We start from the raw sequence: 60948 nt of genomic DNA on the forward strand, positions 1-60948 counted from the left end.
TTTGTCTTTAGGGAGGTTACGTTCTTGGAACGTGACAATTGGATCTTTATCCTTAATTATTTTTCGTTGCAACAGTATTTCATAGCATAACTTCTTAAGCTGGAGCTAGGGGCGTGATTGGGTGCTGCAAATGTCTTAACCTTTCATCAACATACGCATTTAAATCGAGTATCCTTACTTGGTTGCGTCCTATGCTTCAAAAGGATCTTATGGATTTAATTAACATTTTTACTGTCATGTGGCCATCATATAACCATTCAATGTTGCTTTATGCCAAATTCTTTTCAGTTTTGGCTAAGAGGCATAATGGGATATTGCTCATGCATGAACTCTCTCATTAACAGACTCAGTCAAGCCTCCTTTTATTTTACTTTGTTGCATGCTATGCTTCCAAAGGTTCTTCTTGTGAAAAGAGACTAGCAGCTCCAGACTTTAGAACCTCTTACACACGTAGCAGTTACCACAGGAACAAATATGCTCATGTAAACAGCACCAAGAGAAACAGCATTAAGGGCACAACAAAGCAGGACAGTAGACAATCATCAAATCAGTCTGCCCCTTTGATGGAGGGGTGATTTAAGAGCTAATTGAATCCACAACCTCTCATCAGTTTTTGAGAATTAGTTCCTTTTTCAGTAAACATGGCAATTTCGTTTTTTGCACAAAATAGGAATTTACGTTTTCCATACGGCATTGCTGATATAAAGTGATATTTTAAAACAACTTGCTCAATTAACCTTAGGGTAAGAAATTGAAGCAAAGAAAATGAATGCTTTTGTTTCATGGTTCTATTATCGTATATAAATCATAGATTTTTAACTTCATGCACGTCATAGATTTAAATCTTCTAAAAGTGGGATTTTTGTCATTTTCAAAAGATGTTTTTATTTTTTAATTTAATGTTTTGTAACATGTTTCCTTTAAAAACAAAATTATTAATAATACTCTAGTGCACAGTGCAGGTGCAGATAGTAGTTTAAACTTCACGGATTCAAGCGAAAATAGCAACAGAATACGCGTCAAATAAAACACATTTAGAGGGATAATAAAAGGTCCAAGCCTAGTAAGCTGTCTGTCATTTCAAATGATATTGCTAAAAGTAGGTTATTTATCTTTCTATGGTTCAGAGCTTTGCGTTAAACGATAAAGAGGAACAGTACTAAACAGGATATTATTTATCATAGGGAGCATCAGTTAATTAAAACTAACAATTCGGATACTGGTGCTTCATTTTTAGATTTACATCTGTCTATTTATGACAATATTATACATACCAAAATTTATGACAAGAGGGATGATTTTAATTTTAGTATTGTAAATTTCCCCCATTTGGATGGGGATGTACCTCGGGCTACATCTTATGGGGTATATATTTCTCAATTAATTCGGTTTGCCAGAGCGTGTAGTCATGTCAAGGATTTCAATTGACGTAATCAATATATTACAAGTAAACTTCTTCAGCAAGGCTACCGTTATTACAAATTGCGTAAATATTTTGCTAAATTTTACTATCGTAATTCTGATTTGGTTTTAAAATTCAATAGTAATTTAAAGACACTTCTGCCAGCAGGTATTTCAAATCCCGTTTTTTATGGGGATGTGGTTTACAAACTTCGTAAGATCTTGGGTCATGGTAATTTTCTAACTGTATATGGTAAAATTATAAAACGTTTTATTAAAAGAGGTTACGACCCAACTGTTTTGAGACATACCGCATGTTTAGTGTTCAACCCGTTTACAGTTGGACACTACGCTTCCCTCTTTGACTGTGTCTGACGGAAGAGGGGGAGGACTCTATGATAAGCAGTTTTTAAATCCCACCAGGACTGAACTGTTTTGATATCTATCTTCTGGCCTGTTTTGTCGGGCCCTAAAGGGTGTTTCTCTCGATGCTCTTCTTCTGCAAAGGCATTGAGTACATACGTTTTTGATTCTTAAGATTTGCTTTTTATATAATTATACAGGAGCATTTTTGTGCTTTACATGCCAAGCCTTTATGTTTCCATTACGTGTGTTGGGGATTCACCTGGCGGGGATTACTTTTATTTACACTGTCCCGTGTCTTTGGAACATGGTGGGGGTAAGAGTGAGGTTGGGTGCGCACCATAAACCGGTTTAAGCTCCCCAGTGGTGGTTTTGCCACTGACCGTTCCAATGCGGTGCCCCACTGTGTTCCTTTGTTTGTTCGTTTTGTCCTAGTGTTTGTGCTGTTGGTGGTTTTGCTTTGTGTGCGTGCGTGCGTGTGTGTGTGTGTGCGTGTGTGTTTGTCGTGTGCGCGTCCGCGTGATGGATTAACGTTTGGGGAGGCTGCGTTTTTGGAACGTGGCATTCCGTGTTTGATATTTATCCTAGTTTTTTAACAACATTTGCATACCTAAACCCGGAATACAAACTGCTTGAATTCATGTTTAGACGAAAATTATATAGCCAGTTCAGATCCAGCTGCCGTTACAATTGTGAAAAAGATTCAGGGTCTATTTTCGAGTATGCAAGTGTCACGGTATAGAACTTGAATATTAAAACGGGGAGAAAGTGTATAGGCGGCCGGGTAGCTCAGTCGGTAGAGCATCGGAACGGTATTTCGAGGCCCCGGGTTCGAGTCCCGGTCTGGCTACACATTTTCCTCACCCTGTGACAATTGGTGCCCAAAGTGGGACCGTGATGGCATGAGTCTGGCTAGTCTCCGACGCCTGTAATTGCTTATATATAAAGTACCCGCTAAAATTCGAGGACGAATTTCAAAATGGTGGGGGAATATGTCACGGTATAGAATTTGAATATTAAAACGGGGAGAAAGTGTGTAGGCGGCTGGGTAGCTCAGTCGGTAGAGCATCGAGAACCGGTCTGGCTGCACATTTTTCCCACCCTGTGACACAAGTATATGTAACTGTGACTGTGACTGATATACTGGTCGGTGCAAGTCTTGCAGTGCATGATTTGCTGTGAATCCTTTTGAAATTAGCGTCCTGCCAATTACCTTAGAAGAACTAAATACTGCAAAAAAAGAAATATGAACGTAAATTGTCCTTAAGAATAATTCCAACAGTGTGACATTCCGTAGTGGTGTATCTGGCCAATGTCAAAATGGTTTTGCGTTTAATGATCGGGAAAAAGTTGTATTGAAAGATGTATCAAATGTCATCCACAGACAGGTCAGTGTTGAAACTAGCGTACCAGAAAAGTGTGTCAGTACAGATGCAATAATGAAATTGTTAAGGCTGCAATAAAACTACATGAGAATTAGGATCTTGCCTTTTTCTGAAGATATTCTCGCCTTCCATACAATAATTCCATGACTTTTGAACAAGTTAAGTTGCATGATTTCACCATGGGGATCTTGCAGATTCAATTGCAACAGAACAGCTGGCAATTGCAATTAATACAAATCATGTTCTCATACAATTTACAATATTTCGACTTTTACCTACAATGCCAAATAGGATACTTGGGGAAGACATGTTGTTGTTATATTTTCTGGTCCTTTTGAATCATGGAGTCCATTAAATACGTGTGTAATAGAGTTCCCTTTAAGAAGAGCAGTGGTAGGGGGCGTGATGGGTGTTGCACTTTCCATTACCTCTCATGAACGGACTTAATCAAACCGAGTCTCCTATTATTATGCTTGATTGCATTCTATGCTTCCAAAAGATCTTCTTACAGATTTTATGGAAAAACAGCTGCGTCAGGTTTGCAAAATAGAGAAGGCATACTTACTGCTGTGTGAGGCTAGACATTTAGGCCTTCTTTTAAGAAGAAATGTATCGGTTAGCTGCAACGTATCTAATAGGAATTTCGAGAGCAATGTTCGATTATCAACTTACTGTGGTCACAACTTTTACATACCAGCTTAAAACATACTGTACATTACTTGTTTGTATTGCTCCATTATATTTTTTTTTGTTGGGTTTAATGTCGCGCCGACACAATCATAGGTCATATGGCGACTTTCCAGCTTTGATGGTGGAGGAAGACCCCAGGTGCCCCTCCGTACATTATTTCATCACGATCGGGCACCTGGGTAGAACCACCGACCTTCCGTAAGCCAGCTGGATGGCTTCCTCACATGATGAATTCAACGCCCCGAGTGAGGCTCGACCCCACATTGATGAGGCGCAAGTGATTTGAAGTCAGCTCCTGAACCACTCGGCCGCGGAGGCCCCCTGCTCCATTATAAGTACAGTAGATGAATATTGCATTTACTCATTTATAGATAAAATTCAAACCCGCCTGCATTGTTCAATAGAGAAAGAGCGCAGATCTATGGATCATGGGGTTGTGAGTTCGATCCCCGGGCGAGGTGTATGTTCTCCTTTGGGATTTGATAGAATACATTTTGTCTGAAATCATTTGTCCTCCACCTCTGATTCATGTGAAGAAATTGACATCACAAACTCATTTGTGGATATCCTTAATCCGTTTATTTATATCTTCTATTCTTTTTGTGATATCATTTATTCATTTTTTTATATCATTAATTCATTTATGGATATCATTAATTCATTTATGGATATCATTAATCCTTCTTTGATTTCACTTATAAATATCACAAAATGATTTATCGTTATCTATAATTCAATTATTCGACATCTTAAAATCAATTTTGTTTCATGATATCATTATTTCAATATAATGATATCTTAAATTCTATTTTATGATATTCATAATAAATATTTTTTGATATCACAAAACGAACTTAATTAAGATAACATTGAATAGAATTAAGGATATCATAAAATAAATGAATTTTGTGATATCACTAAATACTGTGAAATTAATTATGGATATCTTAGCCTCAATTTTAAGGAAATATTATTTAAAAGAATTATAGATATCCATAAATAAAGACTATTTTTTGATATCTTAAAACTGATTTTATTGTATCATTAAAAAAGTTAAAACGGTACAATAATACTATTGTGTATGTATTATTGATATCGATCGATTGAAGATATAATTAAATAAAAAATATTTTTAAATGAATTTAGAATATCATTAAATCGAAATAGGGGTATGAAAAAAGTATTATTATTTAGAGTTATAAAATATTATATTTTGTGATATCCTTAAATCAACTTTTATGATATCTTAAAATCATTTTAGGATATCACAAAATACATTTAATGATATCATTAAATGTAATTAGTTATATCATTGAATACACTATATTTTAAGATATTACAAAATACCTTTAATGATATCTTAAAATGTGGTTAGGATATCACAAAAAGAATTTAGAATATCTCGAAATAGTAAATCAATAGTAAAACGGTACCACATACGTTTGTAATTTTCTAATGTAATATTTTACAGATGTATTTTTGAAACATGGAAGTTATGCACCTGTAGATTCTCATTGCATTTCTGCTCGAGTTTCAATCACAGGTCTTTTACACGTGTAATTTTAAAACAGCATGTCTTTTACAGACGTTTAAGTCTTTTTCTCGTTCAAGAAAGTTATATCATTACGCACATATTTTCATAGAGATAAAAATTCAAAAAGTCATGTTACAAAAATGCGATATAGTATTATGGTATTTATCAAAATATTCAATTACTTTCAAAGTTACAGTCTCGTTCAGCAGAAATTTATGCAAACCTGCACACAGAGTAGATTCCTCGCACAGTTTGTAATTTCATCAAAGAGTGATTATCAAGTTTGATCTGTTAGTGTTTTAGGTAAGACGATGATGATGATGATAACTGAAACTAACCGCTCGCCATATCGGTAAAAGCAGAGGCTATTTAGTGGATATCATTCAAATATTTACATGACCTTTTCTATTGATAGTAAATAAAGTTTGTTCGAAGCTACAGATCAAATCACATTAACTGAGCACGAAATAAAGTACTTTTAATTCATTCAGTTTTGATTTGTATTCTATTACACATTGTTTTTGGGTCGATTTCGCGTCAATTTATAAGCAAAAAATGTTTTTATGGACCAGGAAGTTTCGTTGAATAGATGCAACATTTTGTTACAATTTGCATTGATCAGTTTTGAAATAGTTTATTTTACTGAAAGCCTTAACATTTTTAAGACACTTAACATGGACACACTTTGGATTGCATATTTTGTTTCTGTTTTGAGTTGTTTTCCTGGTAAGTATCTTTCTTGAATATTTGCATTTTTAAAGCTCATATTTTCTCTTTTTTGGACGTTCTGTACGTGATTTAAAGATATTTTTCTGTAAAAAAATCGTTTAAGTCTGACTGTTGTTTACACCAGGTATGTCTCTTTGCCAGACGTGTGAAGGAGGCTTTTGGGGAGAAAACTGTACACAACCATGTGGTCATAACTGCTACGCTCCTTTTGGCTGTGATAAGGAAACGGGTATTTGTAGACGTTGTACAAATTCCTATCGCTGGGGATTGTACTGTAACAATATATGTCCAGAAAACTGTTCTGATGGCCAATGTTATAAAGCAAACGGACAATGTTTCACGTGTATTTATGGTTGGTATGGAGATAAATGTAATGCGACATGCCCAAAAACGTGTTTTACATGTAGTAAGTCTGGCAGATCATGTCACACGTGCAAGAATGGATACTGGGGAGAGCTTTTGTGTAAAAGGAATTGTACTGCTAACTGTCGTGTATGTGATAAGCAAACAGGACAATGCATTGTGTGTTTACCTAAACGTTGGGGTACAAACTGCACTAGTGTATGCCCAGATGAAAACTGTCATAGATGTGATGCTAAGACTGGCGCATGTCTGCAGTGTGAAATCGGAAGATGGGGGTGATACTTGTGAAAGCGTTTGTGGAAAATGTTTGTCGGGTTCTTGTGAGAAAGATGATGGCAGTTGCAAAGGATGCATTCCTGGATTTTTTGGCGAAAAGTGCACTTTTCAATGCAACACAACAAACTGCCTTGTGCCTAGCTGTAATTCCAAAACACAAACATGCGACCGTTGTCGCGATGGTTACTGGAACACAGCTTGTGATACACATTGTGCATCAACATGTCCTAGTACGTGTAGCAAAGACAGTGGCGAATGTACGAGTTGTTATTACAGGACATTTGGACAATTCTGTGAACGAAATTGCAGTCAATCATGTCCAGGAAACTGTGACAGACGCTCTGGGGAATGTAACAATTGTTTATCTGGTTCCTGGGGTCGGTTCTGTGAACACGAATGCAGTCGCGCGTGTCTAGGACATTGTAACAGACAATCAGGAACGTGTGCCGATTGTAAAATTGGATTTTGGGGTCCATTATGCTCGGAAGTATGTAGAGAAACATGTTTGTTAAAGACATGTGACAAAAATAATGGGAGATGCGGGAGTTGTGCAACTGGTAAATGGGGAGAAATGTGTGATATGACTTGTAGTCTTCAATGCTATGGTAACTGTGACAGAGATACCGGTGTGTGTCCAGCATGCTATCCAGGTTACTGGGGAAAGTTTTGTCAAAACCAGTGTACATCCAGTTGCCATGACAAGTGTGAAAAAGAGTCTGGACACTGTAACTCCTGTAACTCAAGTAAATGGGGAGAGTTCTGTGAAAATGTATGTAACTGTGACTGTGACAGGTATACAGGTCAATGCAGGTCTTGCGATGCTGGGTTTGGGGGAGAATCCTGTTTAAACAAATGCCCTACCAACTGCCAGTCGGGATGTTATCAAACTTTGGGAGAATGTAAATACTGTAAATCTGGAACATGGGGTGTAAATTGTAGCAATATGTGTCCTGCACACTGTTTCCAATCATGTAATAGTCGTAGTGGTGTCTGTGACCAATGTATAAACAATTTCTGGGGTGATAAATGTGACAAGAAGTGTGTTGAAAACTGTGACATATGCCATCAACAGACAAGTAAATGTGAAAGCTGCGTACCCTCGAAATGGGGAGATTCATGCAAGAATGAGTGTCCACATAACTGTAACAAAGAATGCAATATTACGAATGGAAAATGTAAATATTGCCTACCTGGTTTCTGGGGAGCGAAGTGTCAGTATACGTGCGAACAAGGAAATTGTCAAAGCTGCAAGGCAAATACTGGAGAATGTGAACTTTGCAAATTGGGGAAATGGGGAGACAATTGTACATCTATTTGTCCAAAGAACTGTGAAAACGGTTGTGTACAAACTAACGGGAGATGTCTTACCTGCAAACCAAACTTTTGGGGACGTTTTTGCGAGCAAGTCTGTAAATCAGATAATTGTCTGACCTGTTATAAATCCTCGGGATACTGTGAAACTTGCAACATTTCGTCATGGGGACAAAGCTGTAATTATTCTTGCAGTAAAAATTGCATAATCGATTGTAATATAACCACCGGTAACTGCAATGGGTGTAAATCAGGCTTTTGGGGAAAACAATGTGAACACGTCTGTACATACACTAATTGTGAAATGTGTTCACAATATTCCGACCACTGCTTAAAATGCAAACCCGGCTATTGGGGAAAGAAATGCGAAAACAGCTGCGACATTAGTCGATGTCAGGACTGTGAAATAGAAAAGGGATACTGCATATTGTGTAGGGCTGGAAATTGGGGGCTTTCTTGTGAGAAGAGCTGTATCGGCGGGTGCCAGTGTTGTAACGTACACAATGGGAAATGCGAACAATGTCCGACAATCTATACAGGTAAGAATAGTTTAAGTAAACCTACCAGTAGAACTGAAACCAGACTTATTTGTTAACCTAATGAATGTATACATTCATTTAACTTCCGTTTTTACACTCGCATCAGTTTAATCTTTGTTCACGATACATCACATCTGAAGAGTAAACATCTTTCTACAAAGGCTTCCCGAAATATAGATAAAATCTTAGTACATTCATCTCTCAAAAGCGATATATCTCTATAACAAACAGATTTTAGTTTGCTCTAAAGAAGTTGAATGTTATGATATTTTAAGTTCGTAGATTTATATTAGCTTTTACCTTGTAGAAAATGTTTTTAAAAAAGCAAATGCTAATTCAATACTATGCCATGTTACAACCCGTTTTGTAATAAAGTTGCAAATTGTAATAATTATAACAAAACGGGTTGGAGTGCTTATTACAATTTGAAATGGGCATCACAACCCGTTTTGTAATAAAGTTGCAAAATGTAATAAATTTCTCAGAGTGTGTGTAAATGTATTTCAATCATAGTTCTAGGGTTCACTATGTGAATAAAATTGAATGAGGTGAGGATGTCAGGTGACGTACTTTTAACCTGTAATTTTACTCATTAATTGTAACTAAGAAGGTTGGTGAGCATAACATCAAGGAAGTTTCAACAAAATGGTAAAGAGTACTTATTACAAAGTGAAAATGAACAAAGCATCCCGTTTTGTAATAAAGTTGCAAAATGTAATAAATTTCTGAGTTAGTTGAAAAGCATTTGTGTCATAGTTCTAAAGTTCACTATGTGAATAAAAGTGAAGGGGGTGAAGATGTAATGTGTCATACTTATGACAATTTGGCATTAACTATTTCCATAAAGTTAAAAAAACAACAAGTACTTACAAATCAAAGCGGATACTCAAATTGTCATAATTATTACAAAACGGGTTAGAAAGTTTATTACAATGTGAAATGGACATCGCAACCCGTTTTGTAATAAAGTAGCAAAATGTATTAAATTTTTGAGTTAGCTGAAACGCATTATGTCATTGTTCTGAGGTTCACTATGTGAGTAAAAGTGAAGTATGTGAAGATGTAATGTGTTATACTTACGACAATTTGTCATTAACTATATACATAAAAGTAAAGAAGAAAGACAAGTACTTAGAAAATCAATGAGGATACTCAATTTGTAATAATTATTACAAAACGGGTTAGAAAGCTTATTACAATGTAAAATGGACATTCCAACCCGTTTTGTAATAAAGTTGCAAAATGTAATAAATTTCTGAGTTAGTTGAAACGCATTTTTATTATAGTTCTAAGGTTCACTATGTGAATAAAAGTGATGGATGTGAAGATGTAATATGTTATACTTATGACAATTTGGTATTACCTTTTTACATAAAAGAAAAAAAAGAACAAGTACTTACAAAATCAATGAGGATACTCAAATTGTAATAATTATTACAAAACGAGTTAGAAAGCTTATTACAATGTGAAATAGACATCGCAACCCGTTCTGAAATTAAGTTGCAAAATGTAATAAATTTCTTAGTAGGAACGCATTTGTGTCATAGTTCAAAGGTTCACTACGTAAAAAAAGTGCAGGATGAAAAGATGTAATGTGTCATATTTACGACAATTTGGCATTACCTACTTACTTAAAAGTAGAAAAAAAGTACTTACAACATTAATGTGGATACATAAGTTGTATTAATTATTACAAAACGGGTTAGAAAGCTTATTACAATGTGAAATTGACATCGTAACCCGTTTTGTAATAAAGTTGCAAAATGTACTAAATTTCTGAAATAGTTGTAACGCATTTATGTCATAGTTCTAAGGTTCACTATGTGAATATAACTGAAGGATGTGAAGATGTAATGTGTCATACTTACGACAATTTGACATTTACTACTTACATAAAAGTAAAAAAGTCAAGTACTTACAATATTAATGCGGATACTCAAATTGTAATAATTATTACAAAACGGGTTAGAAAGCTTATTACAATGTGAAATGGACATCGCAACGTGAAGATGTAATGTGTTATATTGATGACAATTTGGCATTAACTTTTTACATAAAAGTAAACAAAATACAAGTACTTACATTATCAATGTGGATTCTCAAATTGTAATAATTATTACAAAACGTGTTAGAAAGCTTATTACAATATGAAATGGACATCGCAACCCGTTTTGTAATAAAGTTGCAAAATGTAATAAATTTCTGAGTTAGTTGAAACGCGTTGGTTTCATAGTTTATGTGAATAAAAGTGCAGGATGTGAAGATGTAATTATTATTTTTAATTTAAATGCCAAATTGTCAAAAGTATGACACATTACTTATTCACCTCCTTCAAATTTATTCATATAGTGAACCTCAGAACTATGACAAAAATGCGTTTAAACTAACTCGAAAATTTAGCACATCTTGCATCTTTATTACGAAACGGGTTGTGATGTGCATTTCACAATGAAATAAACTTTCTAACCCGTTTTGTAATAATGATTTCAATTTCACTCATTTTATGAATATCCAATTTTATTTTCTAACTGCTTGCCTTCTTTTCTTATGTATGATAGGTAAAAGCCATATTGTAACAAGATCTTCATCTCTTTCACTTTACTCATATAATGAGCCTTAGAAATATGACACAAATGCGTTTCAACTACCTCAGAAATTTATTACATTTTGCAACTTTATTACAAAACGGGTTGCGATATCCATTTCACATTGTAATAAGCTTTCTAACCCGTTTTGTAAAAATTATTAAGTGTGTAAGCATTTATTATTTTCTACTTTTATAAAAATAGTTAATGCCAAATTGTCATAAGTATGACGTATTACATCTTCACTTAATTCACTTTTAATCACACGGTGAAACTTAGAACTGTGACACAAATGCCTTTCAACTAACTCAGAAATTCATTACATTTTGCAACTTTATTACAAAACGGGTTGCGATGTCCATTTCACATTGTAATAAGCTTTCTAACCCGTTTTGTAATAATTATTACAATTTGAGAATCCACATTGATATTGTAAGTACTTGTTTTTTTTATGTAAAAAGTTAATGTCAAATTGTCATAAGTATAACACATTACATCTTCACATCCTTCACTTTTATTCACATACTGAACCTTAAAACTATTATACAAATGCGTTTCAACTAACTCAGAAATTTATTACATTTAAACTTTATTACAAAACGGGTTGAGATGTCCATTTCACATTGTAATAAGCTTTCTAACCCGTTTTGTAATAATTATTACAATTTGAGTATCCTCATTGATTTTGTAAGTATTTGTCTTGTTTTTTTACTTTTATGTAAATAGTAAGTGCCAAATTGTCGTAAGTGTGACACGTCACATCTTCAAATCCTTCACTTATATTCACATAGTGAACCTTAGAACTATGACATAAATGCGTTACAACTATTTCAGAAATTTAGTACATTTTGCAACTTTATTACAAAACGGGTTGCTATGTCAATTTCACATTGTAATAAGCTTTCTAACCTGTTTTGTAATAATTATTACAATTTATGTATCCACATTAATGTTGTAAGTACTTGTTTTTTTTCCTACTTTTATGTAAGTTGGTAATGCCAAATTGTCATAAGAATGACATCTTCACATCTTTCACTTTTATTTACGTAGTGAACCATAGAACTATGACACAAATGCGTTTCTACTAAGAAATTTATTTCACACTGTTATAAGCACTGTAACACGTTTTGTAATAATTATTACAATTTGAGTATCCTCATTGATTTTGTATTTGTTTTTTTTTTACTTTTATGTAAATAGTTAATGTCAAATTGTTATATTTCAAATTGTAATAAGCACTCCAACCCGTTTTGTTATAATTATTACAATTTGCAACTTTATTACAAAACGGGTTGTAACAATGCCATCCAATCACATACTGCTTCTCAATATAGCTTACCTGTTGTTAGTTTAAAGCTACTCGCCCACAGTTTGGGTTAAACTTTTCAACATGTTTATTTCCACCTAGTTTATGACACTGAAAAATGACTGAGTGGGCGAAAATAAAAGTTACATATTGGGTTAAATGCAAAAACAATGTAAATTTTCTGTATTCTGTCAGAAGTGTGCAACGGTTTTCTAAGTTTTGCACAATATTTTTGGTTCTTTTTCAGAATATCTTGCAAAAATCTTATGTCAGTAGGTTTGTACCACTAGTCACTTTCAGACTACTCACTTTTTTGGACTTTTGAGAGAATTTTCGCCTAAAATGTGTGAGTCAGTCCCTTTAAAGACACATCTGACAGTTTTCTATATGTATGTAGGCAAAAATTTTCCTACAAACAGGATTTCTTTAAACTTTGAGTACTGACTGAGAATCAAGTTAAAACGGAAATATGTATTAAAAATCATAGGTACCGGTGCTTGCTGTTGAATTATCTGCCCTTGAAAATCAGAAAATACTAAAAATCCAATTTTCAAGGGCAGATAATTCAAGATTAAGGCAATGGAAATGTGCATTTTAATTTATATTTCTGTTTAGTCATCATTTGCATTCAGTATACAAAGTTTAAAGAAATTCGGTCCATGGGAAAGATCAGGACTTTGAGGTATAATTTTATCATGTTTATAGTCAAGGACATTTGCCACAGTGTCTATATTGACATGGGGCAAAATTTTCTTACGGACAGAATTTCTTCTTTCAACTGTGTTTACTGACAGAGAACCAAATAAAAAAAACGGAAATATAAATAAAGCAAATCATAGGTACCCAGCCTTGGTCATGAATTGTCTGTCCGTGAAAGTCGGAAAATACTGAAAAAATCTATTTTCAAGAGCAGATAATGCAAGAACAAGCACCGGTACCTATGATTTTTAATACATATTTCCGTTTTAAACTTGATTCTCAGTCAGTACACAAAATTAAAAGAAATTCTGTCTGTAGGAAAATGTTTGCCTATATACATACAGAAAACTGTCAGATGTGTCTTTAAATGCTCAAAAATCTTTAAACTTTTTACTTAAAGAAATAAAAACAGCATCAGATTCTATTATAAATTCAATAATAAAACCATCTTGCATCCATTTATCAAGTATTATCTATTTGTAATTCTTTGACGCGAGGTATAATTTCTATGATTTACATTCATAATGGTGCGATAATTAGGACGGTTATTCAAATGGTGATGCAAGCGCAAACCCTTAAAGAAATTTTAAACAGACTATGATCACATCAAAAATGAAAAGGAACTTAAAATAGATCACCTCATTCAAGATTGCCGCCATTTTGAAAATGGCTGCCTGATTTTATACAACACTGTATTTTCTAATGATCGAGTTAACCAAATTCACTTTTTACACTTAAAATCATCCGATATTTATTTAAGTAACTGAAACTATCAACAGAATAAAGATTCTCTGTTTATGCAGGTCATTATTATTATGTTACCTAAATTGCCGATTGAAATGAGACCACAAAATATACATATGGATTAGATATGGTTGTCAAAGTATCCGTTGCTGGGTTTAAAATTACCCGACACTGGTTTGAATTTATTAGTAGGAAGTAACCGGATTTTGATTAAAATAAGTTTTATTGAAAAAAATATAAACTTGTTGAAAAATATCAATCTATCAAGATAGACTACTGACCTAAATCAACGTTTGAATAATAAAGTTATACAACATTCTTGAATCCTGGACAGACTATATGTGTAGATGTGACACAACACCTGTTCGTCACGACAAGGCATTTAATTACAACGGTCATAGCTGTATAAAGCATTTTTATTCTTTTTTCCTAGTAGCAGGACTTTCTGAAGAGATGTGGTTTATCAGAACAACAGATATTGTTGACGAGGTATAGTTTCAGGCAAGCTGAAATATGTCTTAAAGCCTCAAGTGTCACAAGATAAGTGCAAGTACATTAGATAGTATGGAGCAATGATGTTGTGACTTTTCTCTATGAACATTATGGGTGCATATATTAAACACATTTCTGAGCATTTCAGTCTTCCATGCATGAGACAAATGTAAAATTACATACGACATACAGCGCTGTTAAAGGAGCATATCTATCTTGTTACTTTCTTCAACTATGCAGGCTTTTTATATTTCATTTATATTCCGTATTTTTACTTAATATTCAAACCAAAATTAATCAGCAGAGGAACATTTTCTAAAAATCTTGAATTCGTTTGTGTGTACACCTGTGTATTTGTTTTTCAAATGTCAGCTTTTAATTGTTTTGCCAAGTTGTTCTTTCTGCCGACTGTGTTAAGACCGCCATTGTCAAAAAGCTGTATATGTTTCTTGAAGCAGTAATTAGGACTCACTTGTTCTTTTCACATAAATCACAAGTAGTACCAAACACGGCGAAAATTTAAGGGTCAGTTTTTAATATTTGTATGTGAATTCGTACGTGTAGTAAATCCCTCAACAGAATATTAGGCGTCTGTTGAAAAGAATCCAGCTTTATTTACACGTTTAAAATCAGTACAGTTTGAACATAGACAGCTAATTGTGTGAAAATAGTAAAATTCTGTGTATTTGAAAAACTCAGGCGTTATTGAAAACAGGAATGTAATCATACACATGCGTGTAATTGTATAGAAATGATACCGAAGCCTCTCTAAAAACTTTCCTTATGATTATATCTTCATTGCTCCAAAGTTAACCCTTACTTGCAATGCTTTATCAACAGCTCGATTTACTCCAGTCCGACAAAAAATATCCATGCCAGGGATCATTATTTTCTGCTCTACTGTCGAAATATCTTTTCAACACTATAATCATATATCAGTGTATTAGAGGCGATTCTCACTTTTTTCAAATTCTTTAAATGTGCACGGAATATTCTATAATTTGCCTGCACGTTTTAAGAATTCAAACATTGTCGGACATTATTGGAGGTCTTAAAATGCGTGGGGCAATTCTAGAGCGGTTCATATTCTCATACTGCGCATAACATATACATGTGTACCGCATCCATGTATTTTTATTTCCTGCAGCCATTTTGAAAACAACGACCAATTTGATTAATATAAAGATTAATTACTCTATTTACAATATGTCAAATTTATGATTTATAAGTTTTGAAAAATATACTCATTGAAAATAATTGTGGTGATATTTCCGGCGGTCATTTTGAAAATAGCGGCCATCTTGATAATTTTGGATTTTATTGTCTTTTATTGTTTATTTTGTTGATGATCCGATACTTTAGAATCATTAACAGATGATTTAAGGTTATTTGGATAGTTTTATGTCATTTGTATTTTAATTTTGTTCTAATCTTAGACGACCAGATTAAAAATGGTGGTCATCTTGAATAAAAAGAGATCTTTTTTGTCCCACTTCATTTCTGAAGTTCCCACGGTCTGGTAAAGACTGTCAAAATGTTCATGCATGAATCGCGATTTACACTTTTGACAGCGGGTACCTTAATTACGGATACATGTACTTTTATAATAACCATTTTTTACTGTGTCTGTGATGAAAGATGTCATTTTAATTATATTCAAATTGTTAATTCCAGGTGATACAAATGTAGTTTTACCTACCGAAACTTACAGAAACATTGTAATAATCACTGTGTCAGTTGGAATCGGTTCCGGAATCGCTACTATTATTGTAGCTATCATCATGATGAAATGTATTTTAAAAAGGTAAATCATGTTGATCTAGTAAAATTGTGTACATTTAAAAAACCCGACAGTTTCTGAAAAACATCTAGTGTATCTATACATGTATTGATTTTAACAGATAGGTTTCGAACGCATTTCGTTTTATTCTGTTGAAAAAAAAACATATTTCTGAAAGTTGATATTTTAGATGTAATTATTGAACATCTACAAGTACGGATACCGTGACGAGTATTACATCAGTAATAGTATGATTACACGCCATTGCTGCACATACTTTTTAATTGATTCGAGGTTTTCTTTCTAGTCTATAACTTGCTGTGCAACTGACTATTCTGAAACAAATACCAGTATGCTGAAAGATAGAGTTATAACATTACATGTGTCTTTTATATTTCAAGAAGTAATAAAAGGATGGAAAGAACCAAGAATCCAAATTCAGGTAAAATACTAGTATATGACATGTTGTGCATGCATGTAGCACACTTCGTAGTACATGCGAACCTCTTACAAGCGAGTGTCCGAAATGTTTAGATCTGCACTTCAGCTCCACTTTGATAATGGAGTAAAAGACTGCAGATTTTTACTTAACAATAGTTCTTAATTGGTCTTCAACAGGGTAATTTAACCAATTTGTCGGTTAGTAATGACTTGGTAGATACATACTCAAACTTCGTGTACATGTAGTATGTACGAACGCAGTATGCTTTACGTGTGAACAATGACTTTGAAAAAAAGTCAATCAACAAAGAAAGATCGATATGGAACTAACCCGTTCGAAAAATATAAGAAAATAATGAAAAGATGTTGGACTGATTAATTCTAAATTATAATCCGCTATAAGCCTTTCATTGATGTCTTTACAAAATAACCATGGCGGGAGTTTTCGTTACCATGATATAATATTTTTGACGAAGTATAGCGCTGTCATTTGACAAAGTGCACGCGGCATACTGTGTATCCCTTTGTCACACTCCTTTGTTACACAATATATCATACTGCTGCACTTAAAGATGGTTGATAAGATTTCGGTCAACTTATGGATTTGTTTAAAACTTTGATAACTGATCATTTACGCTTATATGTGTTCATCGATTTCTTGGTACATGTTAGACTTTCACTGGAAAATAAGTTTGATGTTCCTATCCTGGTTGCCTAACCAAGATAGCATTATTTTAGCACATGTATAAATTAAATAAACATATTTTGCCTACGGAAGAATATGAATATAAGAACTGTTGTAGTAAATCTGTCAAACATTTGCATTGAAAAGTATGCATTTTGCCAAAATTGCAAGTTATTATTACCTCCCTTTGACTACCTCGGTTGCGCATTGGAAATCAGTGAATTCCGAAGCTACATGCTGTTTTGAAACATGTCTTTTGTTTCAGGAAGTGGAAATATCCCAGTAGTTATCAAACGCAAATGTAAAACTAGAAATTCTATCGGAATCTAAAGAAATAGTCCACTTTTTCAATACTTTGATATTAAAGTGAGGTAATTACAATTTTTGATGAAAAGTAGTAAAATATACTTTTTCAGTAGGGATCTATCTCTATATAATGGGTCTTTATGTTCCTTAAATCAATCTCTAACAAAATGTATAAAAACTGAAAATTGTCATAAATGTTGCACAAACCATTTAAAAAATGACAGTATGTTATGTGATCTACAACGATATGACACCTATATAGCGTACTGCCGAATATTGGGTGGCACTAGGAGTAATGCATTTTATTTGGTACTGTGTTTAACTAAGTGAATTGTAATCAACTTTGCTTTATTTCATGTTGTAGGTCAGACAGATATGGCTGAATTTTCTCATGCCAGAACACCAGATCATCCATACGAAGAGCTTTGAGGATTTGCTGTAAAATGTACATATGAATGAAGAACTAAACGACAGAAAACTATTCAGCAATTTATTTTTTGGTACCATAATTGTCAACATCAAAATGTTGCATGGACTCAAATTTGGAGAATATGATGCGTGTTGAAGTATTCTTACCTTTTCGTTGTGCAGAAAGTTTATGTCGACACTACTTTTATGAGCTCGAGCGTTGTTATTAAGGGGGGAATGCGTTTCAAACCAGTACTCGGGCGTTTTTCTTATAGAATTTCTTGATGGAATTAATGTAATGTGTTCTTGTAGAAACAGCTAGTAATAGAAATTTCTGTTTGACAAGAAATCTGCACAACTGGGCCTCAAGCATTAGAGAAATATTTTAAACAGAACTTTTTTGCGCTTTTCTGACGCTTTGCTATTACCGGACGTTTTTCATTTTGTTCCCAACATTGCTTATAATCAGATTGTCTTTGACTTTAAAACGTACAAACCAAAGTTTCATCTACTGTTAGTAAGAAAGATAGTTTTCAATTGTCGCAATTTTAACATTATTTATCCAGGTTCCTAGAGCATTGTAATCTAGTCTTCTCCTGATCATTGGTCAATAAATGAGGGATTCGTCTAGCACAGAACTTCCCAAGATCTAAATGCTTTGTCAGAATAGAGTGAACTGTTCCTTTTGAAATAATCAACCTACTAGCTATATCTTCCATAGAATATCCCCATCTTCCGCCACATGATATTTGAAAGCATCAATATTCTAGAGATCAACGATGTCTTAGACCTTTACAACAAGCATCTTCAAGGTCATGAAACAAGACTTGAAATTCTTTACCCACCTTCAAACTGCCTTAAATAACACGTTAGAGTGATCATGTATATTGTCCAGTTCATTAAAAACTTGTTTAGCGCAACACGCCCTTTCATATAGGCACGTATTTTACGTTTCACTGTCTTAACCATTTTAACACAGAAAATAGCCGGTATATAAGAGTGTCATTATTTAAAATGTATACAATTTTTTCATTCTTCTCCGATCCGATTTCCAGAGCTTTTCGAGTTTGTGTTGACATTGAATATCTGATTACACGTATATATAAATTAAACATGAAAATCATGTATTTATGTATGCAACCGCATCAGTAACAAAACTTTTTGAAGCACCATCGTAACTTGGTAACTGTCTATAATATGGCGTAATTTGTAAATTATGTAGTGATGTCATTTTTCCAACCATTTCAGTAACTCTTTGTTTTCAAACTAAACATGACAATGGATGTTTATATGTATTCATGTACTCAGTTGTCTATGATAGATAAAAGCGCCTAAGTTTGTGTGTGTCTGCGTGTCCGAGGGTTTCGAAAGACGGTTTCGTTTGCTCTAATTTATGCTGCACTATACACTATCATTATCTAATATTAGTCTTATCAATGTCGTATAATATGCGGTATTTACCAAAATATCAATTTACTAATAAAATTAAATCTCATCAACAGACTTCAAACCAGAGAAAATGTATCGGAAAATGTATCGTGTGCAATACCCAGACCCATAGCTCAAAGGTCAAGGTCACACTTAAAGGTCACTAGTCAACATCCTGTCCAGTCTGTAAAATATTTTAATAAAAGCTCATGTGTCATATGGTGTATTTTTTGAGAATTACTCCCCTTTGTTTGATGATTTCTTACATTTTCCCCACATTTTCCAATCAATTTCAAAATGAAATATTATCAAAATTGAAATTAAATAGTTTTTAGCTCACCTGAGCAATGCTCGGGTGAATTCTTCTGATCGCTCGGTGTCCGGCGTCCGTCGTCTGTCTGTCGTCTGTCGTCCGTCAACATTTAGCTTGTGTATGCGATAGAGGCTGTATTTTTCAACTGATCTTCATGAAATTTTGTCAGAATGATTATCTTGATAAAATCTAGACTGAATTTGAAAATGGGTCATCTGGAGTCAAAAACTAGGTCACTAGGTCAAATCAAGGAAAAACCTTGTGTATGCGATAGAGGCTGTATTTTTCGATTGCTCTTCATGAATTTTGGTCAGAATGATAATCTTGATAAAATCTAGACCGAGTTCGAAAATGGATCATCTGGAGTCAAAAACTAGGTCACTAGGTCAAATCAAGGAAAAACCTTGTGTATGCGATAGAGGCTGTATTTTTCAACTGATCTTCATGAAATTTTGTTAGAATGATTAACACCTTGATAAAATATAGACCAAGTTCGAAAATGGGTCATCTGGGGTCAAAAACTAGGTCACTAGGTCAAATCAAATTCGAAAATAGGTTATCTGGAATAAAAAAGTAGGTCACTAGGTCAAATCAAAGAAAAATTTTGTGTATGCGATAGAGGGTGTATTTTTCAATTGATCTTCATGAAATTTTGTCAGAATGATTATCTTGATAAAACTTAGGTCAAGTTTGAAAATGGGTCATCTGGGTTTAAAAACTAGGTCACTAGGTCAAATCAAAGAAAAACCTTGTGTATGCGATAGAGGGTGTATTTTTCAATTGATCTTCATTAAATATGGTCAGAATGATTGCCTTGAGTAAATTTAGGCCAGTTACAAATATGGATCATCTGGAGTTAAAAACTAGGTCACTAGGTCAAATCAAAGAAAAACCTTGTGTATGCAATAGGGGCTGCATTTTACATCGGATCTTCATGAAATTTAGTCAGAATGTTTGTCTGGATGAAACCTAGGTCAGGTTCGAATATGGATTATCTGGGGTCAAAAGCTAGGTCAGCCAGTCAAATCAAAGAAAAACCTTGTGTACGCAATAGGGTCTGCATTTGACACTGGATATACATAAAATTTAGTCAGAATGATTGCCTTAATGAAATCTAGGTCAAATTAGAATATGGGTCATCTGTGGTTAAAAACTAGGTCACTATGTCAAACAAAAGAAAAACCTTGTGTATGTAATAGGGGCTGCATTTTACACCGGATCTTCATGAAATTTGATCAGAATGTTTGTCTGGATAAAATCTAGGCTGAATTTGAATATGGGTCATCTAGGTCAAAAACTGTATCACCCGGCCAAATTAAAGGAAAACCTTGTGTACGCAATAGGGGCTGCATTTTAAACCGGATATATATAAAATTTAGTCAGAATGATTGCCTTAATGAAATCTAGGTCAGGTTGGAATATGGGTCATCTGTGGTTAAAAACTATGTCACTAGGTCAAATCAAAGAAAAACCTTGTGTATGCAATAGAGACTGTATTTTTCAATTGATCTTCATGAAATTTGGTCAGAATGATTGCCTTGATGAAAGTAAGGTCATGTTTGAATATGGGTCATCTGGGATCAAAAACTAGGTCGCTAGGACAAATCAAAGAAAAACGCTTTGTATGCGATAGAGGCTGTTTTTTTATACCCCCACCAAACATGTTTGGGGGGTGGCTATTTAGGAGTCAGTTTTGTCGCGTCGCATCGCGAAATCTATTATCTCAGTTATTACTTAATGGATTTGATTCAAACTTAAAACAGATGTTTCACCTTATCACCCACATCATGTGACATAAGGTGCATAACTCTGACACCAAGTTTTCATGAATTATGTCCCCTTTTACTTAGACTTTAAGGTTAATTTTGTTGTATTTTCACTATTTCTCAGTTATTACTAAATGGATAGGATACAAACTTAAAATAGTTGTTCCACCTCATCACCCACATCATGTGACATAAGGTGCTTAACTCTGACATCAATTTTTTATGAATTATGTCCCCTTTTACTTTAAATTGAAGGTTGATTTTGATGTATTTTCACTATATCTCAGTTATTACAAAATGGATTTGATTCAAACTTAAAATAGATGTTCCACCTCATCACCCACGTCATGTGACACAAGGTGCATAACTCTGACAGCAATTTTTCATGAATTATGCCCCTTTTTACTTAGAATTTAAGGTTAATTTTGATGTATTTTCTCTATATCTCAGTTACTACTGAACGGATTTGATTCAAACTTAAAATAGATGTTCCACCTCATTACCCACATCATGTGACACAAGGTGCATAACTCTGACACCAATTTTTCTTGAATTATGTCCCCTTTTACTTAGAATTTAAGGTTAATTTTGATGTATTTTCACTATATCTCATTCTGATTGGCTTAGAGCAAAAGGGAAGTAACCCTTTTTTAACTTTTGTACTGAGTTTCTTTGCCTTAAATTCCAGAATTAGTCTATTTTTAGAAATCCTATTTTTAGATTTTCAATATTTTAGGTATTTTTCTAACTTTTTTATTATAAGTCCTATGTAAAAAGTAAATACATTTTTCTGTGGTAACATGGGTCGGTAAGACACTTTTAGTGTATCTCTAATATTAGAGATTTTTTATATTTACTAGTATTACTATACTAGTATTATACTAGTATTACTTATATGTGGAAGCCCAGGATGAAGTACTCCAAAGACGAGTAAAATTCTTTTTAAGTATTAAGCTTTTTTTGACATTTTTATATTATTCAAAGTATTTTTAAGATTTCCTATGGTTGCCATTCTTCTGTGACAAGACCGTATGGTGGGGGTATGAGTCACTCCTAGACAGTTCTAGTTTCAATTGAGGTTCATGAAATTTAGTCAGAATGATTGCCTTAATCAAGATCGAATGTTGGTTACCTTGGCTTAAAGACTAGGTCACTAGGTCAAATTGAAGAAAATACTTGTTTCCACTTCAAGAGACCCCATTTTTTGTCCAATATTAATGAAAATTGGTCAGAATATTTGTTTCCATGAAATCACTATGTTAAACATGTTTACACTGTTATGGTATGTTTCTCAGGTGAGCGACCTAGGGCCATCTTGGCCCTCTTGTTTATATTTATAGTTGTAAAAAGAAATTAACAACAGTTACTGTAGATTTTTGTATATGCAATGTACTAATAAAATTACCTTATTTTAATCCAAGTGTTTTGTTATAACATATTGTATTTAATTTATGGGTGGGTGCTAGGGTATATATATATATATATATATATATATATATATATATATATATATATATATATATATATATATATATATATATATATATAGTCAAACCCGGCTGCAGAACCTCCCTTGGGGATTGAAAAATGCCGGTATTTGTGAAAACATATATTTTCTCAAGACAGGTGACGTGTGACCATAGTAAGCAGGTTATATTTTTGGAGGCTGTCTACAGTACGGGTCTGACTGCATAAGGGAGTTCATCGGTTCTAAGACAAAGGCGAATGTACCAAGTAATATAGCAAAAACAAAACAAAATTATGTGGGATAAGGCCGTGACTTTATTGTAAATTTTCAAATGAAAATTATGGCATATTGTAAATATATAGCATGGTATATATGAAACTGATGAGAAAATATGAAAGACAAAGCTCCAGCTAAAATGCCTGGAAGCAACATAGCAGCGCGAAGGTGCAGAAAACTATGAAAATAAGCGCAGAACATACCAGACCTAATAGGAAATTGTAGGTTCTAGTACTTCGCACTAATGAGAAACGAGGCAAAGATGCTCTCACCGATCTCTATGATATAAGATGATAACTATAGATTTCAACGAATGTAATGCATTTTAGATTTTAGTACTAATAAGATTTACAATATGCCATACCGAAATGCACATTACGTGTATTGAGGGCCACTCAACATTTTATGAAAATAAAATTCGCCAAAACGAGGTATGCAGTGAATACACGTTTACTCAATAGGTACAGCAGGTCATTGACAAAAAAAGTCTAGAGCTAGAAATTCCCTTTTGCTATGTACCTTAATTTTTAAGATCAAAATCTATGAAACTCGCTGCATATTTTACATATTGTATATCTTTAAATGTTACAATGTCATTCAGGTACATGTACATATTATCCAATAGTTCGATTACTATAAGCCAGGGTCATCATGAAACCATTGCTGAGGTTTCAGTCAAAATGTATTATCTATTTATTTTGAACGAACATCAGACGAACGGACGGACGGGCGGACGAATAGGAAACCATTAGCCATAAGACTTTCAATTAGAAGAGTCTTACTGTCACTGACTTGTTACGTCATAAACAGAATGTGCTTGAACAGTTTCCTGTGACGTCTTCTTTGCATTCATATTATTGAAATTATTATTCATATCATTATTGTTATAATAATTATTATTATTAACATTATTCTCATAATAGATTCAATTCTGTTTTACACCTATTTTCGATATTTCTTGATTATTTCGTTTTCCATATCAATGCATTTTTATAACTTATTCTTTTACATTCAGGCAGTTAAGTAATGCATGCAACGGACCTAGATAAATCGGATCTAATAAAATTAACCAGGTACAACAGTTACCTTTCAACACAAGGTGCCCCAATAGCTGCCGACCCCGACCATGCCACGCCGCTCCTGTAGCTAAACTGTTTAAAGACATTAGGAGAATAGCCGGTTGACGACATTAGTTTTCTGCAGCCTCTTATACCAGAGATTGACCGTGTTAATGCTGGTGTTACAGTTGCTGACGTAATGGATTATCCGAATCAAAAGCGTACAGGCTAGAACTGCATCTAAAAATAATGTGTATGCATTTCATTAGCGTATACATGTAACAAAATTGATAACCCAGATCCATATTTTAGTCATTAAGAAATACATTTAAAGCTGAATATTGTTCAAAATATAACAATAATCTGTATTAATTTATATAAGTCCTTGTATATGATAATCTTTTGCAGAACGGAACCATACAAAGTATTAGCAGATTCGGTTCGATTAACTTGGTTTATGGGAAATCACTCGTGGCACTCCCAAGTATAGTGTGGCTTATTCCATTTAGCTCAGAATGTTTGTGTTTTTATTTCTGTAGCACCGTTCTCCACAAGTTTCGTTGTTTTGCTGGATTTTATTCTTATGTAAAATACTCCCAGAAACAGTAACCAGACTTAAGTATGAAAAGCACATCTTACCTTACTTCGAACATGTCCGCATTATATTGTTTAACAGTTCTGAAAGAGCTTTGTAATTTCATTACAATGAATTAATAATATATCTATAAATCCGTGAATTATTTGATTTAAACATGACACTTTCGTGCTTTAAGAAATATTTCTACGACTTAGAATTGTGACAGTATGTTATTAATTTTCATAAGCATCACTTACCGTTTACTGTTATACATTACAACAGTTGAGATCTAGGTTACCCTGCTGATGTATAAAATGAAAATATATCTTACATTTCTTTCGATATCTAACAAACAGCAGCTAACCAATATGTTACATTATGAAAACATCCAATATACACGTATCTTTCTTGTCAGCTGTTAATGTTTCATGCCATGGTACGAACCCAACTGGAACGCTCTCTTGCCAGTATAGCTAATCAAGTTAATATAGCCAATTTCGTTCCTGGACACGTAAAAAGCGTAAGCTTACATTACCTTATTACATACCAATTTTCCTATGTGCAGTCTCTACGAACACTTCAACCATCTGACTGAAATACTGTTGAAAACGGCATGGAACCAATTAATTGTAGGCCGCCCCTTTCTCATCGGATCTGTTAAGCTGTAACTAGACTATGCAGCATGCTTTTTATCATTTGAAGCAAGATATTTAAAGTATAATTTTGACAATTGGTAAGAAACAACCAAATGTATATTTCTATTTGATTTAATGACATAATAGTTTGTAATTTTTTTTTTTTTTTTTTTTTTTTTTTTTTGAAATTATATTAGGCTACAAAGCAAAATTCTTTGATTAATCCCAGCGATACTAAATCATGTTACAAAATATTTCCGCAACAATGTACGTTAGAAATGCATAAACCTCAATACACCTCGGGTGAAACCAGTACATGCATATTGTACATATGATTAAAGTCCATAAATAATAATGACCGAGAATAATGTACAGGAACTAACGTACTGCATTTTTGCGCATGTACATGCAAACAAAAAAAAACGCTCGACCACACCCATGTTTTACCTGCTCACTATGTCTGTTAATTTTATTTATTTATTTATTTATTTTTTATATAACTAAAATTCACTTCAGACTGATTCAGTCAGTGACTGAATAAAACCAAATAACCAATATCTTGCTGATTGTACGATGAACACGTGTCTCCATTACTTTCGAGATGACATATTCAAATGCCGTATAAACAGAAAGTTCAGCAATCAAAATTATAAGCGCAGACATCTAAAGAAAATATATAATGTATACTCATCTCAATTGCGAATTCTCAAAACAGTAGCGCTGCAGTTTTCCGTCGTAATCTTCTTTAAATTTTTGTAAACGATCTGTCCTCTACGGATTTCCGATAAAGAATGTACTTGTCACTGCACTAAATTTGCCCATGAAAATCCCGTGGGATTAAAACTTGTCAGACTAGTATCTGAATAGTTCTATAAGTAAACGTCGGACTTCAATATTTTACGATTTTGACATTTCATATAGTCCGACGTTTTATCGAAAGTATGAATTTCCCGGTAGAGCTTTCCGCAAAAGTTCTTGCGGAAGGTTTTACAAGTTCACGGTAGAAGTGTCTTGAAAGCGATAGCTAAATACCAACAACGGACAAAGAAACCTAATTTACACATCCATTGAACATACTGTCTTATTGAAGATATTGAAGATCAGTCCGCACTTTGAAAATGAAATTTACATCCATTCACTTTCACAACACAACACGAACTGTCAAATCTTCTTTATTATAAAGATTAATTTTAGACGAAAAAATATTCTCACGGTCGGATTTGAAAAAAAAAGTGCGGCCCGTTACTAACGTATTGTCTATGTAGTATGCATATGTTTATAATCGATGGGTGTAATCAGCATTTATTGGTTGTAATTTTATTAAAAGTTACTTAAATTAGTTGTAAAGTCCTATCAAAGCAGTTTAAAAGGCTAGTCCACATGCTTTCGGCTGTACCCATGCGTTAAATAATGGCCGCAGATTTTTTACAAGTGTCGTAGGCTAAACGTATTTGTTTTCGTCTAAGCATGTATAATTGATTCTATATATTTATTCGGTGTTGTATTGTCCGTGATATTTCAATAAATTACGCTAGAAGTTTCTGTGAAATGCGTCGGGGAAGTGATTGTTGGTGCAGTTTTAGTTACGGTAAACCAATGTTTCACGTGTATGAGAGTTTTTCTACATTACACTTCAATAAAATAAAGTCGTAATCTGTGCTATGCAAATGGCTGACATTCGATTAAACTTGACACAGGGACATGTTGAACGTCCAAATATTAAAAGGCGCCCTGTGCAAGTTTAATGTTATTGAACTAGTATCTGAACTGATACGACTATAAATACAAATACAGGTGCGGATTAGCAGTGAGGCGTTATGTTAGACAAGACGATACCCACCAAAATTAAAACAATTTATTTCATAAGAGAACATAAATTTACATATAGTACAATATTGTTTATAAATCATTGACAGATATCAAATCATTATGTTATACTGCAGTAGACAAAATAAGTTGCCTTTGTATTGCATGGCAATACTTCATTCTCTTGTTAATACTTATTTTATCAAAAAAAATTTCGGCCTTTGCACCCTACGCTTGTAGTCATATCTGAATAGCTCGGGGGACCAACTCACAAGTTGTAGTTTTCTTTAATCAGAAATTCACATGCCAAGTGCTGGACCATGTGGCTCTAAACCTTGTCCACTGTTAAAAGTTACATTAGCTCAAATTTTATATTTGGAAAAATATATGTTTTCTACACTGTTTCTATGTTAATGCGAACAAGCATGTTTGTGTGTATATATAAACAGTAGTGTATGTAAAGTTAAAAATACTACACATTTAATTGATGCATAACAAGCCAAAGGCTGGCAGTTTATTTCTATAAATTACTGTTACTACACGAAAGTAAAGTACGTACCAAGCACTTACTTAACAATTAGTTTACATACTTTAATATTTAGCCTAAATGGAATACATTTGATGAGGATATTTTACATTTAAAGTTATTACTTACTGATAAAATACTCTAGTAAGAGACAAGCATAGTATAACTGATCTTTTGTTAATAATATATATAATATTAACAAGCATTTACTTCAATATATATCTATGTGTATATTGTTCTATTAATAAAAATGTTGTAAATATAGAAACAAACTTTGTTTGATATCGAATGCGTAAGGACTGAAACTGAATGAAAAATTAATTACATATCTGAAAAATGCAGCGTCGCATACGTAGTTTCAGTTGCTAAGGTGAAATTGTACAACAATCGACTGTAGTGAAGTTGTACAGACGTTACACACAATGTTGCGTCCGTTTAAGAAAACGATAACTAACGACACATAAAGTCACTTATTTATTTATGTTTTTATTTTATTTTTAAATTGTTTATTTATTTACGGAATCTTTGTTCTCTTGAGATATAAATGATTGTTATTTTTCGTAGGCATGCAAAGCTAAAATTTCGGCTTGTTATGTTATTAGTTCAGTCTTGTGCTTATAATATAACGTGCCCCGATTGATAATTTCACGCACGAGCAGTTCACGGGTGTGGTCATTTTACATTTAAAACTAATAACACAGCAGGCAAGTCGAAACTTCGTGTACAAAAATAATGTACATCACATGTTTGAAGAGCAACCGTTTTCCAGTTATAATGCCAGAGAACAAACAGGAGAGAGGATTCAAGCGAAATGCAGATAAGTTGCCGAACAAACTTTGTATTCTTTTAGTTTATTACGTACATAAATAAAATTATTGTCCGCTCAAGCTCATGAACATATTAATTCCTGCGTTATTTATGTCGAGCAATCACCGGTTATTCAATCATACTTGGCGGGGGGCAGTTTGAGTTGCCCTTGTCCGTCCGTTCGTCCGTCAGTACTTCCGTCCGAATGTGAGTCGTTCGTTTCTCAAACTATTTGAACCAGAGTCATCAGACCTCCAAGTGTCACACTGAAAAATAATAATAGCCCAATAATATTTTTTATGTATATACATAAATATATAATGCACATTATTTCATGAAAACGCTGATGTCAAAGGTCATGTTACAGTTTTTCTGGACCATATAATTGATATTATTTTTATTTGACTTGAGACAAGTGTCGAGTGTCATGTGGACACTCGGGCGTCATGTGGACACTCGGGCACTTATCTCAAATATGAAGGTAATACTGGGCTGTCAAATGTCATATTGTGGTATCCAGGCATTTGTTCATTGTTGTTGTAATTTTTATCTTGCCTGACACTTGGTACGAAAGTTCTATGTACGAACATCGAAGGATAATTGCTTCATAAACAAGTTCATATAAATTCTATTATTACGTTAAATCGATGGTATTTGTCCATAAATAAATTTACAATTCATTATTACTTACCCTTATTTACATGTAAACATGCTTAAAAGTTGTCTCAGACCAGCTAGCTGGCGAATGTCAGCCATTTTGAATTTATGACGTCATACTTGGGGTAGTATAAATAACGGGCGTTCCGTATCGCTGTAGTCACACAGTCACCGATAAGCCGATAAGCATCAACACTGTTGTGTTGAACCAGAAAAGCTTTATCTTTTATCCAGTAAAAGAATATGGATCGAAATCAGGTGAAATACACGTTTTATTTGCCTGTGCAGATCAGCTGATTGTTAACTTTGTTATTAATCAAAGTCCTTACCAAATCTGGTCCACTACCAGATCTGGTAAACTACCCAATCTGGTACCTACCAGATCTGGTCACCGTCGTCTACTAAATCTAGAACTTTAGGATTGGGTCAACCTTAGGTCTTTTCATACATATTATCAAGGCAAGACAATAATGAACAGACTTTTATTTGTTTTTTAACATTTATTTAACATCTGTAGATCTAGTCCTTATAGTAATAAATAAAGTCTATTGCAGTCCAGAAAGTTTTGAGTCTTCCTGATGAATTCCCTCACTTGGGACGTGTAACGGACCCAGGTTTAAAATATGGTGCAGCGGGCAACCCTGAGGAACTCAGCAGGGGTCTGGGCATCACAATATAAGGTCTCGAGTAGGCCAAAACATTGGCATTCAATCAAAATTTTGCTAATAAGGCTGTTGAAAAGTTGAGTGATGATGTCCTATGACAGCTCTTGTTTATATTTACCTTAATTTTATTAAGCAGAAATATTCCCGCAATAACACAGAGTACACTGTATTACCATAAGATAAAGGTGCCTTTCTCAAAAGTGAAGGTGATGCCAAGCGATGAAGTCAGATCCTTCCATTGCTGTAATATGTTAAATGATTGAGTGCTTGAAATGGTCTGTCAGCAAATAATGGGCTTGATATTTTGACAGTTGATCATAAACATTGTAGTTAGGCATAAAACATTTTGTTTCTTTTTGGTTACACCACAGAAATTAGTTTATAGAGTAATCGGGTTTTTTTACTCTTTTTTTAACAGAACTTCACAAAAGCCATGTTTGTTAAATATGTCAGAAACTAAAACAGCTACTGCCATACTTGATACACAGACTCTGTCACAGAGAGTAAAACAGAGTATATCAACAACTTAATAATCCATTTAGTATTTATTTCCCTTTACAAATACATTTCTTGCTTTTTTAAAATAAAATATATTGCAAAAATTAAACAAAAAATAAAAATCATTAAATCTTTCATAAAAGTGGTTCTGTTAGGTAGGTACACAAACAACTTTAGGCCCTAATGATTAGCACAAATTATACTAAATATAAAGATGCTGGCATTAGGATAGATAAATGTGCACCTTCAGTAGTCTTTAATAAATACACACAATCTTTGACATATTTTAGTACAGATGCAATGATTTTTTATATTTCATTTAAAACTAGTACATGTTTTTAAAATTGCCATTCCCAGAACTGAACATTTTTTTCAGATTGTTAACTTAGACCCCACCTTCAAAGTATTAGTATCACACAGGTGAAAATTGAGTTGCTTCTAACCCGGTAAAATAACTGCTCCCTCGATAGAATTATTTTTCCTGTGCGCATGCGAACTTAAAAATTTTGCCCAGAATCTTTACATACAAGTCGCATGGAATCGCTAAGACAAATTAAACATATCATTGCATTATCGTCAAACTTGGTTTCCACACAATAACTTGGCCTGTAAATAGATGGTAAGGAGACGAAGGTTGGGATTGCATTTGGGGTCATTTGGGTTAAGGTCAAGGTCGCTGTGGCTAAAAAATAGAATAAATGGTTTCCGCTCAATAACTTTAGTTTGCTTCTGCATTGATGTATTGAAATTAAACATGGCCTATATAGGTAGCTTATAGAAAAAACAAAGTTGGGATTGTATATTGGGTCATTGGGGTCAAGTTCAAGGTCAGGATAACTTATTTAATCTCCACACTTATAAAATTCCACGGTGGCGCAGTGGTCTAGAGCGTGAGGCCAGAGCTACTTTTTAGTCAGTGGGACGGTACGGCGTCGGTTCAAGTCCTAATGAGATCCAAAAATCTTTTTTTCTTTTTTTTCTTTTTTTGTGATGAAAAGGTCATTTTAATGCTATTTGGTCAAGGTCAAAGTCACAGTTACTAAAAATAGACTTTTTTTTCTCAATGTGATCATCAAAAATGTGGTTTCATCTTTATAATTTTAGTTTGGACTTACTTATTGCCACCAAAATTTGTGTACAGCAAGCTTATCTGAAAAGTTAGCTTTGAATGATATTTGGGGTCACTGTTGCTAAAAATAGAAAAATGGCTTCCACTCAATATCTTTAGTTTGGGTACATTTATTGTCAGTATACTTGGTGTGTAGATAGCTTTTATCAAACACAAAAGGTTGGGAATGTATTTGAGGTCACTTGGATCAGGGTCAAGGTCAATGTAACTAAAAATAGAAAAATGGGGTCATATTTGAAATAAAAAATAGATTTTTGTGCTGTGGAATGGAAGGATGTCGGTTCAAATCTCACTGAGATCCAAAACATTTTTTCGTTTTTTTTTTTGGTTTTTTTTTTTTTGGTGGGGGGGGGGGGGTTGGTGACAGAAAGGTCATTTTAATGCCACTGGGTAACTAAAAATAGAAAAATATGGTCAGAGTTATAATAAAAAAATAGATTTTTATTCAGTTTGATCATCAAAAAGCTGGTTTCGAGTTTATAACTTTAAATATAATAACTGGCTTTGGATTGTATTTTGGGTCACTGTTACTAATCAAAGCCTTGAGATGTCTGGTGGTTGCGGGTTTTGGTAGATTTATTTTCTGTTTAAATGCCAATCTATAAATATACACGAATGAGAAACAAATACAAATGTGCCTCATATCTAAGATGGACTCTGCCTGACCTAGCTTGTGATGTAACCATGGGCTGAAAAACGTTATCAATGATTGATCTTATGTAATTCAAATGGTCGGTGCGAATGGATACAGGTTGAATCAGAACTGCTTGATCATTGATAATTCATCCGCAATGTTCATGGATGGGACTATTTTGTGTAGCACATGAACATCCTTTGGAAGTGATTTGGAATAAAATAAAGATGCTATATGATTGTCAGAACTACACTTGTTACTTTGGTAGCGGGGTAAACCCTCAACCAAAAATAGAAAAATGGTTTATGCTCAATATCTTTAGTTTGGGTGCAAACTTTGTGTTTAGGTAGCTTTTATCAAAGAATCATAAGTTACATAGGGAAATGACACATGTACTTTTTTATACTTGTACTTCTGAATGTCATGATTGAATGCAGTCAGATATGTATAATAAAATATGACCATATTTTTAAAGAACTAGTTGGCGTGATGCAATGAAAACCTGGTTTTCGTGGAATTTCCACGTCTCTTGTATTTTCATATATTTTTATGTTCTTATAAGGAACACATTTGCATAAGCTTTATGTTATGATTGAATAATTCTTTATCATAAGCAAAAAAAATATATTACTTCCTTACGCCGCAGCTCATAAAGTGTTTACTCTGTCCGTCTGTGAGTCCGTTCGTGTGCTCAACTCCTCCTTCTATTTCCATTTATCAGAATGAAACTTGAAATATATCATCTGTCCAAAGTTGACATATGCACATTACCGGGACATTTTTATCTTATTGATTGTTTTGGAGTAATGACCCTTTTTCTGGATGACTGAAATTTCATAGATATTGCCGAAATATAATGGGAATTTGAAATTTTTAGCTCGACTATTCGACGAATAGGTAGAGGTAGTGTACTCATCCATTCACTGGCGACAGCGTCATGATTTTGTGAAGGTTTGTATTTAGGCTGATATCTCAGTATCCACAGTATCTGCATTGATACTTCAAACACTTGCTCACAGTGATGATCTGACATGCAGTGCGCCGGTTCCATAACCCTATTTTACGTTTCACTCAGTTTTATCCCGTTTTCGACTTAGCATTTTTTTGTATGTAAGCTAGTATCTTAGTATCTGGAGATAGGAATGGATTAAAACTTAACACACCGTGAAAATCTGACGTGCAGTGCACAGGTTCCGTGACTTTGGTTTGCTGTTTTACGAAGTTATGCCTTGTATTATACTTAGCAATTTGTGATTTTGTATATAAGCTGGTATTCCAGTATCAACTGTCAGGAATAGCTAAAAAAATTCACAAAGTTGTTTACTTGTGATAATCTGACATACAGTGCACATGTTCAATAACTATGTTCCGCAATTTTACAAAATTATGTCACTTTTTGACTTAGCAGGTTTGTTTTAAAATTTGTATGTATGCTAGTATCGCAGTATACACTAATGGGAAGGGATTAAGCAAACTTGTTCATGAGCTTATGTGACATACAATGTACAGGTCCCATAATTCTGTTTTGCTTTTTCGGAAAGTTATGCCCCTTTATTAAGATAATAATATTTTGGTGTAATCTGTTAACACATTGAGAATCATAAGAGGGAAAAGTTCTGTGACTCAGAATAGTTGCAACATTTATACTTGTTTATGTTTATGTTTCATTATTACAACTTTTAATGATAATGCTTTCTAATAGTGGAGCGTTGCTGTCCTAGGACAACTCTTGTTTTAAGTATATTAGTCTAGGATACTGGACATATGATATAGATTGACTCCGTTCGCTACACTGTTTGAAACATAAAACAAAATATACATAGTATTGGAGCTAATTTGGATAAAATATTATTTCATGCTAAAACACAAAGTCAAGAGAATTCATTTTTCTTCCTGTACTACTTCTAATATCATTTTGGTCATCAAAACTGTGAGGTTATCCAGCCGTCAAATTCGTTTATTGTTCTATTATATAATCGTACAAAGGAGCTAAAAGGAAGAAGATTGATATGAGTGCATGTGTTAAAAACAGTAGACACAATGCATTTGATTGTTACAAAAGGAATAAAGAACAAGACGGTGCATTTTCTCGCCAGATGATATGTAGCGAAAGAGACAAATATGGAGTGTTTTATGTATTTAATTCTTTTTTTCTGCAGTTTTGTTCGGTTTTTCAGGTAGGTTAACTTTTAATTTTGCACTGTTTTCTAAAACACTCCGCTATATAAAAAGCCGTAGGCAGTCAAGATTTGTTGTAGTAAACACATATGCTGCTTTTAAGAATGGCCAGTCACATTTTAACAACATTGTATGACATTTTTTCAGTTTTTGTATACTATGTTAGAGATTTATTCAAAGAACAAAAAGGCCCTTTACAAACAGTTACACATCTGTCAGAAATGTTTTATTTCTCAATGATTTTTTTTAATATTGCGCCTTTAATATGATCGTATTTCAAATTGACAATTTTTTTTAGTTTCAATATTATTTGTAGTTTCATGTTTGCATTTGATAGCTGTTTGGATGCTTCTACAACCTGCATCTTAAATCCCAGTCGCACATACGGTGCAGATAGATACGTCTAGCCACGGATTGAAACGTAGTAATCCGTATCGATCCGTACATGAGCCGTACCTCAAAGTAGTAATCCGTATCAATCCGTACTAACACTTGGTAAAAACGTAGTCAACACTTATCTCAAACTTTCCTTACCTTACTTATACCCCAGTCACACATACGGCGCGGAAAGCTACGTCTAGCCACGGATAAAAAAGTAGTAATCCGTATCGACCCGTATTGAAACGTACCTGAGACGTACCTTAATGTAGTAAGCCGTATCAATTCGTACCAATTCGTACGGCTCAGGTACGGATCGATACGGGTTACTACGTTTCTATCCGTAGCTCGACGTAGCTATTTGCGCCGTATGTGTGACTGTGGTATTACGTACCTTGCCGTTGCTGAACGTAGTTATCCGAGGCTGCCCGTACTTAAGCGTAGTTTAACGTAGTTCACCGCAGACCCGTCCACGCGCTGAGCGAGGTGCCAGGCGCAGTAAAACGTAGTTCAACGTAGTACGCTGTACTTATCCGTACTTATTCGCGTCCTGTATATTTATGTTCCCCGTTTCTCACCATTTTTCCCGTACTAAGACGTACTGCTCCGTTGCTCCGTACTTATTCGTGTCCGTCCCCGCCCCCCCCCCCTCCTCCCCACATACCAATCCCATCCGCACCGTACCACAACGCGCGGACATATCCGTATGTATGTATGTATGACTGTAGCTATAGTGGGGCAAGGGACAGTAAATTTGAAAATTCCACAAATCGGCGCTGATACCAGAGCGAAAATAATCATAAAAACTCCAATTTTGAAAAATTCCAGGGAGTTTTTTGAGCGGATATATTGCATATACTTAGCATTTCATCATGTGACATTTCAGCCTGTCGATTCCGTTGTTTCTATAATAAAAACGAGTAAAACGCTAGTTACAGGACACTAAATTTTCAGGCCAAAATGGCCTAAAATACACACCTTGCGCGACCTGTACCGTATTATCTGCAAATGGCTGACCTAAAACATATGTATATTTTTAAAGCATGTGGCCAGACGAAAATAATGATGGGAAGAAAAGTGTCTCATAACCGTTTACTTTATCCGCAAAGTTGAGCTGAATCTGGATGGATGGATGACCGTTTCCATTTCCGTCACCTCGGGTAAGATTTTAGACCCGGCGGTTTACACGGAGTATGTTGTACTTATAAAATGTTGAATCTGATACTAGTTTTCGACACAGCACAAAATATTGATAACATTTGATGAAGATGCACAGATGGAATAAAATTGGCAATATTTCTTCAAAATAATTCCATCTATATAGATGTGAAACCAGGCACTCGACAGGCAAAGCAACAAATAGTTTTGCAATTATATTATAAGAAATTTAGATTACTTCTGCATTTGGCAACCACCACCAGCTAAAATATCTGATACAATCTTTTTATTGTTTGACAGCATTAAACATGTTGCGACTTACGTTAATTTCGCCATGTTAATTCTTATTACAGCGTTTATTGTAACCGTAACAAAAGAAAGCATTTCACATGTTATCTAGATCCTTATTTGATATGTTTTTCAGATTGTCAGACATGTGACAAGGGGTTCTGGAGCGATAACTGTACAAAAGCATGCGAAGAGAATTGTGGAAATGATGGATGTGATGCAGAAACTGGTGTCTGTGTAAGCTGTGACAACTACCACTGGGATAGGTATTGTAACAAAAAATGTCCACCCAATTGTAGGGATGTATGCAATAGACTTACAGGTTTATGTGCAGAATGTAAGAAGCATTTCTGGGGGGACCAGTGCAACAATACATGCAATACAAATTGTTACGTGAAGTATCCTTGGAGTACGGCTGTAGCGTGTAGCAAAGAATCAGGCTACTGTCGCTATAGTTGCCTTGATGGCTGGTACGGAGATAAATGCCACATAGAATGTCGGAACAACTGCATAAAATGTAGCAGAAATGGAACAATATGTACTTCTTGTCATGATGGGTTTTGGGGTGACATCTGTGACAAGATATGCTTGGCAAACTGTCAGGTGTGCAAACAGAATACTGGTCACTGCATTTCTTGTAGGCATGAATACTGGGGAGAAAAGTGTACAAAACAATGCCAAGGAGACAACTGTGCAGTTTGTCACGCAGAAACAGGAAATTGTCAAGCCTGTATCTCTGGACTGTGGGGTGAAAATTGTAACAAAAGTTGCGATCATTGTCTATCAGAAAAATGCTCGATGACTGATGGACGGTGTGATAAATGTCAGGAGGGCTATGTCGGGAACAATTGTTCGGTGAAGAGCCTCTTAACAAACTGCACGTCCTTGAGCTGTAATTCCGATAGAATGACATGTGGAAACTGTAACAATGGGCACTGGGGCGAATTTTGTGAAAAGAAGTGTGCATCTTCATGTCCAAATACTTGCAACAAAAATTCTGGAGAAGGCACGAATTGTATGTATAGAACATACGGTCAATTATGTGAGCATACTTCTGCTTACTGTGTTGGAGACTGTGACGAAAGAAGCGGTGTTTGTTTTTCGTGTCGCAATCAACATTGGGGATCTAAATGTGAACAGAAATGCTATGAAACCTGTGAAATATGTCACCAGCAAACCGGTAGATGCCTTGTTTGCAAAGTGTCCAAGTGGGGAGATCAATGTGAAGCCGACTGTCCGAGTAAATGCGAGGACCAATGCAATATAACAAACGGAAAATGTAAAAGCTGCCTTTATGGTTATTGGGGAGATGAGTGCCAATTTCAATGTGGACAGAAACACTGTGAAAACTGTAACACAAATAACGGCAATTGTAAATCCTGTTTGGCAGGGAAATGGGGAGAAAATTGTGATTTAACTTGCCCAACACACAGTCTGTATGAATGTGCCAGAAATAATGGTACATGTTCATCATGCGAAGACGGATATTGGGGCACTTCTTGCGATATCAAATGTAGACTGGACAACTGTTTGACTTGTAGTCAAAATTCAGGACTTTGTACAACGTGTAAGGTTTTACTGTGAGGCGAAACATGTGATAAAACTTGCAGCCAGAAATGTAAAGTTGATTGCAATATTACAACTGGCGAATGCAAGGAATGCATATCCGGTTACTGGGGAAAGATGTGTGAGAACGAATGTCCAAATGTAAAGTGCGATAAATGCTTGCAGCAAACTGGATTTTGTTTGACATGCCAAGCAGGATATTGGGGAGTACACTGCGAACGGCAGTGCAATTCTAGCTCTTGCCTTGAGTGTAATAAGGAGAAAGGATACTGCACTTCCTGTAAAACTGGACGTTGGGGACTGACATGTGAAAAGAAATGCAAAACAGGATGTCTATGCTGTGATGTGTACAGTGGAGAATGTGAGAAATGCCAAGTAGTTGTGAATGGTAAGAAAAGGTTCAGTTTTAAAACATTTAATCTTTTGTAAAGAGACGAATGAGTATAATTTACAGTTTCTTGAAGACTAGCTGATTTAAGTGTTGATTTAAAACATCAAAGAACTTTTTCGACTTCAACAATAAAGAAAAGTTCGAAATTTGTTTTCATTTTGCAGGCACTGATGCAGACACTGGCATTTCGTTCAACTTCGACTCAGACATTGGCGCGATTTCCTTTGTTTTAGCAATAGGGGTATGCGGACTCGTGACGGTCACAATCACAATTGTTCTGGTGGTCAGATTGAACCAAAGGTATATTTTTTCTTTTCATTTTTTAAGATTTCTAAAACATATACTGTATAGAGGATATTTGTTTGTTTTGAGTGAATATGGAATATATCTCACTGAGAAGTGAGAAAATTTCAAATATTTTCACTTCGAGGTGAGATATATTCCATATTCACGAACAACAAACAAATTTTCTTTTTATTTTATGCTCAATTACGTTGAGATGTGCATTTTGCAACAATTTTTAATCTCAGCGCGGGAAATAGACGCGCGTAAACAGACATGACGTCAGACGTGTTGTGACGTTATAAAGACGCACACAACATAAAGTTCCATTTTATTTTATTTTTTGCTGCATAACGTTATGAAATTCTCATTAAGTAAAATGATTTGAATCGAGAAATATACTATAAAGAACAAAGTGCGACTACAATTTTCATCCTGTTTTAAGCAAATAATTTAAAATTCATACACAATGTATGAGGGGGCGGAGCTATATCTCTCACAGTGTGAAAATATAGATTTCATATTTTCACAGTGTGAGTGATGAGATATGAAAATATTTAACTGATAGAATACAGTATTTCATTAGTTAGCATAAAATAAATTACATTATTATCGGAATCGATTGATGTTTATTAACATCAAGCATAAAAACATGAATATATAAAGCTGTAAAAATATTTATATCACGGCCGTATTAAAGAGTATGTGCGTTTCTTTGTAGAATTAATCGAATAACGCCACGAACTACCAAGCAACCGAATTCAGGTAAGCATTTGTTAACCTAACTAAATATTGTTTGCAAATTCAATTTTCTTTAGTACTTACATATTTGCTAAATATGAGCATACTTGATTCTACATACAAAGCAAAATTCCGTAAAAATTTCAGTTATGTAACAGAAGGAAAATCTAGTAAATATAATCTAATATTATTTTGTCTTTGATAACTGTTTCAAGGTCCTGAAGTGACTGAGTTGTCTACAGTGAATACGACTGATCATCCTTATCAAATACTGGGCGAGCATCCAACACCATTGTCCTAAAGAAACGAGGAAGATAATATCGACATTGCATGACTGGGATACTTTTTGGTTGACATTACATTAGCTTGGTTATATTCTATACAGACAAGAGGCCCGAAGATTCGGTCCAGTCTTTGTTGTGTTGATTCGCCGTAAAAGCCAGCTTATTCTTTCAATCACTCACAATTTGGTCCATTGCCCTATTCAGACCTTTTTTTCAGTTTAACCTTTGAAAATCTTTACCACATAACCAGTCATCTGCCGTTCATAGCAAATTTCGTGTGAAAATTTCATTATTATTAACTAATGTATCATTTTTAATAAACGCCCGTTTTCGGTAAACAGGACGTATTGTACAATGGCGTGCGCGTCTGTCTGTCCGTCCGTCTGTCCCTTCAATCCGCCATATTTTGTTTCCGGAGAAGCGTCTGTCTGATGTGAGGTCGAAGGATAAATGTTGTTCATGCGTCTATATATCCGTCAGTCAGTGTAATCCCTCACTCGAATCACCACTCCCACTACACATCCACTACACACCCAAACCCAATTAAAAATTCTCTTATTTTACTTTTAGTTTCCTTTGATATTGTCTTAAGAGATGTTGCAAATTTCATTACCTCCCGTGAACAGTCTTAATCAAACCGAGTCTGCTATTATGTTGCTTGGTTGCGTTCTATGCCTCCGAAGGATCTTTTCACAGATTTCATTGTAATGCTCCTTCACATCCCACCCCCTCTGGCACCACCCATTTTTTAATTTCTGTTACTTCAACTTATATTTAAGAAATAGTTTTTTAACACTCTTTATGCACGATGGGCGGTTATACGTCGGGCGTAATATTTTCACGAGGGCGCAGTAGCGCTCTTTCTTGGTTGCAACAAAAACATTGACTTCACCGCACGTAAAGATCTCTTGTCGGAGAATATTTTTTCATTGTTGTTTAAAATTAATATGTTATTACCCGAGGAAATAATACTTATTGTATCTAGTTCTTTTAGCTTACAAACCATTGATTGTTTTTTATGCTAAACTTAATTACGAATCAGCTATAACCATGTTGTTTAACATATATGTATAATCGTCATAATTAACATATTGTGTGTCATTTTATTTATTCTGTGTGTCAATATGTTTATGACGGTAATACCTATAATACTTCTAAGTAAATATAAAGAAGTGTAAATATAGTTTGATCAAATAATGAACGTAGCTTGTATTGTAAACAAATGCTACTAAAAATGGCATTCCGTCATTAGTGGCTGATTTTATCAATCCTGTGTAAGGGGTGGAACAGTTTTAACTGTTGCCCTCAATACTAAATTGAATAAATATCGAAATGTTTCGAAACTGTCAGGTTTATCAAAATTTAGTTCAAATACAAAATCACAGTTTAATTAATCTGGCAATATTTGCATTCTTCCTATTCGTTCATTTGAAAATTATGACGTTTATTTTGTATGAACTGCAAAAGGGAAGGCATCAAAATAGAAAACCGCTGCTTATTGATAACATGCCGCTGTTCAGAAGGCGTCCACGTGTAGTCAGGTAGAACACCCCTTAGATGACGTCGTAGTTCTGTCTTGTGAACAGAATGACCGGAAAGATTCCATTGTAAAATAAAAAAATAAAATATTTACTTTTTTTAAATGTTAACAATTTAAAAACGGAATTAGATCTAAAGTGTAATAGAGGAAACTAAATTATATTTTCGGTGTTCATGCAAAATGAACGAGAGGATATGATTAATGCGACAACATCTCATAAACAGTTAGTTACGAGTATATCTTAGTCATAAGGTTATGTTTCTTTATGATTTTAAATTGCATTTCATTTGTATAACTATAGAACTTTTTTCCTTGTTGGATGATACAGATATTTATGCAAATGTTGCTTACTTTATGTTTTAACAAATGTAGACTTAAATTAATAAAAATATATAGGAACTTTGAGAACTTACGTTGTTATTTAGTTCAAGGCAGCAAATTTATATGCGTTAAATGGAGAGGTAGAGTACTCTATAATACTACTAATGGCCTTATTCGCAGTATGTTAAAATTGTTTAAGGTTTGTTTTCGGGTGAAGTTTTGTTATTTTAACCAATTCATTCTCACTCGACAGCTTGTTAAAGGCGTACGCTAGAACTCCCTGTATATGAGATGGGCGAAAATTTTCCCAATAACAGAATTTCTTCAAACTTTGGGTATTGAAGGACAATCATCTAAGAAACAAAAAAATGCAATAAAAATCATAGGTCACCGGATTCGAAAAAGAGTTATCTGCCCTTGAAAATGTCATTTTTGGTGGAAATGCCGTTGTCATGGGCAGATAACTCTTTTTCGATACCGGTGACCTATGATTTTTATTGCATTTTTTTGTTTCTTAGATGATTGTCCTTCAATATCCAAAGTTTTAAGAAATTCTGTTATTGGGAAAATTTTCGCACCAAATTCTAGCATACGTCCTTAAGCGAAAGATAGTTTCATAAGATAACATTGTCCATTAGAAGAGAAATACTTTTGTGATAATCGTGATAGTTGTCAGGTTGAAGGACGGGAATCGTGTTACAAACATTCATTTGAATGACTAAACCAAAGTTTAAGTTTGTTGAAAACAACAGAGAGACTTCCAAATAGCTGCAGCACTTGTTAGGTTGTTCAAGTCATGCTTGTATTGTTTTACATACAATGTAATGTATACATGATAATCATTCATTAATTATCAGATACAAGTATCATAAGATATTGACTAGTATGCAACGTGGTCACATTTCGGGAAATCTCTTATTTCGTTTGTGGTATGTATCGTAACCGCAAGTTTCTTCTTCAAATAACAACTTGAAGAATTTGCTGTTAAACTGCATTTTTGATTTGCATTTGCATTATTGCTTATGGAAAATGAATCGTGTAAATCTAAATCAAAATGTCGAAATTTCCACCACGTTTATGAATGTTTTCTTTTAGCACGGTGTATTGACATGAACATGGTAGGAGTGGTACCCTTGAGCTCAACCTGTCTTCGTGTCAAAATGATTTAGCTCATCAATGTTACGGTTAGTGTCATGGCAGTATCAATGCAGCTAGCTGGAAACGAGACAGAAGCAGGAACCATAGAAATACGAGTCACACCAGCTTGCAGAAAACGAGGCTCTTATAATCCTTAAAGACCTGCTCCTGTCCTGCCTTTTAACCTTAAATTTTCACTGAAAAAGCATGAAAATCCTGACTATGAACGGTGACGCCTGTCAAAATAGAGTCTATCTTATATAAAATTCTATATAAAATACCTGTGGTTTTGTGTGCTAAAGTGTGGCGCGTATCCGTTAACTGTTACCTATTGTAATCATGGGTTGCATACATACAACAGAATTTGAATAGCCGCGGAGCAGGGCTTTAAAAATATATCATAGCTTACGTACGGTTGAGTGTATGCATGTAGTGTTAGCACTTGGAAAATAATGCTAAACCCGGCTTTCGCCTCGGTTGACATTGTGTTTGTCGGATTCACAACACACTCAAATGCATGTGACATTATATGTCTGTAAAACGATATTGCAAATACAACAAAATTAAATTATGTCTATATATCAACTCCTAGTTTCAAAATGAATGCAAAATCAAAACTGCCAACGAAACACTTTACCACACCAATTTTAGCCACGCGAGCTGCATATCACAAGTTGTTTGAATACTTCATAAAATACCATATGAACGTGTACATACCGGATGAAAATTATCATTGACAGATACGGCCGTGGTAAATTCTAGAGTTTAACCTTAATTTTATGTTAAAATCAGATAAAGAAGTTGTCTAAATGGAGAATAGGCATAATGAAATGGTTAGAAAAACACTAATTTCAAAATTACATATGAACATATACAGTCAGAACCATAATGGGGGGTAATCAAAACAATTGATTCAGTAATAATAATTTCAAATATGTTATCCAATATTCAAACCTGTAACAAATATAATAGAAAAACAATTACTGAAAATATGAATTAATTAAAAAAAATAATGAATATTATGTGCATAACAAAAAAATGTGACAGCCACATTTTAAACAAAGGTCATAATAAACAAAGGTATTATGGACCTTTAAATTTTCTAACAGAGAAATGGTTTAAAATCCTTCAGTTCAAAAGATGTTCTAAAAGATTTTATTATTTCACAATTCAGCTCTATTTCTCTAGAATACGAAAATAGATCTAGAAAATCAGGGTAAACCAAAAAAATATATTTAACTGCAGTGAATATCAGGATAAGTAAAATGAAAACTAAAAACGTATTGCATGTTTATATTTAATCTAGAAGTATATAATAGATATATATTTTACATTGATAGATAAAAGAAAGTAAATAACGAAAGACTTGTGGATGATTTTACGCTACTTGAAATCAAGAAGTACTAAATCATGATTTCACACTTTACGACTTAACGATTTGAAAAAATACAAGGTGAAATTGTAAATTACGACCATCACGATTTCCTACCTCGTTGTTTGCGATTTTTATAACACGTAAAACCAAAAATTTCGCGATTTCACACTCCATGTCCTCCATATTCATTATTTTCGACTATTGTTTTCCAGTGGAATGACATATGATTTCAATTGTTTGTAGTGGTATTGTATGTCATTTTGGAAGATAAAAAGTCCAAAGTTGCTGTGAGTAGTAATTACAATTGAAGGAAATTGACTAAAATCACTTAAAATCAATGGAAGGCGATACATGTGATTTTTGTATAATTATTATAAGGTGATTTGTTTTAAATGTACACGTTTTGTCAAGACAGTCTTACTTAACCATACCTAATTCATTTAATCTAATTTTATTTACACTGTATTGTTATATAGGAGATTTTAAAGAATAGTTTTAATTCCCCAGTGGTGTTTTTGCCACTGACCGTTTCAAGGCTGTACCCAGCCGCTTTCCTTCTTCATGTATGTTTGTGTCTTTTGTTAATTTGACATTATAATTGTATTTGTTTGTTTTACTCTGTACATGTGTTCATCCACTGTGTTCGTGTATAGATCTATACATAGAGCTCTGAATTCGGCTACACCTATCAGGCCTCAGTCAAAACGGCAGCATGTCAATACATGCAATCAGCTGTTTAGACGGAGTAGAGGCTATGATTACAGTTTCACATACCCATATTTCCGTGTACAGTGCTGTGTGTGGCGACTGCGTGCTTTGAATGTGGTTGAAAGTGGCTTTTCCTGTTGGACTTCAGGAAAAGGAAGTCAGAAATGCACACTCCTACCTTTATACATTTTAAATAAATAATACTCAACTCTTCAATACACAATTTTCCAACTGATAACGTATATTTACCCAGCATCAAACACAGAAACCGTTTATCTTATATAATTCGTCCCCAGTCCCCCGAAAGAGTACAACTTTTGGAACAACGGTATGTAATACTGATAACTATTACTATTCCCCTTTCAGGTCAATGAGCATCAACCAAACAAACTTCTGTCCTCTTTAAGGATGTTCTCATCAGGTAGCCTCACTTTACTAACGTTTTAATATGGTTGTCTTGTAGCAATACAGTTATACTGCATATCAAATTAAAGGTAAATGAGTGGCTTTCAAGAACTTTAAGTTTCAAAATATTTTCAAATATCTATACAATTTAGCATTTTTTCATTGTCTTGTTCTCGTAATTTTGTGATAGCGGTAACCTCTTGTAAACAACCTATTCGTAATATAGAGATTTAATCAATTTTAATTTGTATTTTTTAAAAACGTCCTCTTTCTATCAAGCTTGGGCAATATTAATGAATTGCGAACGGTATGCCCCGTAGAATGTTGCTGTCAAAGTGTGGGTAGTTGACAAGTTGGATATCCACCGTATACAAATGTTCCTTGCTGTCTGGTCGACAAGTTGTATCACAAAGTGATGCCAGTAAAAGTCCATCTGTCTGAACTTGCTAGTGCTGACTATAATGATTTAATCAATTGATACTTGTTTTAATATCAAATGTGTTTTAATTCCAGACCATGTATTTAATCTGCAGTTTTTTGTTGTTTTCTCGTTAAATTTCAAAAGGCCACATCTCAAAAGATTTTAACTTGATTGTGGTTATATATTCCGGTCCTTTAGGATCATCGAGTCCATTAAATAGAATTTATTCGGTGCCAGAGATATATTCTTGTCATTTGAGACCATGGAGTCCATCAAGAGAACTCCGCTTTAGTCGGAGCCGGGCAAGGGGTGGGGGAGGTGGGGGGTTCAGTTTCCATTACCTATCATGATCAGACTCAATCAAACTGGGTCTGCTATTGTTTTGCTTAGTTGCAATTTCACGCTTCCAAAGTATCTTCTTAAAGATTTTATTGATATCAAAGTGGAATTTTACGCATTTTTCAAGTAAAAATCCAGCTGAAATAGATGTGTTTGTAAAAAGGGTGCAGTAAATTATAGCTTTTTAACCGAATATACCAAACTCTTCTTGTTACCAGTAGAAAATAATAAGTATCCAAAATATGACTTTTCTTGTTTTGACTGGGGCAGTCTTTTTAAGAAAAGACAAACCTCATGCAGGAGTTGCTTCCCCTCAACTTCAGAAATCTCTACATATATGTAAGGGAGATCACTGCGTAGAAGCTATTTTTTTATTAGTCTGATTTCTTTATTTCTAAAGCATCAACTTCATATACTCTTGCGGCATTCTCATTAATTTAACACATTTAAATGCACAGCAACTGAAAATTGCTTTTATAGAACATTCACCAAAAAACTCACTATGTGCAGTAAGATGCACATAATGCCAAGTAAGTAAATATCACATTCATGAAATTGCACCGGAAGGGAAGAAGTTTGTCTGGATTACAAGTAAGTGAACTGATTTGAGCCGTGCCATGAGAAAACCAACATAGTGGGTTTACGACCAGCATGGATCCAGACCAGCCTGCGCATCCGTGCAGTCTGGTCAGTATCCATGCTGTTCGCTTTCAAAGCCTATTGCATTTAGAGAAACCATTAGCGAACAGCATGGGTCCTGACCAGACTGCGCGGATGCGCAGGCTGGTCTGGATCCATGCTGGTCGCAAGCCCATTATGTTGGTTTTCTCATGGCGCAGCTCATTTGTAGATAGACGAGCAAGACTAATGCCAAATTATTTTTTTTGATTTTATAACACATGTTGAGTCATGCATTTAAAAGTAAAACGAAGACATCAGTTAACTTTAACGGTTTGTTGTTTTATTTTATAATATCAATACAATGTGGAAAACGTACGTATGAAGATGGGTGATCTAACAAAAGTGTGATTGCAAGTGAGTTTGTATTGACACACATGCTCGTATATACTAATATGATTGTGAAAAGAAGACCTACAGTAAAAAGAAACAAACTTATGTTTTGTATATATAGGCTAGCCGCTACAGAATATAACATTATTTTGAAGTAAGATTTCAAAATCTTTATAAAATATGCGCTTTTCAACACTGATGCACATTTAATCAAAATGAAAAACAATTTTATATCTACTTTAAAGTCAGAATCCCATGGTTATATATCAACAGCTGAAGTAGCTGATAATATACAAGTAAAATTCAATAATTTTGAGAACGACCGAAATGAAGAAGAATGCTGACAAAATATATTCCTCAAAGAATCAAGTTTTGAGTTAACAAAAAATGCAAAGTATTTGACTTTCACAAGATCTAAAAGTTTATAAAAAAATACTGTAAGTTAAAATAGTCGGAAACGTGTTTCCTCTTTCTCCTCATATTTATAATGAAATGCAGCTGCGTCTCTTTTTTTTATTTCCGATCTATGCAGAAACTGTCAGTAAAATATTCAAAAGCGATATACAAGAATGGCAGCTGGTGCATCTTTTTTGCATATTTACATAGTGCTGGACCAATCGCATCTGGTGTTGTGCATAATTCAAATTCAGACAGGCGCTCTAAACACTTTGGTTATGAATGATACATGAAGTCAAACGATCAAGCAGATGAGATGCGCATTTATTAAACTTCTATATATCTACAAGTAATACGCAATGGCAAAATGATGCAAAAAGTTATTATTTTCAGGAAAATATGGACGGCGAATAGCTTGTACAAACAAACCAAAACTTGCAACTTAAGCGGGCACTGTTTAAACTTCTCGTTCAGTTCAAAACTGCTTCGAGAAATTTTAATAGCTTCTTCTTCAAAGTGTAATATGACACAATACATGTATATGAAATGCATACAAATGTATCTGAAAATGAAAAATAATGAAAGGAAAGTAATACACTTGAAATTGTAAGCTGACCTATGCTCTGTATTGAGATAACCGCTAATGTTTTACTGTTCGTGACACTCCATACTCACACCATTCTCTTTTATTTCGAACATGTATAACTCATGTTGTGTCATGCAGTGAGACAACAGTAAAAATTGATACATTGTTTTATTTCGTATCATTAACAAAATAGAGAAAATGTACGTGTGGAGAATACAATACGAAAATGTATTATCTGACGATGTATAATTACAAATAACTGCTCATGAATAATAAACTTAACTGTATCTAATTAATTCCTTGGGATGTACAAATATTGTAACGAAAGAGTTAAGCGCTTGTATCAAACATACAGTAAAATGAAATTGGTATTTGTAAAAGAAATGTATGCTGGCAGTAAAAAAGTTAGCCAGTAGCCACTACAAAATATTACATTACATTATTATTTTTACTCGGAATTTCAAAATCTTCAAACTTAGCTTAAATTACATAACAAGAGGACCATGATGGTCCTGAATCGCTCACCTCTTCCCACATGACGCAGTTTTGAGTATGACGTCGTTTTTTCTATTATTTGACATAGTGACCTAGTTTTTCAGCTCATGTGACCCAGTTTTGAACTTGACCTAGATATTATCAAGATAAAAGTTCTGACCAATTTTCATGAAGATCCATTGAAAAATATGGTCTCTAGAGAGGTCACAAAGTTTTCTATTATTTGACCTATGGACCTAGTTTTCGAAGGTACGTGACCCTGTTTTGAACTTGATCTAGATATCATCAAGGTGAACATTCTCACTAATTTTCATGAAGATCTCATGAAAAATATGGCCTCTAGAGAGGTCACAAGGTTTTTCTATTTTTATACCTACTGACCTAGTTTTTGATCGCACGTGACCCAGTTTCGAAATTGACCTAGATATGATCAAGGTGAACATTCAGATCAATTTTCATGAAGATCCATTGAAAAATATGGCCTCTAGAGAGGTCAAAAGATTTTAATTATTTTAGACCTACTGACCTAGTTTTTGACCGCAGTTGACCCAGTTTCAAACTTGACCTAGATGTCATCAAGATGAACATTCAGACCAACTTTCATACAGATCCCATGAAAAATATGGCCTCTAGAGAGGTCACAAAGTTGTTTTATTATTTGACCAACTGACCTAGTTTTTTAAGGCACGTGACCCAGTTTCAAACTTACCTATATATCATCAAGAAAAACATTCAGACCAACTTTCATACAGATCCCATGAAAAATATGGCCTCTAGAGAGGTCACAACGTTTTTTCATTATTTGACCTACTGACCTAGTTTTTGAAGGCACATGACCCACTTTAAAACTTGACCTAGATATCATCAAGATGAACATTCAGACCAACTTTCATACAGATCCCATGCAAAATATGGCCTCTAGAGAGGTCACAAGGCTTTTCTATTATTTGACCTACTGACCTAGTTTTTGACGGCACGTGACCCACTTTCGAACTTGACCTAGATATTATGAAGGTGAACATTCTGACCAATTTTCATGAAGATCTCATGAAATATGTGGCCTCTAGAGAGGTCACAAGGTTTTTCTATTTTTAGACCTACTGACCTAGTTTTTGACCATACGTGACCCAGTTTCGAACTTTACCTAGATATCATCAAGATGAACATTCAGACCAACTTTCATACAGATCCCATGAAAAATATGGCCTTTAGAGAGGTCACAAGGTTTTTCTATTATTTAACCTACTGACCTAGTTTTTGACCGCACGTGACCCACTTTTGAACTTGACCTAGATATCATCAAGGTGAACGTTCTGACCAACTTTCATGAAGATCTTATGAAATATATGGCCTCTAGAGAGGTCACAAGGTTTTTCTATTTTTAGAACTACTGACCTAGTTTTTGATGGCACGTGACCCAGTTTCAAACTTGACCTAAATATCATCAAGGTGAACATTCCGACCAATTTTCATGAAGATCTTGTGAAATATATGGCCTCTAGAGAGGTCACAAGGTTTTTCTATTTTTAGAACTACTGACCTAGTTTTTGATGGCACGTGACCCAGTTTCAAACTTGACCTAAATATCATCAAGGTGAACATTCCGACCAATTTTCATGAAGATCTTGTGAAATATATTGCCTCTAGAGAGGTCACAAGGTTTTTCTATTTTTAGACCTACTGACCTAGTTTTTGACGGCACGTGACCCAGTTTCGAAATTGACCTAGATATCATCAAGATGAACATTCTGACCAACTTTCATAAATATCCCATGAAAAATGTGACCACTAGGGTGGTCACAAGCAAAAAGTTTACGGACGGACGCACGCACGGACGGACGACGGACAACGGACACCGCACGATCACAAAAGCTCACCTTGTCACTTTGTGACAGGTGAGATAAAATTGTAATGCGTTTCTCTTAAAAGAAGTACATTTTATCAAAATGAACTGTAATTGCATTTTTTTATTTTTTGATGGATGCTAGATCTAAATTTCATATTTGAAAAAAAGTTTTTCCTAGCAATCAGCTGCTAATTATGAATATAGCTCCACATACACATTTAATTAAATTATATATTTAGTAAAATTGTATACATTTTTTCTACATGAGAAGTAAATGTGTCGAATTAAATATTTTATGGAATACCTTTAAAGTCAGAACGGATATACACGTAAAGCTTCAGCGATTGGTGTGGAAGTAAAGTTCAATAATTCAAAATTGCTGAAAAGAATGTGAATTCTAACAAAATATAATCCTCAAACATTTGAGTAAATACAAAAATACTGTATGTTAATATAGTTGGAAACTTGTTTTCTATTTCTCCTCATATTTATAATGAAATGTAGCTGCGTCTTTTTTTATTTCTGATATATGCAGAAACTGTAAGTAAAATATTCAAAAGGCGATATACAAGAATGACAGCTGGTGCTGCTTTTTGCATATTTACATAGTGCTGGACCAATCGCATATGGTTTTGTACATAATTCAAATTAAACCAACCATTCTAAACATTTTGGTTATGGATGATACATGAAGCCAAATGATAAAGCAGATGCGATGCGCATTTATTAAATTTCTATATAGCTACAAATAATACGCAATATCAAACTGATGCATAATGAAATAACTTTCATGAACAAATGGACGGCGAACAGCTTGTTTACCTTGTTTTTAAATTAACAAACTGCAATGGCAACATATAAAAATGCTAAAGAGCACTGTTAAAACTTCTCGTTCAGTGTATAGCTGCAGCGAGATATATTAATATCTTTTTCTTCAGATTGTAATATGACACAATATATGAAATGCAAACAAATGTATCTGAAAATGAAAAATGATAAAAGGAAAGTAACACGCTGCTAAATAAACGTAAAATCTATCGAAGAACGTTGATAATGTTTCTTACTTTAGAAATGCGTCTCACATAAGAATCTATGTGCCATTAATTTATTCTAAAGACCACGTATTTTAAACAATATGCTGAGGTGACGTCATCTACCCATTACCGAAGACACATGAACCAGTGTCAACCTTTCTCATTATCGCAAGAAATGTGGATTTCCCGGAAGTAAAAATATGTGACACAAACAGTTTCATTTAAACATTTTCCGTCTCATCCCGTGTTTATCTCCTGTATTCAGGTTTTCACAACTTCAACATTAGTGTCTCTCTGTCCCCTTTCAACGTGGCCGTTTGTCATTGGCATCTGTGAAAAAAAATATATGGTGCTAATCAAATACTTCATATATGTTTTCATAAATTTTGATAAAATACAAAGTGTTGCGAAGCCGGAAATATCATGAACTGCACATAAAAAGCACATTTCGTTTGTATTTCTGTAAATTTTTCCAATAAATCAATATACCGCGTAAAAGTATTACATATACGTTTCACAATTAGCCTATTTTTTACGTATGTTATATATATTGCAAAAACTCGATTAAAATAAAAATAAGAAAATGTCACATCACATTAATTAAGCTCAACGTCACATTAACTGTATGATGATTAACCAAGTTCTATGTTTGCAGATAGTAGCGAGTCTAAGTCACACGTGTTTGCACGAGAAATTAAGACATATGACTCACCAGTTCCGCTTGAAGCTGCTCCTTTTGTTGGTATTTCCTAGTATGAGTGCACTTGTTTTCGTTCCTCACTATCAGTGTTATTTGAATAAGTGCAAATATTGCAAACAATACAACAATAGTCACAACCAGAAATTTCACATAATTCACGCCCTTATCATCTCTATTCTGTTCTAATATGGCCTCAGTGGAGTTACAGTCTCTATTATCACCACAAGGGTTTAAGTCCCCGCACAGTAAACTGCTGTGCACACACCGTCCTGTTGGACAGGAAAACATGCCCTCCTCCGCCTCTTCTTTTGTACAGCCTTTAACTGAAAGGAAAAGTACTTTTGATTATTCATAATTAAAGCACTTTTAAAGTTTCATATTGGTCAAAATACGTTTCGGTTTCAATTTTTTATATAAAAACAGACGCTAACATATTTTACAAAAACTTTCAAGTCTTATTTCAAGTGCTAACCAAATATTAATAGAAGCAATAAGTGTCATATATATGAAGTTATAACTAAAAGAACAGCTTTTTGTCAGTTCACCCAATACAAACAAACACATTTTCTAAACCATGCTGAAACATGATCGAATCTATTTTCAGCATAAAACTTCATAATATACACAAGCAAACAGCTTATCAATCTTTAGCAAGAGCATGCATGTTTTAAGTCAAACTTAACCTTTCATACGAAAGCTAAACGTTTGGTTTAAAACCATCTTGTGAAAAAAGCTTAAACAAATATCAAACGGCTTGAGGTGTCCATTCACTACACAACATCAAATATACTCGACGTATAATGCCGTCAAACGTCTTCCAATTAAAGCGTCATAACTACATGAACCATCTTCAATATACCAAATGGTTACATATAAAAGACATTTATATCTTATGACATAAAAACGCCTACACTAAAACTCAGCCATTTTCTGTTTTAGCAAGATCTCCTAAAAAGAAGTCTCCATTACAGAAAAAAGTGAAAAATGTTATTTTGTCTCTGTGTTAAGACAACAATTTTTAAGTGATGATTTCTATATTGATTCTAACTTTGTGTCCATTCCTGAAAAGCAACTTCTTTGCCTATACATATACCGCCTGAATACTAATTATGTTAGACTTTGTAATCTAGATAATTATATACGTAACGACATGTTTAATGATACATTACATTTTATTCATGAGTCAATAGTTTTACTTACATCTGGATGTAAAAGATGAGAATTTTAGGGTGAATTTCATATTCTTGGCTGCTTCTTTCTGACGCGATGAGTACTTCAGTATCAATGATTCATGGAAGGTTGTGTATATGGAATTCTGGTTCATATACCCCGTATTTCTGCAAAATGACTGGTAAAGCCCTGTAAATGACACTCATTTCATTAAATAATTTATTCAAAATACTACAAACGTACACATTTATACCTAAGTACAAGGCCTGTAAATAGTTCATTCAAATGTAAACATTTCAATTGAAACTTAAGACATTCTATTTTTTGTTATAGGCAGATGTACAACCCCACACGACACCGCTTTCATTTACCTCTTTTACTTTTAACTTCCGATGTTGCTTAGATATTAAATTCTTTATGTCATTAAGGAATACTTTGTTTTAATTCATGTCTTCCATTTCACCGTCTGTGTTACATATCAAGGATAGCATTTTAAAATCATTGTTTGAGGGCCATATATCTACCTATATAGCGAAATATGTTATCCTCGTTAAAAGTTTGTATTATTGTTTTTATTATTATTATTATTATTATTATTATTATTATTATTATACAGTACAGTGTATGTAAGTATAATGTCATTTAAAGTACTACGTATGTTAATTTCACGCAAAATACAATTTGTATGAAACTACAACACTCAACGTGTATGTAATGTTGATAAAAGTATTTTTAGTCGGAGTACTTCAACGAAAGCACTTAGCATGTATATAAAATATTTTGCACAAAGAATATACTGTATGCGGATACCTCATGTTTGTAAACATTTCATTCAAAATAGTATGTATGAAAGCACTTCACTCAAAGTAAAATATTTGCATAGTATTTCGCTTATATACATTTTTTGTTTGTTTTTCATGGTATCTGTCTTGAAACATCTTTTAAATAACAATAACAACTGTGATGTACATATGTAGGCATCTAACGTTTGATTTTTTTTTATGAAAATTACATAAATCATAAGAACACACAACATTCTTCTTCGCACTATCGAAAACAGGTTACTATGTCTATTCTTCTTCGCACTATCGAAAAAGGGTCACTATGCCTATTCTTCTTAACTAACTACACGGAATAACAACACCAGTTGTCGTTTCGTAACCATAATAATCGGGTGGAAGAGACTGTTCTAGTAACGGCGTTTTGGAGGCCGTGAACGCAGAAAGGCTGCGAATGAATGCCATATAACTGAAATACACTCAATATAAAGGAACTCGACGGTTAATAGTACCAAAGCGATTATAGTACTTTACCATTTGGGATGTTCCCGAGCTCATATGTTTGTTGTACTGCGCCAGGTTCCTCTATGGTTACGTTTTCCATACAAGAGTCACCAGTGACGTTAAAAGAAGTGAAAAATAATGACAACATTGTATCGGCTGCCCCTTTGCCCACAATCTTCACCTGACAAAAGCTGTTCCGGAGCATCGTGGCGTCAAAGTGTAGCGTTCCTCCATAACTTTCCAGTGTTCTACCGCATTGTTGTTGCATGTCCCCTACGGGTAAAAAAATGTTTTATTACTTCTGATAAATTAGACTACAGCACGCCTGAGGGTGAGGCAATATGCAAGAAAAGAGATACGGTTCTTGACTTTCTTATGAACTACGGATAATGAAAAAGGTATATTTTCAAAGCAACAGTATTTCGTAAGAGTGGACATAAAGAAAATAATAACAAAAAGAATACCTTTTTATAAGATAAAAGGGCTATCATTCTGACAAAACGCAAAAAAAGAGTTATGTTTCTAGGTACATACATACCAATCTAATTTCAACAAGAGCTCCGCCAAACAGGGAAATATACGCCCGGAAGGTTATATCAGAGGAGGACGGAAGCAATGGGTGGAGTGCAGTGGTGGAGACAGGATACAAAAGGGCAAGAAACTAACTGAGTTTATTTTTCGGGGGGAGGGGGGAGCAAGGTTAAACTTTGTGTGTGTGCGGTGGAGGTGACAGGATACTAAAGATTAAGAAACTAAATGATTTTTAGGAGGAAGGGGTAAATAGGTGGGGGTGTTATGTAGACTGTTGCAGTCTGCATATCGTCTCACCATCGTCTGCCTATATTCCAAGTTTCAAGTCAATACCTTTAATACTTTTTAAACTATGCACTGGACACAAAATGATGGGCAGATTTTACCTTGCTGTAACCTTGACCTTTGACCTACCACCCTGGTCCATGCACTCTGCACATCGTCACATTGCCACCTACCTACATCTCAAGTTTGAAGTAAATGCTTTGCATGGTTATTTAGTTATGCTCCGGACATGAAATATGATGGTCAATTTTGACCTTTTAGCCCAGTTTGTGACCTTGACCTTTGTCAGGGCCAGTTAAAGTGTTCTGCACATCGTCTTATTGCCATCAACCTATACGCCAAGTTTAAAGTCAATATCGTTGATGGTTATAATGTTATACTCCGAACACGAATTATGACGGACGGACAAACGGACAGACGCACGCGCCATCACATAATACGTCCGTTTTTGTTTGCCTTTGCTTACTAGCTAAACAAGTGTGCAAAGTTTCAAAACTATAGCTTTTTTTAGTTTTCAAGAAAAAGTAGACCTAAACAAAAATCTTAACCTACGCCAAAAACGACGATCAAGTGATGACAATACCTCGTAGATTTTTTTTTAATTAGACGAACTAAAATTATTATCTATCCGTTTCGTTTGTGGTTGGACCGTAAAAATGGCCCGGTTCTAATCTTTTCCTATATCTTTACGACGTTAAGGTCATTTTATAAAGTTGTTACTTCAATTTGAGGTGAAACTTTTATCAACATAACCCAAAAAAATAGCCCATTGATAGTATTACTTAAAAGGTTGCTTCAACCGCACGTATTGGCTTTTTGTTAGATTTGTATGAGCGTGAAAATGTTGTTTTTCTTTGCTTTTTGTAATCAGATACGTTAAGTAATAAAATTTGCATATTATCGATGTAGAAAGGAATGTTTGGACTTTTTAACATTTAGTTCATTGATACCTGTTTTTTGTCGGATTGTGGTGATAAATTGCGATTATAAATGTGTGCGACATGTTTGCTATATTACAGTAATTTACCAAAACAATGACAACTGGCTCCATTTCAGTTAGCTTAAGGCCGACCACATATATATAAAATTCTGATGGTCTGACTTGTTTACTATATTTGGATGTAAATGTTGGTATACCAGCTTATTTATTACTGCGCAACATTTAATTGTCTGGTAAATACTTAAGTGCGTCAAAATTAATACGCCTTGAACATGTTGAATCCGTGTATTAAATATTCTAATTAAAAAAATGACCTTTTGACATCCATGACGTTTTTTCGTGATATATAATATATTAGGATGTGCTAAACGTGACTGTATTGCTCTCTTCACTCCCTGTTGTATAAATACATTACAAGCGAACGGACTTACGCAAGCTGAAAATTTCATGATTTTAGCTTCCATTTGCATAGTCATAATACTCCGCCTTCACCATAGAACCCTTTCTAATGAATTTTATTTTTCTTGCCGAATGTTTTTTTTTTTCAATTTTCCGACGCAAAAAAATAGCGTTTATTATGCTGGACACGATTGGTTCTGCCTTTGCGACCAGCGCAGATCATGATCAGCCTGCATATCCGTGCAGTCTGATCAAGATCTGCACTGTTCGCCATTCGGTCAGTATCTTTTAGGTAAACAACCCATTTAACAATTAATGGCACTGTCCAAATTGAAAGATGGACAAGTTTATTATAGAAATTTAGCAGGGTAAGGGTTAAAACTTTCCGCACATCTGCGGGACTGAGCCATAAATAAAGCCTTTTTAACGTTGTTGTTTCTGTCCTGCAATCTAACTAAAAGTTTAGTTATGATCATCCACAAAGCGTTTTTATTTTATTTATGTGCTGAATAATCACAGCATTGACTAATCATGGATTAATGGTCAATGATGTGACCTTCGACTAAATTTTTCATCTAATGTCCTAATAATGCCCCAAACAAGCTAAATCCAGTAAAAGTGTCACTCTTAGCTACTAATATACATGTAAAATTATTTCTAATGACAGTTGACTGTTGAAAATTACTGGAATTATGGTATTGCACGAAATCGGAAATCTATCTATCTATATTATGTCGGTCAAAAGTGATCAATCTGATTTTCGCCATGATTAATCAACGATTACGGACATTTTGTCTGATTCCCAATACTGGCGTTTATTAGCAGATGCATCGAAGACTTCACAGTGTGTTACATGTCATATACATGTGCATGGTATGTTATAAGGGAGAAAACACTTGTTACTAAATAGGCACGTTGCATAATGTTAATGCTTTTTGCATGGATACAGTCGCAGCTAAATTTACTGGCATTTCGTTGGGTATGTTTTAATAGATGAAATATTTATCAGTTAATTTCTCTTATCTTTTACAGACCGACACTATTTATAATGATTTGATACGAAGCGTTACCAGTTTCAGAAACAGAAAATAAACAATATTAAATTCCATTCTGGCGTTCACGGTGGTGGAGTGGATGCTATTTTACCAGTATAAAAGTAGGTTGAAAGTTCAAGCGCCAGTGTGGCTACGACTGGGACTTTCCGCGGGGCCTACCCGGGATGGTTCATTAAGCTCCTAAATATATATAGTGTACCCACCAAACTTAATTTAGGTCTAACTTTCGTGAACAATTAACTAGTTTTAACCTGTATTTTAGTTATCTTGGTTTATCTCAATTTCTTTAACCTTCATTAGTCATCTGAAACTTCAAGTTTAAAAATGTTGTTGGTCCAAACAAGTTTAACAAAAACGTTCACGGTTTCTTAAGAGAGTTGATTTATATTCATTGTAACCTCTTTTAATGAATATTTTGATTTTACTCATTTTACTACGCAAACGTCACTCACGATAAGCGATAACCGCTCTTCTGTGACTTTTCAATAGAATATCGCCAAACAAAGGTCTTGTACCGTTACGTCACTAAATGCTTGAAAGGAAAAGGATTTCGCAACCCATGAAAACCATAACCCTCTATCTGAAAATCAATACTACTGACTATTTCACAATTTTAAATTGTCATTTATTTTCCTTGATATAAGGCGTCGGTTGGAACTTGATTATTCAAGTTGCTAACTTGTTTGCGTACCAAAACTATGAAAAACATTTCAATCTGAAACAGCGGGATTTTCAGATATTGAAAAAAGATATCCAATTTCTTTATTGAAGAGTTCAGGAAAAATGACCGAAACATCAAACGATGGCATAATTTATGTTAATTTTGACTATGTTCTTAAAGAATGTGTTTACAAAATGTAGATAGTTATTTTTGTCTATTGTGTGTTATCACAAAAGGAATTCTGTTGTGATATTTTTACCTTGTGAGGCGATCCTTTGAACTTTTCGCTGAAAACGAGGTCATGTTTCCTATTTGTGCGTATATTTGAGGTTGTGTTGTTGTTGTTGTTTTTAAAAAGAAATCTACCCTAGTTTCTTGGCGATCTTTCAAAAACACCACTGCAAGATAGCTCCTTTAACATGACAGCTCACACATGAAACCAATAAAGGGGTCGAAAGAATGAAATTAAAGATAAGTTTCCTGTGGTTTATTGTGAAGTAGGTATTTTATCACCGCGTTAAGAGTTACATCAAGTTATGATCTTGATTTCTTTCCATGCCAAATAACAGAAGAATCTTTAATTTGGGCACAGTTTTAAATGGCTGGTTGTGTAGATGTGATAAATAAGAAGTAGCTACACAAAACTACTAAACTTAGTAAAAACTTCCCAGCCAGCAGTTCAAACGTTTATGTCAATACAAAATTTTTGAGCAAACTTTTTCAAAAGATAACAGATGCATGTTGTGTCTGAATTCTCAATTATCTACTAAACAACTTTGACCATTATGTATGAATTTTATCCACAACTGCGTGTGAAATGCCACGCTTACTAAAAATATAATGTTTAAAGGACGTAGGTTCTGTGGAATAAAATAAGAGAAAACAGAAGCTATTCCCATGGGTAATAACGCTCAATTCATATATGAGTCGCACCATGGGAAAACCAACATACTGGCTTTGCGACCAGCATGGACATCTCGACCAGTCTGGCGATCATCGCGCCGTCTATGGTCTGAAGCAACCATGGTTCGCTAACGGTTTCTTTATTGTATAGCTTGAAAGGAACGCATGTCCTGCCAGACTGCGGATGGCAGTGGTCTGGATCCATGCTGGTCGCAAACCCACTATGTTGGTTTTCTCATGGCGCGGCTCATATTATTTAGTATGATACAGGATAATGGTCAGTTTAGCGTGGAATTATATTAAGGTCACACATTACTTCTCTGTTCAGTGGCCGAGTATGACATGAAACAAATATGTTTTGCTATATGTCCTAAGTAATATGATAGTTGATAAGCAATTAGGCTACTTTTAGAAAACCAGATACAATTACCTTTCTGTGGCCTTTATTTTTGACCTTAGCATAAATACAATGAAAATTGGTGAGCTAGAAAAAAAACTGATTGTGTAGATCTACATGTAGGCTGGCGTTAATATTTCAATGTATTATTATACATTTGTATATAAATACAACGGTGCATGTATTTTCTATTCGACTAGCTTTAATACTTTCTTTTTCATATATTATATCATAGATTATGCATAATCCATTGTGTACGATGTAAGAAATTACTTTTGTTAAACGGTTTCGCTTTCACCGTTTTGATACAGTAATACTTTCAATCATTTTGTATCCCGTTTACATATACTTTGTTTATAAATTCCCTTTCGTTAAACCACCTGAACATACTTACATGACTCAACTGTACCAGTAGTTTCCTTTGTGTAACACAAAATAAACAGTGAAAAACAGAATCTTAACTTCCAATCCACCATTTTCTCGAGTCCAAATTCACTACATTTTATATAAAAAAAAGTAAATATTCTCACACAAAAACTTGTCTAAGTTTAACACAAAAACATACGTCCATACTATCTAAAACCTTTAAACTAATAAAAGGCGAAATGTTAAGTATCCGCTGAGCGCATTTGTAAACACACAGGAAATCTTAATGAGAAATTTCACCCTGGTACTCGGTATTTACTAACTATACGCTAGCATTTGCTATTTTTACTACAATAAAATGAGTGTAAAACGTCTTTAACCAGTACTATACATTGTCAAATGACGGTTTTGTATACGTTTATATATCTTAAAAGCGAGGTCAAAATATTCAATGATCTCGCGTACAAATTAAAACGAATAAAATACCGAAATATTGTACTCTGAAAAATAATACAATATGTATTGTGAGGTTGGGCTGCGCTTGATACCATCCATTCTATTGTGTGGTATTTATGATAATCAAGCGATATCCTTCAATTATTTGATCAAAATTCAGATTGTACTTTAATTCTCTTGATGGGAATCGTTGTACATATAAATCAAGATTGTAGTTATATAGCATGCAGTCCACCATTGGAAGCGGTGGCGAAATGCATGGTACCGACCAGATTGTCTGAAGAAAAAGACACGAAAAAGTCGTGCACAAAATATTTACTATAAACCACTGAAACAGTGTAACAAATAACAAGATATATGTTTTATGTTGTGCTATGTCCATGATGACCTATATACAGCCATGGATCATCCTACAGGATATGTACAGATGGTAAAGATGTAAGTTTACAAGTACAGAATATTTCTCATTTCCTGTTTGTATCGTAAAAGTAATTATTCAAGTACTTAAAATGAACAAATTCGGATGAATGAACGTAAAACAGATTAATAAACATAGAATCGTAAAATCTTTTAAATTAATTACTGAGGTTAAAATTATTGTGTATTTTCGCATATTTGCCAGTTACCCTTGACTTGATTTAT

General features: G+C 34.2%; 3 protein-coding genes across 3 annotated transcripts; 2 read left to right on the forward strand and 1 right to left on the reverse strand.

Moving 5' to 3' along the window:
* The first annotated feature begins 6005 nt into the window (after window positions 1-6005).
* LOC123550217 (multiple epidermal growth factor-like domains protein 6) lies at window positions 6006-22959 on the forward strand. Its single transcript, XM_045338648.2, has 5 exons — window positions 6006-6099; window positions 6227-8591; window positions 16092-16221; window positions 16599-16639; window positions 17994-22959. Exons 2-5 carry the CDS (start codon window positions 6407-6409, stop codon window positions 18056-18058), a joined length of 2421 nt encoding a protein of 806 aa, XP_045194583.2. The 5' UTR covers window positions 6006-6099; window positions 6227-6406; the 3' UTR covers window positions 18059-22959.
* Window positions 22960-30465: 7506 nt separating this feature from the next.
* Window positions 30466-39286, forward strand: LOC123550213 (multiple epidermal growth factor-like domains protein 6). The gene is made up of 4 exons (XM_053546743.1): window positions 30466-30532; window positions 36419-38236; window positions 38404-38539; window positions 39243-39286. Exons 1-2 carry the CDS (start codon window positions 30466-30468, stop codon window positions 37864-37866), a joined length of 1515 nt encoding a protein of 504 aa, XP_053402718.1. The 3' UTR covers window positions 37867-38236; window positions 38404-38539; window positions 39243-39286.
* A 7445-nt stretch (window positions 39287-46731) lies between these two features.
* Window positions 46732-60235, reverse strand: LOC123549258 (uncharacterized). The gene is made up of 5 exons (XM_045337186.2): window positions 59879-60235; window positions 54344-54586; window positions 53061-53219; window positions 51873-52183; window positions 46732-51490 (listed from the first exon to the last, which is right to left on the reverse strand). Exons 1-5 carry the CDS (start codon window positions 59958-59960, stop codon window positions 51422-51424), a joined length of 864 nt encoding a protein of 287 aa, XP_045193121.2. The 5' UTR covers window positions 59961-60235; the 3' UTR covers window positions 46732-51421.
* Between the last annotated feature and the right edge of the window lie 713 nt (window positions 60236-60948).

Source organism: Mercenaria mercenaria, chromosome 6 (assembly GCF_021730395.1).
Source record: "Mercenaria mercenaria strain notata chromosome 6, MADL_Memer_1, whole genome shotgun sequence".
NCBI classification, from domain to species: Eukaryota; Metazoa; Mollusca; class Bivalvia; order Venerida; family Veneridae; genus Mercenaria; species Mercenaria mercenaria.

Coding starts and splice junctions, on each gene's coding strand:
- LOC123550217 (XM_045338648.2), top strand. CDS start 6,407: ATGGCCAATGTTATAAAGCAAACGGACAATGTTTCACGTGTATTTATG. Junction 16,222..16,598: donor ATGAAATGTATTTTAAAAAG/GTAAATCATGTT, acceptor TTATATTTCAAG/AAGTAATAAAAGGATGGAAA. Junction 16,640..17,993: donor AACCAAGAATCCAAATTCAG/GTAAAATACTAG, acceptor TTCATGTTGTAG/GTCAGACAGATATGGCTGAA.
- LOC123550213 (XM_053546743.1), top strand. CDS start 30,466: ATGTCAGAAACTAAAACAGCTACTGCCATACTTGATACACAGACTCTG. Junction 30,533..36,418: donor GTCACAGAGAGTAAAACAGA/GTATATCAACAA, acceptor TATGTTTTTCAG/ATTGTCAGACATGTGACAAG.
- LOC123549258 (XM_045337186.2), bottom strand. CDS start 59,960: ATGGTGGATTGGAAGTTAAGATTCTGTTTTTCACTGTTTATTTTGTGT. Junction 53,220..54,343: donor GCTCGGGAACATCCCAAATG/GTAAAGTACTAT, acceptor TGTCATTTACAG/GGCTTTACCAGTCATTTTGC. Junction 52,184..53,060: donor CTCATCTTTTACATCCAGAT/GTAAGTAAAACT, acceptor TTTTCCTTTCAG/TTAAAGGCTGTACAAAAGAA.